At 40.2% G+C, this 72,089-nt stretch overlaps 3 protein-coding genes across 4 annotated transcripts; 2 read left to right on the top strand and 1 right to left on the bottom strand.

Annotated features, from left to right (window-relative positions):
* Positions 1-27,888: 27,888 nt before the first annotated feature.
* SPATA18 (spermatogenesis associated 18) lies at positions 27,889-45,787 on the bottom strand. 2 transcript variants are annotated; one of them, XM_009816113.2, is made up of 13 exons: positions 45,194-45,256; positions 43,313-43,418; positions 43,086-43,201; positions 41,461-41,579; positions 39,013-39,108; positions 34,493-34,627; positions 33,591-33,828; positions 32,439-32,597; positions 31,715-31,890; positions 29,629-29,752; positions 29,236-29,292; positions 28,380-28,425; positions 27,889-27,904 (listed from the first exon to the last, which is right to left on the bottom strand). In XM_009816113.2, the coding sequence occupies exons 1-13, from the start codon at positions 45,254-45,256 to the stop codon at positions 27,897-27,899; spliced, it is 1,443 nt and encodes a 480-aa protein (XP_009814415.2). In that variant the 3' UTR covers positions 27,889-27,896. The 2 variants fall into 2 exon arrangements, with proteins under 2 accessions (XP_009814415.2, XP_059674078.1); XM_059818095.1 differs by lacking the exons at positions 27,889-27,904; positions 39,013-39,108; positions 45,194-45,256 and adding an exon at positions 45,701-45,787 and having other exon boundaries at positions 28,363-28,425.
* A 421-nt stretch (positions 45,788-46,208) lies between these two features.
* Positions 46,209-55,573, top strand: SGCB (sarcoglycan beta). Its single transcript, XM_059817694.1, has 6 exons — positions 46,209-46,241; positions 48,480-48,689; positions 49,983-50,168; positions 50,281-50,472; positions 51,686-51,817; positions 52,681-55,573. Exons 1-6 carry the CDS (start codon positions 46,218-46,220, stop codon positions 52,882-52,884), a joined length of 948 nt encoding a protein of 315 aa, XP_059673677.1. The 5' UTR covers positions 46,209-46,217; the 3' UTR covers positions 52,885-55,573.
* A 496-nt stretch (positions 55,574-56,069) lies between these two features.
* On the top strand, positions 56,070-64,246 carry LRRC66 (leucine rich repeat containing 66). The gene is made up of 4 exons (XM_059817813.1): positions 56,070-56,565; positions 58,999-59,168; positions 59,719-60,049; positions 61,469-64,246. The coding sequence occupies exons 1-4, from the start codon at positions 56,070-56,072 to the stop codon at positions 64,165-64,167; spliced, it is 3,696 nt and encodes a 1,231-aa protein (XP_059673796.1). The 3' UTR covers positions 64,168-64,246.
* The last annotated feature ends 7,843 nt before the right edge of the window (positions 64,247-72,089 follow it).

Below are 72,089 nucleotides of genomic sequence, written 5' to 3'. Positions count from 1 at the left end.
AAAAAAAAAAGGCGTAGATTAAAAACTTCATGATCTCATTTGGATCATCTTATGTGAGTTACTGCCCTGGAAAGCAGAAAGTCTCTGCTACTGAATATAGGGGGGGAACATAATGTGCCAAAAAATCCCGTTGAAAGATTAAATAAAATGCCTTAAGCTAAAAGTACTCAGATGCTAGAGTATTTGTATCATTGCCTATTTTGGCAACAATTATGCAGCTGACTATAGCTTAACCAAACACTACAGAAAACAGAATATTCCTTTAAATACTCCCTTTCATTAAAAAAATGGGGATTTATTTCTACTTGGATCCCCAAAGAAGCATTTGCCATTGTTTAGCAAACATCTAGTCATAACCAAGGCATTTATGTCAAATTATGTTTGTCCGAGTCTCTCTCTGAAATATCTTCATTCTCCATATGTCTAGTCATGAGAACTGCAATTTCCTTACATGTCCTCTACCTTTTTTCATGGGATTAGATTCCCTGCAGAGGTTAATTTGGTTGTATGCTCCCACAATCTATTCCCTGTACTGAGACACTTGGAGATCACTCCAGCACATGCAGGGAAAAGCATTGTGAACTCTAGTCCTGGGGAACAGGAATTTGAGAAGTCCATTGCCAGACCAGCCAAATCAGAGACACAGCACAGGTCATAGCAGACAGGCCCCTGATGGCCATCAGAGTAAGTGGGGCCCATCTAGATGGTTAAGATCACTCATGAGATGGGATCAATATCCTATTTTTTTTCCAAAGCTGATTTAACCAAAATCACATATAAACAGGAGTAGCTCCTCCTCTCAATCTCAGACATCCTACAGAGGAAAAATGGTTGTCATACTTTAGTTGTTGTATTTTAGTTACATGCCTCAGATATGACTCTTGATTGGTCTCACAGCCTGAATCTTTTCTTGTGAGTATAATGGACCTTATGATAGCGAAAGAAAAAAAAAAGGGGGAGGGGGGGATAGAATTCCAGTTAGGAAAATACTATAGTCTCATTTAATTCCAGGTTGTAAGATTGGTGAGGGAAGGATTTTCTTATTTGTTTGCACACTGTGATGATAATTTAAAATAATCAATTGAAAACAGTCCAACAAACAATGAGGAGTCATCAAAATACCATCTGGGGTGGAATCTCCCTTGCTTTGGGAGCTGCTATTATATCCCAGTGATTTCATTAACTTACCCCATTCTCTATACCACATGCAGCATGAGCATGTCAAATATCAGCCTCATCAAAATTTTAAACAGTAAAAAAACCCATCTGGCAGCATTGCCCATATCATACTATACCAGCCAAAATGAAACCTGAAGTACAGTTTGCTGAAGTTTTCACTTTTCTGGGTAAAGATTTCCCCATTTCATCTCATCTTTCATCACAGAGGTCATTTACGTCTTTCTGGTGTCTCTTCTGCAAGACTGGAAAATAATTAACACCTATTCCAATCAATGTATTTTCTTTGTACTCTGTGAATGGGGTCTCTCGAGGGTTGCTGACAAGCCAATGTGTCTTTGCTCACAGCGGAGCCTCTCCTGAAATGAGCGGGGCATTTCTGGCCGTGCTCATCTCCTCCAACTCTTTCTGCATAGTATACTTCTGTAACGAAGCCCTGCCTCCCTTCAGCCACAGCCTCACACCTTATTTTCAGATGTTCACCCTTCCAACCCAAGACCAAAACCTCTGTAGAGAGACCCCACAGAGAGAAACAGCACACGTTCCCCCACTTGCCCTGCCAGGCATAGCTGGTAGAGCCGACCTCGGCTACTAACCTCCAGCTGGGGGACGTGATAAAAGCCAGACGCCCTGCCAAGCACGTTGTCTACCTTGAAATGTGCTTCCTCCCTGTCTGTCTGCTTTCCTCTGCCCTCCTTCCAGCCAGCAGCAGGAGCCTCCCATGGGCTTTCTCAGGAGGGATCCGCTGGCAGGGCATGGCTCACATGGATCTCTCAGCTGCACAAGGCTCCCTCCTTCTTCAGTCGAAGGGTATCCAAGCCCACGGCCCTCCAGAACAGACTGGAAACCCTGGCTGTTTCCTCCAGCTCCTTGTGATGGGGAACAGGATACAGCCTGGGAGCCTGTCGACTGACGAGGTGTTTCTAAGCTTCAGTTTTTCAGCAATTCACTTTCATTCAGGGGTTGTGGTAGTGATGAACTACTGTGCTTTCTCTTCTTACTGTCTATATTGGTTTGTGCTAGCCAAAGAATCAATGACCTGATTTTTCAGAGGCAGTGACCTCTCATAGCACTTGTGTTGCTCAGCACCATAGAAAATGTAGCCACTGAAGTCTGTGGTGAGTTTTACTTACAAAGTTTTTTTTCAATCTAAAAGTATAAATAATAACTACTTCTGAAGCCCTCTTGCATCCATGTGGCCATGAGTGGCTTCTTGCACCTGGAACATGTGAAAACCTGATTTCAAAAGAATTTACTACTTACACAGGCACTATGTTGCTGGTAACAGACTGGCCGAAGGATTGCTTCCAGTTCACACTTCAGCTAAAAATAAAAAACATCTGGAACATTTTTTTCTTCCCCCTGCTGTAGATTACTAAGCAGATCAGCTGAGGAATTATGCCTTTCTCTACAGCTCCCACCAGAGCCCAGATGGAGCATCATTTAAGCCTAGAGAATGACACCAAAGGTTTAAATAGTATATTATTCTTAAATTTGAGTGTTGTAGGACCTCTGAAGGACCAGTGCCTCCTAACTCGATCACTCCCTCCTATTCTGGGACACCTCTTCCCAGGTGGGACAGACTCAGAGCCCTTGGGTGTTAAGCAGAGAGATAATCCATATAGAATTAGAGGAAGAGACAGTAAACTTCTGAGTGTGACGTTTACTTATCTTTATCAAAAATGCCTTATATAAACCAGATCTATGCCCAGAGCTGTGTCTCAATTCATAGTAAGCCCTTAAAAAAGGATATGTGCAGCTAATGGAAAACAAATGTCTGGTTTGGCAGGGCCTGCAGCTAATGTCAGCTATTTTTCCCCCCTTTGCTGAAGAAATAAAGAAATCGTCAAAATGAAACAGGCTGGCTGAAATGTTCTGGTTTTCTCTTAACCGTTTGAGTGCTTCTCTGATATACAACATATGCGATAGACCTTATCTTAGTGGTTCATGAAGAGAAAAAAAAATTGCTGAAGAAATCATGTTCTTTTTCATTAAAACATATAATGTCCTCAGGAAGGAAGTTCAGAGTTGAAAACACAGATATGCTTCATAGCTCTCAGTAAGGACTGTTTTAATTAGAGTGTGACTTCTAGACTTTGTTTTGCTGGAGTCTGGCCAAAACCAGAACAAGAGTACCAAGCAATCTTTAAACTGTTTTCTAAAGAAAACAAAAGCCTAGGGAGGGCAGAATTATTAGCTGTGGCCTAATATCTCAAAACAAATTAATACAAAGTATAGTTATTGTTCTTTTCTCGGGAAAGAGCAGTACTGTCAACACAAGCATAGAAACCACCAGAAGGCAATTCATCATAAGGATTATGGTCACTATCTCATATAAACCATACCAAACCACAAATACTGTTTTTAACCTAGAACACAATTAAGAGTCTGACTTTAACTCTGTAATTACATGAATTCGGAGTTGCTGAACAGCCTGTAGTCTGTTGGCTCATACCATGGTTGAGAAATCGGTAATACGGAAATACCAAGGTAGGCAGGACATTCACTGAGCTTTGCCTTCCTTGGGCCTGAAGGGTCTGATTCCCCAAAGCCTTGTCTCCCTTGGGACAGCTTAGTTTGCATATCCCAGAAGCTGCAAGGGTGTACAAGAGAAGAATCACTCCTTTGTCATGCTCTCTTTCCTTAGGCAACTGCTTGGAGCATGGTGAGAGGCAGACCAGCCTTGGTTTCATCAGGTGTGGTTGTTGTGTTCTTCCACTCTTCCCCAAACACGTAACTGAGGATGTTCACATAATCAGAAAAACAAGTAGTCAATAGAGGTCACCTGAAGCCTCAGCAAGTGCCCTCCTGCCCATGTAAGGACGCAGGAGAGGCTACTCCAAAATTTGGAACATGTGGATGTAGGAACTTAGCATTACCAGGGTGTAACATCTGCAAGAGAAGCACAAAGAGAGAGAGAGGGAGCAGCCACTATGCAGGGCACAGTCACAGAGTCACTGGTGTGTAACCCTGGGAGAAGGCCACCAGCCAGTTTTCTGGGGTAAGTGGTAGAAAACAGAGTTTGGGACTGTAAGAAAAGAAACAATAATCTGTTGTTGGACTGCCTTTGTGTTCAAACCTATGAGCTTTGTAGGCTCTTTAAAAATAAGGCAATTTCACCAGAAAAATAACTGACTCCCTCAACCATTTCCCCTGTTAATTAAACAACCTTCAGAACACGAAGTTTGGGCTATTCTTTGGAATAAAACAATAAAAGTAGAAACCAATTTTTAAGGAGAGGAACCATGGCTGTAGTGGAACCAAGACAGAAAAAAGAGCAGAAGAGTTTAGTAAGGCAGGTAGCCCAAAGGCAGTAAAACAAGGTCTGAAACGAAGGCTGGAGATGCTGCAAAAGGGAACTAAAGCCATATCTAGAAACCTCTCAAACTTCATATTCAAGCAGCAGTAAGGCAGGTAGGCATTGTAGCTTTCCATACTCAAGGAGCAAGGCAAATCACTGGCACGACCAGAAAACCTAACTATTGAGGAACAGACTTTCCAAGAACCGGAAGAGGCCAGTATGTTTTATGTCAATATGGAAGTTGCTAACATGAGTCTTTGCTGGAGTGACTGATTCCTCAGGCAGCCATTCCTCTGCCTTCAATACAAGCAGAAATCCTCTGCAAAACAACATCTCACAGCCAGCAACGGCCAAATAAATCTTCTTGAGAGCTTTCTGTCTGCCCGGACCCTCTCTTTGCTGTGATCTTCCCTCTTTGTCCTTCAGCCCAAATGCCTTTGTGCATCAGACTTGCCTGACCCCACTGACTGAGGCTTTGTTTAGCCTTTACTATGGGTCCCCCTTGTCACCACAACTGCAACTTGTGGGCTGTCTGGCCTTCAGGCTCAGTGCTCACCACGTTCTTGCTCTACCCCTGAGCTCCTGCCTCTCCTGGTCTCTCTGCTTCTGTCTTCATCAGAAATTCAACCCAACATTGGACACTTTTAAGGTTCGGCTGGACAGGGTGCTGAGCCATCTTGTCTAGACCATGCTTTTGCCAAGAAAGGTTGGACCAGATGATCCCTGAGGTCCCTTCCAACCTGGTATTCTATGATTCTATGAACCCCAGCCTGCCTGTCTGCTGGGCTTCTCTGCATGTATGCTAGACCTGCTGGTGAGATGAGCTGCTGATAAGATGATGGAGCTAAGGGGCATTAGATCCACAAAGAAAGTAAAGTTCAAAGACCCCAGTCAAAAGTAATGAATTGGACCCACCAGAGAACTCTGCTAGGACAGAAATTTCACAACCTTTTTGTAAACTACAGAGATCCAGGGAGTAGAGATCAGATTGTCTCAGCTCAAATAAGGAAAACATCTGCTAGTTTAAGGAGGCTATTTTCTCTCAGTTTGTTATCCATCCCACATATAAATTGCTGGGAAGATGAACAGAAAGAAGTTTCCATCTTGAAGATTTCAACTCTGAAAAACACTAAAGAGAAAAGAAGAAAGAATATTGCAGGATAGAAGCTCCCAGAGTTTAGATTCAGTTTGGCTCAGTATAGCATGGGGTGGATCTTAAATGAATGCCTTCAATGTAATCTGAAGATACTTTTTGTTTGTCCTTAGTTCAGATATTACCAACCATAGAGCATCAGTCCAGCAAAAACTGGTGCATAGGGAAGAGGCTCAGTAAAAACCACCTCATCATTTGGTAACTGCAAAGGGGAAAGTCATCTTACAGGCCATTAAAAATTGTTCCAAGAGCCTTTGGCCATGACTTGGTGAAGAACAAAACCATCAGAGACCATCAGGGGTTGGCCACAGAGAAGTAAGCAAAGTCACTGTGAAGGAATCGTATCCTGTACCACGGATGCTACCCTGGGTGCTGTAGTGGACCCACTTGTTTTTTCATGCTGGATGCTAAAAGCAAGTAACAAGTGGACCCGTAAGATAGGGGAAAGCCCATAGCACAGGGTCTGGGTCAATAGAAAAGACTGTGGTCTCAGCAACTTGTAGGACACAGAGATCGCTTCAGAACAGCTAACAGTAACTGCATCACAGAGCTCTCTAACCATCTTCGTTGCATCTAAATTATAACTTGTTGCTTGCTTAAAAAAAACCAACATTCAAAGAAGCATAATCAGCAAAGAGGGAATTTCCACCAATAAAAGCAAAATAAGACTGTGCAGAATCAGCAAAATTTCCAGCTTTACAGATGTGCAGGGCTTCGTAGTGCTCTGCCATGACAGAAAGTTCATATTGGGGTTTTACAGGATCCTGGAAAAACTGCACACACTTAGTGAAAACGGGAGAGCATTTCTCAGGTCACCTGAATGCAATGAAACTTTTCTGGAATTTTAAAAATCCCTCATGACCGCTCCTGTCTTGATTTTCTTGTATCTTAGAACTTCTCATATTGGACACAGATGCTACTGCATGTGGTTTGGGGACAGCATTATGACACAAGAACACAAAAAAACCCATGAGATAATGGTGGACTGGTACAATAAAACCTAAGACTCCGCAGATAAATAATTACGTCACCCATGAGAAGCACCTGAGTATAAATTACTCTTGGCACAGCTTTCCTGGGGCAGGCTTATGTTCAGGACAAAGCCTCTTTCCCTGCTAGGCTTCTTTGTCTTCAGGAGTACTAAGGGACAATTTGCAACCTCTCTGGAAAAGCTGGAGCACTTTGATTTTAGAGTCACACAAAGGCTTTGGCATGAGCAGGAGCAGCCAGGCAGCATTGGTAAGAGCTGAAGGTGCTTTTGAAGGAGGAAAGGAACTGAGAGGTTTCTCAAAGGAGCAGGAGGGCTTGAGAAGAAATGGTTCCTCCTTCTCTTGATGCTATCTGTAGAACTAGAACTTGCTCCTGGCAAGTGCTCTTCTGGTGTTTTCTAGCAGGCATGGGCTACTTCAGAAAAAAGCTTCAAACACAGAAATTGGGAAATAGAGACTGACAGCAGCAGAAGTTCTCATGAGTGAATGCTGTGCCCAGCCCAGGGTCTTTCATGCATTCTCCCTTGGTCTGTGTGTATGTTTTGTATTTTAATAGGCTTGTACAACTTGGTGATTCATAAAACTCACAATTCCTTTTTGCTTTAACCATTTTGCCTCAGAAGCCTACAAATATGCCCATAATCCAAAGGGAAGTCATTGAAATCTGAGTTGTAACTTCCAGTAACAGCATTTCTCGGTGATCTAGCTCTCTGGCTGGCATCTCTGTGTAGCTGCCTTGCAATGCATTTGCAAAGTGGTACCAGGAGCTCTCCTGGCTCAGCAAGGACCAAGATGGGATCGCTTGAGGACCTGCTGGAGCTTCTTAGGAAACAACAGGAGCTTATGGTCTCCAGTCGCTATCTTTCTGGGCTTCTGGGAGTCTTCCTGACGTACCTGGCAAGTCAGTGCTTCGAGAAGATGTTCTGCAAACACTAAGGTTGTGAGCAGTGTAAACCCACCATGAAGTAGGCAGCAGTGTAAGCACAAGGCAAAACTGCACCCAGCTGTGACTGTGACCGCTGAGACACACCCTCAGTAGCACTTCTGGCTACATCAGACCACCTGTTCTGTTGACAGTAGTTGAGTTTTTCAGTGTCAACACAGCTTTCATGGTATCACTGTCCACGGGCTGGTACCTCTTCTTCAATGTCCAAGTGCAAGGAAGTAGAGGGGGAACAGAGCTTGTGCTCAGGGAGGAGAAATACTGGGAAGGAATAGGTTTTTAGATGTTCTGACTAAGCAAGTTTTAGCAACTCTGCTCTTGTCATAGGTAAGACACAGGAACATTTTTATGGGGAAAACCAAATTAATAAAAAATGGCATACCTCTTCATCCTGTGATTCTTATAATCTGGAAAGTTTTATGGAAAAGACAAAAACATTTTTTTCATGTTGCGGAAACCAAAAAGTCTTTGTTCTTTCACTCCCCTAACCAAAGATAAGATGAAACACATCAAAAGATCTTTCCGTGTTGTCTTCTGTCTCCCGCATCTTCCCCTGTGTCTCTGTCTGCGGCCATGTGCAATCCTGCTAATCCACCCTTTTGCATGGAGGTGAAGAGATCATTCATAGCTGTGCACTTAGAGCAGCTCTCTAAGAATTTTGCCAGCAAAACACTCACCATAGTCCTTTAAAAAAAAGGTATGAAATAATCTCTCCATGTTAGTATTACATTTTTTATGCTTCATTCCAGCTATCTCCTTGTTTCCTGTGGACAACATGTTGATTTATTCGTGCTGTCAGGCAACCTCCTCTGAATATGTTTCCAGTAAAAAAACTGAAAGGGAGATTTAGCCGCCTACTCCCCAGATGTGCAGTGGCTCCAGCTCTATGGCATCTGTGTAAACATCAGCAATAAACTTCTGACTTTGAGATTAAATATGGCGAGGTTTTCCTTTTACTCCATGTTCAGGTGCCTTGCATCGAAATATTTTAAAGGTATTTTTGGTATTTTTGTTATGAAAGCATTTTGCATGCTATTCATCAAGGAAGTACGTCCCCAGGAATCCAGCCACCACTGGGAGATATCAAACCATACTACACCCCCATTAGAGGTCAAAGCCGTGATGTTGCCACCAAAGAATATGCCAAGGAAGAGCACAGCTCTGAGCTGCTCAGGTATTAAACAGGGTTGCAGATGCATGGTTGTGGTGTGGAGGTGTCACTGGTATCCCATAAATGAGGATGCTGTAAGAGGGGTTATCCTAGGGTACTTAAATATTGGCAAGTTAAGTATGTTAATTAATTAATGGTAATTACTTAAATGTAAGAACAAAAAAACCACCAAAAAACCCCAAAATAAAATATCACCAACTTGATGCTTATCAACCTAGTGATTAATTCCCTGAAATCAGTGATCTGTTCTAGTATTTTATAGGAGACAAAGCAATGCTTCTGTTTAGCAATATACTTCAGAAATGGCCTAGAGGAAGGGCACCAGTGGAGCGTAGCTGCCTTCAGTGGGAAGTGCATCGTCTGGAAAGCTCCTTTTCAAGAGACAGGTTCAGTTCATTACCCTAATGACATTTTTTTGCTCTACTCACTCAGCTTCTACTAAACACGCCATTGTACTTGGGCCCACAACTTGCTGAGGGGTAGAAGAAGGGCTGTCAGAACAAAAGTGATCAGAGCTTGTATGGGGCAGCCAGCGGGACTGGATGGGGGCAGAACAGCCTGGTCCACACTGACCCTATAATTTTCTTAATTGTAGCTTACTGCAGTAGCAGATTTTGACCTGCAGGACTCTGCCAGGGAAGGGCCCTCCGTTACCTCCCATATCACTCACTTTCGGCTTGGTTTACAACTGCCAGAGAAGGGGGCTCTGGCTGGGGGCTACACTGGCTTTCCTGATGCTTGAGTGCTTGACTTCTCAAACATGGCAATTTTTTAATATATTTTAATATAAGAGCTGGAGCAGTTTCTCGTTAAAACCCACTGAAATTGCCCCTCTTCAATGATGAGTTTAATCCTTGAATTATTAATACCCACCAATGAAAGGCAGGAGATTGATGTTACTGCCCTGAATTGGTAATGTTGCTGGAAGAAGAAAGCGCTACATTAACAGACAACAGGCAGATCGAGGGCTGCAGACTTAGCTTGTGTGGTTGGTTTTTCAGTTCGGTAACAGCTGATTTCAATCACTTCTAAACAAACTTCTGAAGTATTTTGTACAACCAGCTAATGTCTCTATAAATATCTTCTGTTTAACTATGGACAAATTATCTCCCAGCTTGAAAAGCTAACCAGGGTTTGTTGGGGGGGTTGTTTCCTTCGTCTGTCTATGACAAATAATTATCAATAAGAGACAAAATGTTGCTTTGGAGCTCACCCAGCTGAATCCCACCATGTGTACTGTGTAACTATACAGTACAAAACCGCACGGTCCTATACAGCTTTGTAACTCTGGAAAACTCTAGCAGCTTTACAATTAAACTGCCTGTCTTGCCAGGGGTTACTTTCTGAGTCAAACCTCGAAATCCAAGAGTGCCCCAAACCTCAGTTAGACTCAAAGGGAGTCTTTTGACCCTACTCTCACTTTAGAGTGGAGTCCAATCTCTCGTGCAATGCATGGTCTCCTTGGGCCAGAGCACGTCCTTGGCCGACAGACTGTCCCGCAGTAGGAGTTGCTCCCCATCTGCATCCCGTTGAAATCCGTTGGGAATTATGCAGGATAATGAGTTAATCTCAGCTCTGTGGAGCAGCCCAGAGAGCTCCTGGGCTGAAGCATGGACTCCTGGGAGCACTGGACACATTTGTGCCTTAGCTGTCCTCTGCCTGTCCATGTGCCCATCCCGCGTGGCACCCCAGCACCAGGCAAGCTGTGTGCAGGAGTTTTCCCCTCAAAGCGCGTGGCAGGCAAGCCAAGGAAGACAGGGATCTAGGACTTACCTGGCTGATGCAGGGCAAGGCTCAGAGCCCAGCTCAGTGGCAAATGGCCATGGCCAGGGGCCTATCCCCTTTCACAGCCTGAAACCTGCTGCTTGTACTGTCCCTCAGAAAGTTTCTTACTGGGAAAGGGAAGATGATGCAATGCAGGCAACATCCTCCTGTTACCGCTCTACATTTAGCCTTGTCCCCCTCTCTCCCCTCCTGTGGTGTCAGAGAAAACAACGTAAGTTGGACTTTCCGACTCAAACACACATTTCCTGACACGTTTTGCTGTAAGCAAGACCTTTAAAACTATTTTCATAAAAGCTGATTTGGCTTTGAGTGTTGTTGTGTGTTTTATTTGAGTGAAAGCCCTGCCCTCCTCCTAAGAACTTCTGGTAAACAAAAACCTCCCTGTAAATCCTGATGGGAACTACTGTAAGGATGCTGGTGGATTGCACACACCAGCCAAGGCAGAGAGAGCCTGCACAACCACAGCTCTGAACAAATGACCCAAATCACAGCTTTCATTTCCACTGGGAACTGTGGCTCTACTGTAGAATGTGGCTCCTGACAAAGGAATTTATCATTTTAAAAACCCACTATTGGGGCTAAAGTATGAGATAAAATGAAAGCATTTACATTTCTGTGTTTCCTAAATTCAAAATATATGGTCTTTTGAAAGCGCCATATCCAAATATAAAGGAATTGTTGAAATCTCGATTTATGCTATAGTTAAACCCAGCTTTGGAACATCTGCCTGTTAATGGCCATATCATTATGAGCAGATGCCGCCTTCAAAGAATTAGACAACGTAGGGGGAGGAGATATTTCTCTCTCTCCTGTGTGTATGTGTATGTACACACATACACAGCAATCGAGTAATTGCATTTGAAGAAAAATATGGAGCTATGCCACAGCACCCTGGCATAATAAACATATATAAGTCTACAGACATCCATTACACAAGAGGCACTATGGCATAGGTTCATAACTTTATCACCATGCAATTCCCCTTGGTTATACTGCAGTCCTAATAAGTTCCAAAGAGTTTGACCTTCGCTTTATCCTGCAGCTGGAAAAACTTGGCAAGAAATAATTCAGCAGAAGACTTCAATTTTCCCCTACATATACCTTATTTTAAAAGAAAGAAAGAGAGAAAGAAAGAAAAAGAAAACCTTGGCATAGTATCCAGGTTTAAAAAAAGAAAAATATCAAAGCAGTAGTGAAACATACATTTTGCTGTTATCTGCTGGTAATCAGAGAGGGGTAGCAAAAATACAGTCTGTGTATGTGTCACCTTCTGTTTTCCTCCTTTTAAAGAGGTGTAAGTAAGGCAATCCTCCTAGTAAGGCAATAAAGAAAAAAACATACCTGAATCTCCTTCTTTTCAAGAAGGAAATTGTTGTATACTTGAAAGCTGCTGTGCACCATCAGTAACTAGAATTTTGCTGCTATTATCCTTATCAAAGAGTTATCTGAGGAATGCAGTGACTGCCAAGCAGCAAGAAGTACATCTGGGGTATGTCTAAATAGAAAGTCAAAAAAACACATACCTTGCTGCTCTGTGTCCAGAAGAAAACCTTATTATTACTCTTCACTAACCAACCCTTTAATGAAAGGCACATTTAGACTGTTCACCTATTAGGTCATGACCAGGCTGAGACCTGCAGTGACACATAGCACCCAAGCAGTATTTACATCACCACAAATACTCAGAGGCACTGATAATGACTGTCAGCACCAGCTGCAAGAAAACTGAGTTTGGACTTTTATATTCTATCTCAGATTTGGTACAATGGGAAAGGAGAAGACTATTTACACCAGAAGGAGAAATCCTGCCCAGACAGGATCTCAAAATCACATGCAAATGAGACAAAGAAATTATTGCTATTGCTAGAAAGAGGCAAACTCACTCACACTTCATTCGTGTGGCTGCACTCTCTTCTGCAGGATCAGGGTTTCCTGTGAGAAGTAAGTGGGTAAGGGAACGGCTAAATCCAGTCCAGGAGGATGCTGGTTCCATCAATTTGATCTTGTGAATTATTATGCCTTCCTCCTTTACTAATGAACCTGCTGTCTCCAAATGATGCAGATCTGCTTTTTTCAATGTAATCTGATTCAATATTATTACTGTATGTTCCGCTATGCCACCATTAGACGAGGCATTTGATTTCCAAAAGAGCCACTTCCTCAAGTGTGCACAGAACTTGAATACTCATCATTAATACAAGTGCACAGGCAAAATTATTTATTTCTCATTGAAATGCTATTTAAAGATTGACTCGATGATTTTCTGTATAAAAATACCTTGTATGAGCCTTTTTCTTTCCTCTCACAGAAAGGAAGGGCACAAATCAGTGGGGTTCTCTGTGTAGCCAGGTGCACATGCAAGTGGAATATTCTCCTGTGCACACATTTTTATGGATATCTTACCCAGCCAACATTTTGCAAATGAAACCCTTGATATATTGAGTGCCACTCTTTTGATATTCCTGGAAAATGGCTTTTCTTTTGTTAAACAAGGCTTTTTGCACTCCATGAGCCTACATGATACAAAATTCAGTGTATGGCTATAAAAGTGACTTCTGCGCTCTGTATTGCCTTGATCTCTTGAGTGGTGGGAAGGCACCAGCAGCCAGGCTGCAAATCAGTCCCTGGTGAAACCCTTCAAATATTGACTAAATTCATGCATAACTGGGCACTACAATTTTAACAGGTTTGTATTTTATTCCAATCCAGTGCAACAACCACAATTAAAACTGCTAAAAGTTTATGCAGTAAAAGAGTAATATGATTGCCTCTGTCTGAGTCTTTTTTCCTGTCCAGAGTGAAAAGTAGTCTTGCTAAAAAGCCAGCCAGAGGGTTCCAATTATTTCGTCTTCTACACAGAGAGGTAAAAAAAAACCCTAGTAAAGTCTGATGGTTTTCAGTCAGCTATTACTATCACTTTGTCTGTTTATAACAGCAACAAAAAGAAACAGAAATTCCTGTTTCCAAGAGTCACCATGACACCGGTAAGACTGGACAGACTGAAAGATTAAAATGCAAGCCTAAAAAATGATGCGGTACAAATGGTCCATCCAAAAAGACTTTAAAGGTGGTTTCAGAAAATGTCAACACATCCACATTTTAAAAAAATTGATGAAAAGTTCAAGTATCTAAAAGCATTTGATTTATACTGCTTGGGTGTTCTTATGCCAAAACTGGATATTACTCATAAAAACAAGAATAAAAGACACTTCCATACTTTTAAAGCAAGATAATGTTTTTTCTATAGCCATCCACTCTTCTAAAAGCAAGTTATACTGTAATGCATTGCACTGAGAGACACCAAACCTGGAAAACATATCAAATGGTTACAACATATTCTAAAAAAATTTCAGTGATACTGCTCTGCAGAGAGCAGTGAAAAATGATTACTTCAGACAAAATACCTGGCCCATGCAGTTAATGACATTTGTCTGTGTGCTGGCTTTGTACAAAGTAAGAAGCGCAAACAAAAAAATAACACCCTCCAAAATTTGTTAGTTAAACAGACCCTGGATTAACACTGCAGATCTGAACACTCAAAAAGAGTGTCCAGGAAAAAAAAATCCCTGTCTAATCTACAAAGATGAAGTTGTTCTTCAATTTCCACTTAGTGCAAGTCACTAGAAAAACAAACCAACCAAAATGTATTTGTTATCATCAGTTGTACATCCACCCAAAACACCCTATGGTGATCAAACATGACAACGTAGGCAGTGCTGCAGCTCCATGTCTTGGTCCTGTTACTGCTCTCCGTGGGAGAGGTTCTCCTGCATCCTGTGCCAGATGGACCTTAAATACCACCAAATCCCAGCAGCCCAACTGGATGTGTTCTGCACGACAGTAATGAACAGGTGCTCGTTTTGAAAGAGTCAGACAAGACACCTTTTCTCTAGGATCAGACATTTCCTTCCAAATCACTGGGAGACAGCAGCGAGGGGATCTCAAAACCCCATGTCAATACTCACCCTTTGGACAAGCACAATGTTTGCAGGAGTCTCAGCTCAAGAGCTGAAATCTCTCCTCTAGACAAATTGCAACAGGTAGTTGCAAATGATGTGGGGGTTTTAGGCAAAAACAATCATCATCAACCCTAAAATCACTAAGCCGATACAGCAAGCACTAAACTGTGGCTTCAGCACAGAATAGCTGATCTTTATTGAAAGGGAAAAGGTTTAAGGAAACCAGGTAGACCATACTATACAAGCTGTGGCCAGTGCTGGCTGTCTTCTAACAGGTAAGAGTTTCAGTCACGCAACAGTTTAACAGAGAAATTGGAAACACTGAAAGCTAACTTAGAAAAACTCACAATCCAAAGCTGCTAGAAGTCTCTCCAGCTTCAGATAAACTTAGCATCTTTGTTAGAAGGTGAAGGAGAGCTAAACAGCCCAATGCCTCCTGGATGGGCACAGGATTTTACCATTCCTCCAGCATGGCCCAGTCCTGCAGATTTTCTTTCCCTTCCTCCCTGTTTTTGGCAGAATGCCTTCTCCTTTGCAGCACCTCACCATCTGGTCCAGCCCAAAGGTACATCCCTGCTTTATCAGTTCAGCACCTCTTTTCACATTTCACTTGAAAATGCACATGCTAGATAAGGATAAATTTCTTCCAGATGTCAGGAACTGAATATGAACACATCCTTGTACAGAGAGAGGTGATATTATGTGATGGGAACACTGTGGGATAATTAGAAATATAAAAAAAAAGTCTTCTTTTAGAGGTCAGTGTTTAACTCTCTGTCAAGACATTTTAAGTATTCAATGTCTCCGCAGTATTCCCTACCCTAACTATGCCATGCAGAATTTGTCTAAATAAAGGAAGTCTTGGGAATATTTCAGAAATATGGTCTATGTATTGAAGAATGACAAACTGCAAAGATGATAAAGACAAATCTCCCTTAAATCCAGCTTGGTCCTAGAGTTTGTCCCATCCAGCTCAAAGGGAGTGCCTTCCCGACACAGCTTCCCCTAAGGGACCTGGGTGCACCTCACCTCAAGAGGCATCAACTCAGCGTTCCCGCCTGTGGGTAGAGCAGCAAAGAGGCATCCTCCGTGTTGTAGCTACAAACTCCAAGTTACACACGTGTGGCATTTTCTAGACGCAAGGCATGTTTACTCGGCTCCTCGCCACTACAACTTTCCTCATACAATGGGAGCAAAACAAATGCATCCCTTGTTCCAAAATCCAAGTGCGGTAAATGCACATGACTGAACGATTGCTGCCATGGTAGTGGTTTATGACTTACTACATTTAGCCTCGTTCTTTGTAGCTGCATGAATATATATTAGTCTGCTTCGTATGAGAGTAAGTCTGGTTTTGATTAGGCTTGTAGAGAGCTGTCAGAAAGTCAGACTCGAGCAAATAAGCCCCTGTAGGTTCACTTGGAAAAGCCCATAAAATGTCTGCTGTTCATTTAAATTAGGCTCAGAAAGAAACATAAACCTGAAAGCTGCCAGTGTTTATATATTTGATTAAGAATTTTTTTTCTTGGGGGGCAGAGGAGGCTGGGAAAGGAGTTATTCTGGGAATGAGCCTAGTCAGAGAGCAGCCTTGGTCCCAGACCCTCATTCCTGCACACAAAGCAAAGGAAAAACAGTCTTATGCAGGCACCCTGAGCTATAGTATGGTCAGAATAAATCCCTCCCTTGAGCCAAAGCCCAGCAGTGGAGGAGCAGCACAGCTACTCTGCATTCACTTCTGAAACCATTAGGTTGTGGCAGTGGCTAAAGCAAGTTCTGGGAACACTCTTATACATGGCTTGCTTAACTGCAGTTTTTCTAGACATCTCTGAGCCTTGGTTGAGGAAATCTGCCTGAGCTGCAACCCAGACAGCAAGGCAAGATGGCTCGTGGCACCTGAGCTCCTCCAGGGCTAGCTCAGGTCTTCCCATGGGGCTGCCATCCCCGGACCATGGTCCCTGTCCTACACACGGATACCCCTAGGTGCAGTGGTGTTTCTGCCTGCTTTAGCTGTCAGGGCATCTCCCGTGAACTGGGGGTGAGGTCTGCACCCCCAGCCTGGATGATGACATTGATCTGTCATCCTCAACTCTCACTCCTTGCTGTCTGAATCACTACTTACAGTTGGTTTTACTTAGGAGGCATCGCCTGAACCCTCTGCTTCTGCTGTTTCTGAGACAAGCAGACTGGCTGCTCCCTGCCCCTCTCCCTTTCACGCACGCACATGTGCATCCCTCAGCTCTCCCACACCCTTGGCTCACGCATTCTCCCTATGAAGATAATAGGCTCAAAACTTCCCTTCCTTGCCTGCCTCTGCCTCATCTGGGTCCCACAGGCTCCAGCGCATCCCCTTCCCATGTGCATATCCATGGCTGTCCTCCAGAGCCTTCCTTGAGGTGCCTGCCTGCTGCCCCCACAGCCCTGTCTCTCGCATTTTGGGAGCACGTCTCCCACTGCTAGGACGCCATAAATCCAGCGGGACCTCCCAAACCCCCCAGCTGTGTGGGTTTTCCCGGGGGATACACATGCCCCCTGCACGCATGGGTCTTGTCTGCTGCTCCTTCTCAGTGCTTTCTCAACGTGCTTTTGGCCTCCTGGTCTGGGACGGAGGATGGACATAGCCTCTGAGGTCCCCTGGCCAAACCCCAGGGTGCAAAGCCTCCCCCAGGACCTCTGCCAGCTGCCTGCCCCCAGCTCCCCAGGGGTTAAGTACGTCCCGTCCCCGCACTGAGGGCCCACGAGCATCCTGGGCTTGAGGCTGCCACTTCAGGGGACAGAAAGGACAGATTTCCTCAGGATTTTGGCATTATGCCTGCTAATTATTTAACAGGCTGAGAAATAAGTAGCTCTAAACAAAACGTGGAGGTCCTGCATGCCTGTGTCTTCGACCACTCCAGATCAGCATTTAACTCCCCAGTGGGGAAATTGGTACCTTGGACCCCAGAGTGGAAAAATCTCTCTTTCTTTTTCTCTTTACTTCTGTCTGGCCATCCACCCAAGTGCTTACAGAGATGTTGTAGCTGCTTTATCCAAGCAACCAGAACAAAATCCCTTGATGCGCACTGCAGGGTCCTGGGGACAATTTGGGAGTCTCTGAGTATTGAAACTTCCTATTAATTATTATTATCGTTGCTAGCCGGAAAGTGGGAAAGCACTGGCCTGCTCAGCAGGGCAAGCGGCAGGTGCTGCCCTCATTTTAATCAGAACCTCTTCCTTCCTACCATACCAGGGTCAGGCTGCGTTTGGCTGAACGCATGTGTGCTAATTGTAGGAAGCAGTTAATAGGCACAAAGATTTATCTGTATCTTATCTAGTGCTGGCATTTCATTAATTGTTCCCAAAGTCTGAGGCTTTTCAGACTTTCGTTTTAATTAGTAGGAACAGTTGCCAAAAGCAATTTCTCTCAGGCAACTTTCACCATTTGTTGAAGTCTTCATTTATCTGATATTAGTACAAGGCCAGGTTAAAAAAAAAAAAAACGGATGATAAGAACAGCCCATCTATTCAGGTTCTGAGAAGTCTCCTGGAGAGCAGCTGGGGGGAAAAGCCCTTGTGAAAACCTCCTGTCCTTGGCTTAGCCGAGCCTCTCAAACAGCTTTGTTCCCTGTGTGCACTCTGTGCTTCAGGGAGGTAAGAGGAGGCTACCTTTAAGCATGTTCAAAAATAGGGGAAAAGCGTACGTTTACCTGCAGGAACACTTAAAGACCCACTTGCGTTTCATGGCTGATTTAGGGAGGCTTTCTGTGTAGCGGCAATCTGCCTTTTGATCATATTCCCTCTAATCCTCCCTCCCTGCCTTTATTGCTCATAGGAATTCACGCATGTAAACACTCATCCAGCTGCCTGGGTTGTTTTTATTTATATTAGATGACAGAGCTGTTCGAACTGCACAACACCCAGGCACAGATAGCGATCGATGCCATGCAATGGGAAGGCAGATGGGTCCACAGCTGTCTCACAGGACGAGGGGAGCACATTGCACTGACTGGTGACAACAGTCAGGTTGCATCTGCTGTGCAGACACATTGCCTGCGAAACCCAGTCCCGCTGCCCTGGCAGAGGTAAGAAACTGTCCCTGCCTTGAGGATTTTAGTCCGCAAGAGGAAAGGAGCTATACAGTAGATGAAATGTGGAGGAAGAACCATGGGGACAATAACCGTATCCTGTGGGTGCACAGAGACTTATATACATTAACGGGGTATTTCAGTGACAAAGGCAGCCCCATACATGTTGCCTGCTTGGCTGTTACTGGTTGTATAGTTCAGACACAAAGCAATGGCACCAAATCATCCCTAGCCTGGGGAAAGTCCCATCCAACCAAGGGAACAGACTTCAAAGTTCTGGGTGGCCTAGGACTGAGAGGGAAACAGCACAAAGCCATGATCATCAAGAAAATACTTTCACAGAGGTATGTTGTCTGTGACAAGTGACATACATGTATTGTGGAGATGGCTATGATGTCCCTCAGCAAATTTAAGAGGTGGACAAATATGACTGAGAAAAAAAAAACATTTCTGAAGAAATGAGAGCCATGTCACTGATCAATCAAAAGGTCAGGAGTTAGATGACTTGTAAAATATTTCAATTTTATTTTAAGCTCTTGCTGCAAGCCGGCAGGTAGACAAATGACACTCTTTTCGTGAGGAATTTCTAGTATTTCATTCTGTTAAGACTGACAGAGACCTTGAATGGTACCCTATATTTCAACAAGTTTATAGTGACACTCTTAGCATTTATTTCTTCTCTTAGCAAAGTGGGTATAAATAGAGCTAAGGTATTTTCCTTTGTAACATCAAGCTCCAGGCAGTTTCTTTTATTGCTACTAAAACTCTGTAAGGTTGATTGGTAAACTCTGCTCAGGCAACTTAATGCAAGGCATCCCCCTGAGGTAGTTTTTAGTAATGGAGGAACACACCATGGTGCATTATGGCACCCACAGACACCACTGTCACAGTATGCATGCAAATGGATGTCCAAAGTTCAGAATTTCTAAAATAACCAAGCCACCCATATGAAAGGCATTTAGAAATGGAAAATCAAGCACCCACAAAAAAGCATGTGGATGAATTGACGTTCTAGTGGAAAAAAGACTCATCAAGTTGAACCAAGTGAGGATAATAAAGCTTATTAATTGATCACAGATATTGAGCCACTTCCCACAGAGATGCTACAATGGTACAATGAAATTGATAAATGTATGATACAAAGTTCTTGTCAGGCCTTCTCTTGAAGACTGTGCACCATTTCTAGTCATCTGTGCTCAAGAAAGATGGATTGAAACAGAAATATACCCAGGGCCACCCAAACAGGACAATAAGGGAATGAAGAGCCTCTCTCTTCAGAGGAGATGGAAAGATTTGGCTTTTTTAGCCTAGAGAAACAAAAACTAAGAGATGACTGCTTTCATGGGTAGGGCAAATATCAGAGGAGGGAACAAGGACTTCTGCAGATAAAGAATGATATGGCAGAAGAACAAAGAGATATAGCCTGGAAGTGAATAAATTTGGGCTGGGAATCAGAAGAAAATTTCCAAGCAGCAGAGAAGTGAAAATCTGGAACAACACTACAATAAGAGATAGAGCATGGTGCAAAACAAACTTGTTTTTAAAACAGCAATTAATAAGATTAAGAACATGATTACCCAAAGCAGTTGCTGTGACAGCCGGGCTCCTTCCAGCTCTACCCTGATGGTTCAGGAGATGTGACTGACCCTGTCTTTGATTAGAAAATCAACAGAACATGCAGCTAAAGGCAGGGAGTATGTTTCTGATTCAAAGACTTTGAATTTATTTGATTTATTGGGAAAACACCCTCTTTTAGTCACAGACAAAGGGAAAAGTAAGACAACTTGCCAGCCAGCCATCACAACTAAACAATCTCTCAAAATATAACAATTTTGCAAGCTGACATTTTCTTGAGCTAGATAAGAACTAGAAATAATAAAGAATGGACAAATGTTAAAAGTAGTTAATTTTCAATGCGATTCTCAGTTTGTTTGTTTGGGTTTTTTAAAAGTAAAAGTTCTTTGAGAAGATCAGTCAGAATACGACTAGGTAAATACCATTCACTTTAGAGAGCCACATTAATTTTGAAAAATTGACCCCAAAAAACCCTAAACCCAAATCAGTTTCTCCAATAATGGATTGACAGTGATGTTCATCTCATCAGCCATGTCAGGATTTTTCACATCATTATCAGGCAGCAACCTTTAACAATCAGCAAGCTAATTCTCTGTCTGGAATCTATTGATACTGCTCGGATCTGTAATATTTATACATTTATGTGCAAAGCTCTCCCTGCCAATCGGCTTTTAAAGCTGTAATTGAAACTAAACTTGCTTTTTCTGTGCATAAGGCAACAGTGCCATCTCGTGGGAAATACTCTGCTTCGTGCCTTATGGTGGGCAAAGTCCCTTGGAGCCTTTCTTCACACAAACATCTCTTCAGGAAAAATAGATATAATTTTTTTTTTTTTTTTTTTAAAAAGTTGGCTCCATCGGGTTAGCATGTAAACTTTCATCTGAAATGCCCACTAGCCTCTTCCGGGCACTGTGGTAAGGTTTCCTAAGGTTCTTTGCTCTGCTCCAAGCTGCTCTCCTACAAACCATGGCCCCAGAACCCTGTTCAGGTACAGCCCAGGAGTGCCCAGGTCCTGTGTCCTGCTAGGAGGGTCCCATGGGCAGCAGGAAGAGCACCCAGCCCAGCTCTGACTCTGCCCACAGGCAGAGTGATGCTACTCTGCGTCATCCAGCAAGACCAGCCTCACTGGGCAAGCACATGCCACGAGTCCTCAGGTCCTCTGCACGTGTGCTACACATACACAGTTGCCAGTCACATCTCATCCCTGCTTCTCATATCGGTGTTTTCAGTCCTTTTTATCTGATTTTGTGCCTCCCTACCTTTTTTATGGCTTTTTCCTTCAGTCTCTGAAGAGCCAAAACACAAAGAGCACTTCACACAGCGGAGAGCACTGGAAACCTTTTTCCATTTAAAATGTCATCTGTCTTACAGAGAGAAAACAACGAGGATTCATCTGTTTCTTCCACAAGCAGTGGAAGAAGTATGCCAGGAATAAGGCCCTTTCTTCCAGTGAGCTCCATGTACGTGGCTTCTTGGTGAAAAAGGGACCTGATTAACCCAAATCAGCTTCCTTTTATACAAAGCAGGTGTTAAAGAGAAACTGGCTGCTTGCTTCAGACTGCTGCCTTTTCTGCAAGGCTTCTCCTCCTACATGACTCCTCAAAGGCTTTAAGGGCTCTCCCACCAAAATTACAGCAGGCTGTAACCCCAGCTGGGCTCTGTTCAACCTACTTCTTTGGAAGCAAGTAAAGGTAAATCCCAGCACAGGTGTTTTTCTAGATCCGTGACAAAAGGTGGTGAGTTCTGGAGCCATCAGATAGATATTAACCAGAAATAGGAATTAAATAGGATCCTGTACTCACAGCAAGTTTCCTTTTGCAGCCTGCACTCAGTGGTTCAAGACGCACTCAAGTAGGAATCTCAGGCTGGTACTTCCATGATGCTCTTTGTTCAGCATTAACAATGAAGACAAGCGTCAGGAAAAATGGTAAAATATTGCCTTCATTTATCATTTGTACACTCTTACCAGTATTATGAAATTGGTAGTTATATTTTATAATGCCAGTATTATAGAGTGAGAAGAAACTATCACACCTATCTATTTTGTCTTCCTGTATGAGGCTCTACACTGTTTCTCTGGACGGTTGGTGTAAGACAAAATACCAAGCCTAAGCTCTTTCAATTAATTCTCCAACAAAATAACCAATTTACAATACAGTTTTGAGGTACTAGTTTAAAACAAGCTGTTTATTCAGACTAATCAAAATGGACATGTTATTTAGATTGCAGCTAGTCATTCCTGAAATTCCAGTCTTGGTGAGAAAAACATATGGTACTAACTGGTATTAATCAACTGAAAATGGTTAAATTCAAAATTTCGTATGCATTTCATTGATTTAATAGCTAAAGAATTTGAAGACAGTACTTAATTTAAAACCCTAGCTCTTCAGGTTGAGAAATACACTATAGACTGATTGGAAATGAAAATACTAATGGTATTTCTATATTAAAGGACCGGCACAGCTCTGTCCATGTCTGGTTTTAGTTGGGTAGATTCCTGCCCAAATTACAGCAGTATGCAGAAATAATGGAGTTCCCTTTCCTGAGCAAAGGTGTGATGTTCAGGATAAAGTTGAAGGCAGCGACAGTGTGCCTTGGGGAGGACTTTGCACTGAACCAGGTAATACTTCACATGCTCTCATGTAAGCAACTCACCTCAGCCTGAATAGTAACCATTCACTTCCTTGCAGCATGTAAAGTGCTTTTAAACAAATAAAACATTCAATTTCTGATCAACACATAAAACCATAAAGCATGCATAAATGTTTGGGAAAACGAAGACTGTCCACACAACATGCACTAAATGCAGTATTACAATATGAACAAGTTATGCTGAAAGCAGTCAAAGCTTAGCCCTAAGAAACAGAAAAAAAATTGATAAAACCGCCCTTCAGATTTTCTGAATTTTACATTCGCATCACAAGAGATTCTGATAAATCTTTGTTGTAAGCTATTCAACATGATAACTGCATATTCTAATATTTTAAAAAATAGTACAGTCACTTTATACAATAAACTTTGTATGATTTTTCTAAACCGCAATATTTTGCCTTATTGTTTCATTAACAATTACCTGAGAATCACACTTTACAGAAAATAGACAAAACTTGAAAAATACTTGTCACTTTTTTTAAAATTCCATTTATTTTTTTATTAACTAAAATGAGTCAGCCATAAAAAGTGCAAACTGTATAAAAGTTCATAGGGCAAAATGGTTTCTGTGAATAGAGGATGATGCTTGCAAATAATAAATGTCTTGTCCATGCTGTTTTGGGGATGCATGTATCATCAACACAGAGACAGGTTTTCACTGAAGGTCCTGAATGCAGTTTACAAAGCTAAGTGTCATATCTGCTTGTGATAGATTATATTCCTCTAATGTAAAAGGCTAAATGCCAGCTACTGTGAAGAGAAGGAATTAGCCTAAAATGATCTCTCTTTATAAATTTTTTTCTTTTAAAACAAAGACCTTTGAATGTAGGCCAAAACCCTTTAAGAAAAAAGTTTCACAGGAAGTAATACTAACAGTGGTAAACAACATCTTTATGCTGACATTTTACTTTCAAGCAGGTAACATTATTTTGAGAACTGTGGTTTTGCAAGGCAGAAGTGCTGCCTTCTCAAAGCCATAAGAAAGTATAAATACACCATCCACTTCATTTTTGTTCATGCCTTCATCTGCTAACACTAAAATGACACCAAGTGCTCTATGTTTGTGCTCTGTCTACCAAGTGAAAAGTACAGCTTCCACATAAACAATGCACCTGTATATCAGCAAGATCCTGTCACAGATTTGCTTACATGTTGTTTTAAACTATCAAAAACCTGCACAAAATGTAATGCACATTCCTTTAGTATACGTGCTTAGTATGCTGCATGACTAAAAGAAATACAGTACAATCCTGAAACCTAAAACTTTCAATCTGAACACATGCTAATATAGCTGCAAGCCATAACGAATAGATTTTCACTTCTTTAATACAAAGCTAGACTATTTAATGCTACAGTAAGAAAATCATTGTGTAGTTAACACCAATCAAAAACAGCTGACAAAGGTTACATAAAGCTGAAAGATGGTATTTAATTCTGATAGCACTTTTACAGTATGACAAACATTTGCAGTACATACATGCAATATAAAAGTAAAGTTAAAAGGCTCAAATCCTGGAGGATGTACATGCATATGTTTTCCAAGGAGCATTTTGATAATTTTTGGCCTTCACGTTTACTTTCTTCAGGCTGTAGAGTATTTTTGCTTTAACTTACCGCTCATCTCCACAGCCTCCTACAAGACTGAATCAGCACCACAGCTCACTGCTAGCAAGATTAGATGGGAGGACTCCACCAACCTCCTGCTCCCAACTTTCTCTCTCCTATCAGGATGCTGGGAAAATCTAACATAATTTCTGAATCTAAATCTTCTTTGTACAGTAGCAAATTTAGCTAAGACAATCACCCTCAGTATCTGCAAGCTCTGCATGAGTCTCTATGTTATTGAGCTGCAAACATTGAAGAAGGAAGACTGAAGATATTTCAATGACATTGTATTTTCCTAGAAATAGGTGATAAAATCCCCACATATTTAGACTGACTCCAGGACAGCCTTTGAATTGAGACGGACATAATTAGCCTTCAAAGAGCTGACATGCAGGAGAAATTCTCCAGCAATTTCAAAATCCCTCACAAACATGTACTGTTTTATGTGAACACCTTGGCCCAAAGGTTGTGCTTTTTTTACACCCCGTGCAGTCTCACTTCCATCAGTCCATCTGAAAAGAGTTTAAATTAGCCCAAAATCTACCCTTCTTTTTCCCAGTATTAACACTTTGATCATGATCATACTGTTATAAAACTATCTTGTAATACAAGCCTTACTAGCTTATTTTTATTTGTCAGCTATTAAAATCCACCCTTACTGTTTCTACTTCACTGTATTTACAAGTGTGGCATTATCCAGGCTTGTGATTTAGAGAAAAAAAGAAAAAAAATAAATCTTTCTTAAGATTTTAAAAACTCTTATTAAAATATCAAGCCATCAATTTCACATTCATGATCCGTTCTTTCATAGGGTCTTACAAGCAATTACAGAAGTCCCTTTTTATAAGTTAGTTTGCATTTGCTGGTTAATTCCATATAATCTTTATTGGTATGCATTCTCTGCACTGTTGTCACATGGATAAAAAGAAGCACAGGAGCTATTAGTGTCCAACTTGACACCAAAAGCAACCTTCTATGTGACCTATAAATTTAATCGGCTATAAATAAGCTGCACAGGCAACCAGGACGAAACAGTATATTCCTACAAAAAGACTATGGGCTGCAGAGTACAACTGAGTAGAGTAAGGTTTGTTTAACTAGTTAAGTGTTAACCATGCTGTGGACTGACTTCTATTTTGCTGAAAATGGTTTGCTCTGCTCTGAAACATTATGCAAAAAAAAAATCCTAGAGCTGCTTTCTCACTACCAAAACAAGTCATTGGCTGTCATTTCATTAGTTTTCTCTTATTTTGAGACTAACTAGTTTTCTAGGTGCCCGCTGGGGGAGCAAGATGAGATGGTCCACCAAGCACTGAGAATTTGTCTTTTATGGCACATTTAGCTCTTTGGGAATACTAGTTCATAGTGGCATCACAGGTGTGTGCAAGTCTGGAACTACCCTGCCTCTCATGCTTGTCAAGAAAAACATACTTTCTTGATGTAGTCTTAGTTTTCTCACAGTTGGTATGGAAACTTACTTCAACTCAAAATAATAACACAGAAATGTCTTGGTAATTACATGCAGAAGAGCAACATACAATACCTAACTTTTAAAAAACCTACCTCTCCTTAGCCCTCGGTAAGTACAAGATATTTCTCAAAATTCTTCCTTTTTCTGCTCCAAACCATACTCTGGATATCTAATTATCTTCTGTTGCCACACAAGTTGCTGGTGCTCCTTTTTTCCAGAACTGTGGTGGTTTTAGTCATGAGATGAGTGCAGAAATATGCAGGTTTACTACAAGCCCAGATCCATAGCTGTGACCAACAATCAGGCTCTTAGAAGAGGAAACATATTGCTTTGCATTTTCTCTTGTGACTTTCTTAGATAACAAGAAAGTACACCACATAACATGTAAGTGCCTTTGTGTCCCCTTAGTTCATTCAGAGTGGCTCTGTGAATGACACTATGTACAGGACCTCATTTTTCTCTCATTGGTTACTAATGGGCCTAATTCCAATGAAAACACATCTGTATAACTAGAGTCACAGCTGATCCATGGCTCATGGGGACCAATGCTAAAGTCTGCCTGAAATCTGATCCTGTGCCAAAGAACCTTGTGCTAAAGTCTTAAGCCACACAAGAAGTAGAGAGAAAGAGCATGGCTGTGTAAATCTGCGTAATATCCCTGGAAAGGGATCACACAATTTGCTCCTCTAACTTAATTTAAGGACTAAATAGTTTCAGAACTAATAAAAATATTTTTGCTCATGTTATTACAGTAGTACTAACGAAATGTCATGTTCCAGGGCACAGGCTGATTGAAAGAGGAGGCAGAAAGGAATTTTTCCTCCTTCTGACTATTTATATTCCAAAATTGTGGAGATGAATTTGGGGAAAGCACCACATACCTTTGAAGCATCAGGTATTGACTGGAATGAGACAGTGGCATTAGTGAATTACACATCAGCTCCATTATGACAAATCCTATGTTCCTGTGTAAAAGCACAAGGCCCCAAGCAGTCACTTGTGTGGCTTGTATTTAAGGCTGGCCCTGCAGATGAGGTTCTGAGAGAAAGACAGTATCAGTTCTCTCAAAATCAAAAATGCTGATATTAAAATAAACATTTACAAGGGGAACAAACTATTTAAAGTGCCAGAATAAAAATCTCTTCAGATGTCTAATTTTTACACTTAAAACATAATAAATGCCCACAGTCAGATATAATTGGACAGGTTTTTTTTCCACTGTGTTCACAAGAGTTACTAATCTATCAGTCTGGCATGAAAGCCCATTAAAAGTGATAACAAATAGGCCACCTCAAGCAAATATTTCAAGCCTACAAATAGTCAGTGGCACACTTTCAAAATACTTTTAAGTTCCAAACTACAAATTTTTATGATATTCATTTCTAAGTAACAATTAATTTAACAAGGACTGTTACTGCCTTGCTAAAGCACACACCTGTGCTTTCATAATTAAATGTCAATAAAGTCCTGGGGATTGCTAGAGTGTTGGTAGTTTATGACTGTTCTGTGCAACTTTGACATTGTAGTTAGAAAATTCAGTTTACCACAAGGACATATTCAAAAGGATGCTGTGTAAGACTGGCACATCCTAAGATTATTGCTATTTTCTAAAACTGTAAATAAGCACCAATTAATGAAATTGTTTTCAAGTAACAGCTAACCTCAACATTCTGCAACGTTCACCATTTAGGTTATATTAAACATCCTATCAAGATAAACTGCATCGTTTAGTATCTGTGGAAAACATTCTAGATGCAATAATCTATCTCTATCTGCAGGAATACAGCATGGATTCCTTGGTGCTCTGCAAAGTTTGCCAAATAAGTATGATACTATTTTGCATGCACTTTCTCTTTTTTTAAAATCAGGAGGGTTGAATTAGTTTCTAAAATTATAAATAAGCCTTCTATAACTCTTAAAACCACACTGAACACAAACTCCATTTGGAGTGACAATTGCCATTCACATTATTGCGAGAGTTGAGGTATTCTTGAAGAGAAAAGGCACCAGCGAAGTTGTTGGATCTGGATGTACTGAATCACATGTTCAGTTAACTTAATGCCCTATTGAAGAAAAAGACAAATTTCAGTACACTATTTTTTTCTAAATCTCTAAATTGGCTTGGCTTCAAGATGGGCACACATTCATACTGTTTGAAATCCCTCACTTCACCATCGCCATTTAGCTATCTCTTTGGATTTTGAAAGGCACGGAGCCAGCAGGCATACAGATAACTGCCTCTCATGTGGGGAAGAGAACAAGTTTTACTTACTGTAAAACTGGCCACAATAAAGGCAACCAGCAGAGAGAACTCATGACAGTGGTCTGAGTAGAGTGAAAAACAAGCTCTCCTCCAAGTCAGAAATCTCAGACTTTTTCCACACACAGAAAAGAAAGGGGCTACCCACTTTAAAAATAAGACTTGGACAAGTATTTTAGAGTCAAAAACCTTCAGCATGTTATTTTGTCTCTTTGCTCGGTCGTTCAAGGGCTTAATGTGAAAACCGTGAGTCATTATGAACTAATATGCCCACTTACTTGGGCTTCCACTCCTCAATGGTGAAGGACTGCGACTTCGAGACAACTGCAAGAAGAACAGGAAATAAAACACAGCTGTGCTAAAGAACTATACCTAAGAAAAGCACCTGAAGACCCATCAACATTCAAAAAATTTGTACATGTTACTCTGTCAGTGCAGCTCCACTGCTACAAAGTCAAATTCAACACCTTTCTAGTTTCTTTCACACCCTGCACAGACACAAAAAAGTGAGTCTTACCCAAAGCCTCTCACATTTTCAATATTCACATTTTAAGTTGAGGGCACCTATGTTATTTTAATAACATGGTCTAACAATTAGAAAAATATACATTATTTTTACAGAAATAGTTAAAAATATTGTGTAACTATACCATATGGTAACGTTTCACATATCTTATTAGTGCCACCTCAGTTCTTCCCCTCCTGCCCGCCCTACACTATTTTTCTGCTCCTTTGAGGCATTAGAGGGTAAATTTAGATTACTAATTCCAGGAGGCAGAGACCATGTGCTGTATATGTACTGCAAGATGACTAAAACACTTCCAGATGATGCAGTTAGTTATTCAGAATGGTACTGAAGCAAGGGGGAGTAGGGGGAAAGCATTCTGAGATCCACAGCTGAAACTTCTGAGAATTTAGCTATGATCTACTTTTCATACAGTATCTCCACTGAAAATTATGCCAGGCAATAACTGTCTGTCGGTTCAGCTTCACCTCATTCCAGACCCAGCAAAGGCATTTATTCCCAATGTTAAAATGTACATGTGGCACATAAGCATTTTTAAAAGGTTGCCTATGTTCCGAGTTTAAAATACCTGATGCTGTTTATATTATAAGCATTCAGCTGGGGCTTACATGATGACATAGAAGAGGACTGGTGCTACGGCTGCGGCTTCTGCTTCTACGAGACCACTACAAAAGAAGAGTTTGACAAACCTCTTTTGAGAGAGGGCATTTAATAAAGACAGACTTAGCAAGAAGACTTGCCATGCTAGAGACAGGGCTTGAGGACAAAGAGCAAACAGTAAACTTTCTCCATACAACAGGCTCTACATCTGTATAATGAATATGTTAAGGAAAATGGAACTATTCATTCTAAATACAGGATGAGGCACTAAAACCTACCTGATATTTGATATACACAATTCCAGCCATATAGGGAACAATCAAGAACTTATCTTTTTAATTTTAAAACAGTGTTTAAATCCAATGACTGCCCTTAATATGTTCCTTAACAAAAGTACGTACCAGTGCTCCTCTTTTTGTAACTGCCTCTCCTTTCACAACTACAACATCATTTTCCATCAGAGCAGGCCATACATGATAGGCCACCAAGGCAGCTGTGAAATCAGAGTCAAAACTACGATGGTACCTGTTGAAACACAGAGTACAAGAAATGTCTGCATATAAGTGCCAAAAGATAAACATGATGCTTCAAGGCATCAGTGCTGATAAAAAGCAGAACACTAGTTACAGGTTAAAAACATCTTTCTTGAGAATATTTCTGTATCACAGAAATGGGTATTCTTTAAGTGAACCTGTAAAAGAAATGCCTTTGTAAGACAGACTTAGCGGAATACGCTGTCTACTTATACTGAGACACACTCCAACAAAGCCATCCCACACTTCAAGAAGGCCACTAGACCATATTCTTGCATAAGCCCCACACAAGCCAGGGTCCTTGGGTCCACTGACAGATTAAATCTCCTGAGCAGCATTCTGGCAGGCATAGTCATCCCATCTTCCTGAAATATCTTGCTAAATCAAGACCCTTACAAAGGATATTACAGAAATACTCTACCTCAACTATAAAGTTACATCCTAGTATCTTATCAGACTTAAGAGGCAGTTTTATTAGCAAGATCCTCAGATACTGATAATGAAACAGTGACTTTTTAGCTAAGAAAGATTATTTTGAAGGCCTGTATTCACATATCAGATATACATATCTCCCTAAGTCTACAATATTGGCTGAATAACACGTGTCTGGTTTTGTGGATTCAAACTCAAAACAAGCACTAAATAACTGAAATAAAAAATAGCAATGCATCTATACATTACTAATGTATATACAATAGCAATTTACATAAAACAACATTGTAAACAAAGGCATGAAGCTCTGTATGGCGGAAGGTATAGGGTATGATGAGGTTTGGCCAGCCCTTTTATAGAATGGTATCACACAGAACTAACAGAGTTATTTTAATTCCTACAAATTTTTCTCCATCTCTGTGTACCATACATATATGCTACACACGTAAACATACATATGCCACATATTTATCTATATAGATAGATAGATGTGTGTATATATGTCTCCCGCAGCAGCATATATAAACACATTACACCTGTTTTTTTGAAGGCCACACACATCAAGTAGCTGGAGAAGACTATACCATAGCATTGCTGCCTTCTTAATTCAGCCAATAGCCTTGGGTATCAAGTAGCTAACTGCCCAGTATTTGGACAGGATCATTAAGTAGTCATGTATACTTTGCACTCTCCTGTTCAAGGGCCACGTTTATCTTTTCTGTTTCTCTCGTTGGCTGCTCAAGCTCTTCCCAATCTGGATTCCATACTATTTCAAATTATTATTAGAAACCTCCTATTGGTGTGGCTTTTCTTGCTTTTGAGAGCAGTTTTTTAGAGCTATCAATCCCATTAGTTTTCTTGAAGACATGGAAGTACCCTACAGTTCTCTGCCAGCTAACAAAGCAGCCAGCCCTGACCCTATGGAAAAAAGAAAAACTCTGTTACAGTGTGCAGTTTTTAAAAAAATTTTCCATTTTTAAAAGGCATTTTTCTTTTTGCTCAGCTCTAAACCAGAGGAGATAGGAGTGTATTAAGATCCATATGTTGTACAGCAGCCACAGCCTGAAAGTCACAGCACACATATTGATGATCCTGGTATCAAGCACCAACTGCCAGATCTCAGTAAACATTACTTTTAGAAAATGGGCCAGAAAGGAGGAACAAAGATGCACATATTTTATAAACGCTGGAGGCAGATAGAGACTAAACAGGGAAAGGAAAGCTGATTATAATTTTCCTCTTAAAGGATAAATTAAATATGCTCTAGAGACTGAAGTTTCTCCAGAAGATTGCTCTGCTGTTCATTAAAAAAGCTGTTAACACTGGTCTACATCCTGGCATTTATATACCATCATAAACCTTAAAGACACACCAAATTCACTACAGACAAGGAATATTTGCCCCAAATTAATGTTTAGCATCAATCTTAAACCTTTATATTAATTAGGAAAGAAGTAGACAATACAACCTGATGGATTTTTTTTAATAGTAAGAATACAACTTAAAATAAAAGAGTTCTTACTTGGTCTCACTGAAAAGTTCTCCATCAGTATCAAAGGCAATATCAAGAGGAGGAACGAGTGTCTGCATTGAAAAAGCCACACGGCACAACTCTTGAATCAAAGTGCTGATCACAATGAAATCAATTTCTGGTGGAAATGAAATCTTTGGGTTGATGTTCATGGAGCGAATTACTTCCTGAAAATAAATGCAATTGAGTAATTTGAGCTCACTAACACTTTTATTCATGGGCAAGTATGGAAATCCCTCCTAAATACACCTCTCAGCTTTCCAGATTTAAAAATCATTACAAGAAGTTCCCAGCAATGTTGTCTTAGGCTATTCCAGAAAATATTAGCTTGAGAAAGAATGTGCTGTTATTTTACAAATAAATATGAGCTACAACATTGACATCAATCTTCGGAGGGAGATGCAGTTTTTCAGCAGAGCACAGAGTTTAAGAAAAATATTAAATTTAGCTTACATTTTTTTGATTAAGACAGTTACACTGTATCTTGCCAAAAATATTATTCTGGCAGACAGAGACATTCACAGGCAAGTAAAACAAGTGATTACTGGGCCATGCCACAATATTATTTTGGAAAATAAACTGCTACAAGACATAAAATCCATGTGATAAACTTTTTTCCTTCTTCAAGTTACAGTGCATTTCTAGTTTACACACTGCAAATTTATTAGCTACTGAAATAGATCAATACATCACCTCCCCACTGCCTTTGACTTACGTTGACACTGGCTTGAACGTCATACAGATCCTCATGGCGAACTATGTAGTCCAGGACAGCATCTTCAAGTGACTCAGGCCCCGAGTGACCTAGAGACAGAGTCTCTCTTACACGTATTTTGAACTGCCTGTAGGCCATCTTTGCTGCATGAAAAGACTCCTGCAAACATAAAGAACATCTAGTTAAATCCAGTAGACTGAGATTAATTTTTTTTCAGTTACCTGAGAGGATGAACTTAACCCAGTATCATCATTGTAAGGAAGAATATAAAATGCTGCTGTAAAAGTGAAATTTAAAAATGGTACTCATCTGGGAGGACTTTTCTGATTAAATCAAGTGTGATTTATTTGCAGAAGACACAATTGAAAAGCTTCCCACCTAACCTTCTGTTTTTATGTAGAATTCCATCACACACACAATCAATGGAATCACATTCAAAGATATCAGGAGCAGAAGTCAGTAACAGCATTTTATGTGCCACCGCCTAACGTGTTAGACAGGAGCACCTCTTGTCTATTGGGAAGAAAGGTTGAATTGGAGAGTGTAAACTGAACGACAGCTGTGGGGAAAAAACTTCAGTAAGTTAAAAGTGCTTGGGATCACACACATTAAGAGACACACTGCCTCTCTGACACAGGTATGTACTACATCAATTTTATAGAAAATAAGATTAAGTACAGAAAAATGAAAACACATTTCTTCAGACTGAGCTCATAGTAAATGTGAGGTATCTAGGTAATTTCAAGGGACCCAGTAAAACTAGAAAAGCACATAGCTACAGGCAGGAGGGAAGCATGATATGGAAAGATTTTTAGCTTTCTAAAATGTAGTATTCCCAAAAGAATTAATCTAAATGAGGCAGTGTTGTTTAGTGCAGGAATCATCTACCTTTCAGAGCCATTCTGGCTTCTTATGCGCCCCTTTAGCACCTGTTCTAATTTTGGGACAGGACAGTCAGAAAAGGACACTAAATCGAGAGTTCAATGTAAAAGTGTGAGGGAAATAAAAGGAAAATCAAAAGGGAAAAAAGAAGAGAAGTTTTCTTCTCTGTACTTCACAGAAATGCTAATTTACACACTATTTAATCCAATCCAGCCATAATATTTTATAAAACACTTCTGGCCTGTAAAACAAGAAAATTTTTTTTCTTACCACAGCTGCAATGTATATTATCCTCTGCACCATCTCGATGTCACTGATGTATGTCCTCAAAAGGGTCTCTGCATCCAAGCGTTCTCGAGCATAAATGTCACCAAAGCGAGCTATCAGGCAGGCGCGACGCGAAGCATTTGTATGTCTGGCTCGGCCAGGTGAGCAGTTCTTCAGAGGAACGGGACTAGGTGACTTGCTCTCACTGTGCCTTGGGGAAGGAGAGTGGCTCCGTGCAAGCCTATGACAGACACACAAAAAAGCATGACACTTCACCATTCTCAGATGCTTTTGCCTAGTGCACAGAGTTTCGTGTCAATTTAATTATTACCAGGGTAAGCTGAGATTTTGAGCCAACATAATTAAAGAAGTAAAGCTGCAGCTGGTTAGTCTAGTATGAAGGCATTTGTGTCAATATATTTTATGGGCTGGAGCCTGAACAATAAAAGTAAAGTAATTCCTTAAGTGTGTACAGCCAAGCACTTTGTTCTGGGGAAACACATTTTCAACTAGTAATACTTTGGAGATTTGTTCCTCTTTCAGTACCACTGAAGAGTTGTAAAGTCAAACAAGTGAGAATATAACAAGTTCTGCCCTGTAATGGTACAGTATTCAAAGAGGACTTATAAAAAGAGATGGGTTTTTTTTTGTTTATCCCATACAGTTGCTCTCAATGTATTTTGTAAAGCTGCTCTCTTTGCTGTTCTGCCAGAAACTTAATATAGCTGCCTGAAATTAAAATATTCAGGCACTAGCAGAAATCAGTTAAAAAATTGTGTTCCTTCATAAAAAAGTAAAAAAGCTTAGCTTTTGTTTATACTTCAATTTAAAATGAGGAGGGAATTCATGCTACCTAACATGAACAATTTCTCTGCTTCAGTGACTTCTCTGAATAACGCCTCTACCTGCTCTGAAGAACAGACTTTTGGGCATCCAGGATAGAAATCTCATCCCGCAGTATTTGAATCTGCTGCTTATAATCATTCAGACGATCTAACTTCCTCAGGGCATCCTTCTCTTGGGCACGGGAAGTCTTCAGACTTAACCACACAGAATAAAGTCAGTCACAAGATGTCCTTCTACCAATGCAAAGCATCTATCAATTAATCCTCATCAAACAAAAAGAACAGAAAAGAGGAGAAATATTCAGCAACCTCCTTATGCTGAAATACAGGGAAATCAAGACTTTAAAAAAGCATACTCCAAAGCATACTCTTAATTACACTTCAAAATGTGAAAGTCTACTGTGGCAGGAGACTGGTTACACTGTACTTTATGGTACAGTAGAGATCACTGGTTAACATTTGGTATCCTTGCACTAGCTCAGATGATGAGGTATAAGAAAGAAACCAGTTTCTTTGCTGGAATATATTACTCAGTCAAAGGATATGACCAATTATGTTATTCAAGTAATATTAAAAGCTAATGGTTCCTCTCCTGCTCTCCCCAAGAGAAGCAGTGTTTCTTAAACATTGGCAGTCAACCAGTTAAGCAAGTTTATCTTCTGTCCTTTACTCTTACTTAATATTAGAAATTGTCCCAAATCTGCTTTCCCTCCTAACATAGATATTACTGTTGTTTTCTTCGTTTAAAAAAAGAAAAAAAAAAAAAAAAAAGGATGCTTTCTATTCATTTTGGAGGCATTCAGTCTGTCCTTCCTTTTCTTTACTGAAGGACCCTGGTGAGATTTTTGAGGATCTGAACCAATGAAAGCTGTAACAAGCTTCCTGTTCGGACTTTTTAAGGAGTAGGCTGACTGAGGAGACAACAGGTAATAAGGCCAGCACATTTGCTAAGAGGAAAGACTGTCCTAACCTGGGTAGGAAAAGCTGCAGATACTCTTACAATCCTATGGACATCCTTAGTCAGCTCCTTCAGCACTGACTTCTAGCAGAATAGTAGTAAAAGAGGCCTAAAGAATTCTGATACAAAAAACAACGGGGAAAGGAAAGTAGATTTGGGAAGACAAGTTCTAGAGATAAAGATGGGGGAAAATCATTATGTACCCAAAAAAAAAAGGTGAAAAACCCCCTATATAATATACAACACATTGCCATGATAGACAATGAAGACAGACAATGCAGTGTTAATAACTATCCAACAGAAAGGATAAATAAAAAGTAATCATTTCACTTCCGTGTTATTTTCTTTCTGTTATTTACCCCTATTCACATGGGGATTTTTCAGAAAGTTTTAAAGCAATTTTTGATGCTCTTTTTCTCACTGCTGTGAGATCCACAAAGCTTCATCATGACTGCAGATGATGATTACAAATACAAACAGATGCTTAATTGTAGGTCTGCCTTCATCAGGAGAGGCAAAAAAAACCCCCAAAACAGGAGAGCACATGACAGACTGAAACCAGCAGAAATACCTGCATCTTTCATTGTTCATGACAAGTCACATGGCAAATTACAAACATAAGAAAAACCACCACTAAAAAGGAATGTTTCTTTCTTTGTAAGAAAAACTAAATACCAAAAGGAAAAAAACAACTTTAAGACAGGCACATTTATGAACTACCAATGCTGACTTTTGTAAGCCTTAACAATAATAATTTCCATGCTAATTAAATCTATGCAGTATTCAGAGTTTCCCCTGTTTTATTGTTCATTCACTTTACTGCTAAATATTAATCTGAAATGCAGAGAGTATTATCATCTTTCTGTTAAGTTTAAAGAGATGTAGATAACATAGTTAGAAAACTCAGAACCATTTTTATAATCCACTTTTATTTCACAGCTATAACTACTGTTTTAAACTCCACCATCTAACCATTTAAAAATAAAATAGGCATCTTCAACCAGTTTCTCAGGAGAAAATACAACAGCCTTGAGAATTTGTGTCAAGTATCTGCTTAATGCTGTTTGGATAAAGCAGCCTACTGCTACCTTCCAGTTTCAAACAATTCATTAATGGTAAAGTTCGTCACAGTTCCCCCAGTCCTTGGGCTAAGCCCCAATCATTCAGTCAGATTGCCTTGAAATTCAAGGCAAGAACAACTCCACCTATGTAATTTTTGGCCAGATGCCTGTTTAACCTATTTTTAAGAGCCCCCTGCAACAGCGATATTACAAGGTCTTGAGGTAACTGATTCAAGCTACCATATTGGCTGTTATTAATTACAACCATGTTTATCAAAACTTCTGCCTGCCAATGTATATAACAGGTCCTCCGTACAGCAGATCAAGAAAGAGAAGTCCTCTTGACCTCATTTACTTCAAAGTGAGCCGTCTGGCTTTGTTAAGTTTGATTAGACCTCGGCACGAGTCCAAGCACCCTAGTAGTGAGCTTCCATTTATAATAGTACTAATAGGATTTTGTTCAGTCTGCATGTAACAAGTTTTTATTACACTTTATTTTTTTCTTCCCCTGAAGACCTTCTAATGACTTTTAAATATTGATCATTATTCATTAAAAAAATTGTATTTTCCTTCATAATTCTGCAGCAAATAGCTAAATCCTGTTATAATTAATATCTTGATATAAAAAAGCTTATACTGGCTATAGAATTTAATTATATTGAGTCTAGACCACATTTGCTCTAACAGCCCGGGAGACCAAGATATCTTGCAAAACATGCTTTGATTTAAGTATGTGAGACAGACAGACTATAGACAAGTGGAATGAGATCATTAGCTATTACAAAAGTCTCAAAAAACAAGTTTACGGACAAAGATGCAAAGGACACTCCTGACAAACTGTTCCTTGTGTAAAAAAAAGTCCTGCCCTAGGTGTCACAGATCAGTCCTGACCTCACTTTCTCCACTTTTAGAAGGATTCTGGTTTTGACAGGCAGGTGAAGACTAGGCAAATCTGATTTCACCCAACTAAAAGGGTTCAAATTTTGAAAAGATGATTCACAGAACATGAAAAATAGCACCTTTGCTTCAATCAAAGTTGAACACCCAGGCAGAAGATGCAAGTGTAGAGTGCCAACTAAACTGGGAGCGAACGTGAACCATAAGTAAGTGGAGATTACGGAATTCCTGAATTCACGGGAAGACGGGAATGTTTTATTCTTCTGTCATTAGTACAAACGGCAACATGAATTTCTGTCCAGTCTGCGTTAAGACCTACACATGGGAATTGTGAGATGCTTTATTCCCTACTAATGGTTTTAATCGGGAAGACAGCAGTCGGGTTATATCTAAGAATCAAAGAGTTATATGAGCTACTTTTCACCCAGCTAATCAAAAGAGCCCATTTTATGTGAATATGAGTTTATGCCCCAGGTAGCCATCCAAAAAATTAAAATGCAAACTGATCAACACGTGCTAGGAAAGTCCATGGATGACATCTGACAATTAGCATTATTCTAGAAGCAATGATAAACATCCAGAGATGAACAAGTGATCTTCAACTTTATATTGGAAGTAGAAACTCTAATGGCCTGAGGTTTTCTTGTTTGCTTATCTTTATCAGGAGTAGCTCATCCTCTCAGTTGCCCTAAAAGGAAAGATAAACTCGTGGACAGTTATGTCCTTTCCTACAGTGTAAGCAGCAAAGTAAAGTTTCCTCCATTTTTAAGAGCAGCAATGTTATTTAACTGAAAGGCTGCAAGCATTTATTTAACAAGTATGACTATATTTCTGTTGTTGAAATGTCAGTTATCACAAGAATTCACATGCTGTTGGAATTAGTTTCAACTACCTTTGTATTCTTTTCTGATAATATAACACACCAAAAAAAAAAAAGCCACCCCAAACCAAAACAAATACATGGGCTACATTTCATTACACTGAAGATTTATTACTGCTTCTAGAACTACCTGTAGGTCAAGTCACAAAAGGAAATTAGTTTTTAAGGACCTCTGTATTTAAATGGAAAGGTAGGTCCCACAGCTGCACCCTTAGCAATCCAGATTAACTTCCCAGATGTGACCAACACACTTAGAAACTCAAAAAACATTTTTAAACCAGAGATGTCAACGTTACCAATAGCCATTACGTCTGTGCAGACAGGCAAAAGGATTTGGCAAAAATAGTCTAAAAGAAAAAGCCATATAAAGAACTTCGTCTTTTTTTTTTTTTTTTTTTTTTTAAACACACATGCTACTTCCAAGAGCATCATAGCAAATTGCAAACAATGGTTTCCGGCTATATTCAGAATACGGTTCTCTCCCGTGTAACTTCATCTACAAGATTCAAATACTATCAAGCTGCTAGTTTCAATGTAATCCTTCCTCTGTCCTAAAGAAAAAAGGGTAGAAGTTCATCCATAAGGGTTCTTCTCACATGGATCTACTTATGCTAATTCTCTCTATAATCAAGAAATAAATCTACAGGATGTTAAGAAGCTAGACCTATGTTTGCTATAGTATAGGACAGTGTAGAATAAACAGAACCCACTCAGGTAAATGACAGACTGTGTCTCTGCATGCTGACTTTCTGTCACAAATACCCCAAGATTCAATTTTTCTTACGCTGCTTTTAGCTGAACAATTTCATCTTCTGCTGCCAAAAGAGTAGTGGATGATTTGGTCTTTGTGTCTTCAAGAGCCAGCTGGGTTTTTGCCAGACTGCAAGAAAAATTAATAACCTTCATGGTAAAGGCAGAGATTCTACCAGAGAATTTTCACAGAATCACAGATTCTGTGAATCTAATTCTGTGAATTTAATATGACAAACTGACTGTTTAGGCAGACCAAGTCCATACCAATTTAACATATGAAAACAATCACAGTGGGCTTTGTGCAGACTACCAGCACACAAATAGCTTTTAAAAAGTCGTATCTGACTATGCAATAACAGCATTATTTTGCTACGACCCATTATTTTTCATTAAGACTCGATTCCAGTTTCTCTATTGATTTCAACAATTTACAACATTCAGAATGACTTCACTGTCCATAAATGGGGTATCTTGGGGCATGAAGTCTCTTTCTCCTGCACCTGTCCCCTGCCTGACAATAACTACACAATCATGACTTCGTACTGCATCACCTTGAAAGGATCAGTTCTGAAACTTCCATGCATGACTTTGTCTCTGCTTGAATTACCTCTTCTCAACCCTCCGCCTTCCAGATTTCTACCTTTGCAAACCACAGCCACCACCTCTCTGACCTGACTGTACAGAGAAATGCAACCCACAAAATGGTATAAAAGCTTTACCACTGATTTCCCACTTCTTGCAGGAGCTACCCAAAATGACTTTTTCTCGTACTGCAAACTGCCACACACTCACTCCAATCTGTATTAGTGAATAACTTTCCTTGTACTTCTCACCTTGACAATCCAACACTTCTCCCCAGCTCAGCAAATAATCTGTTTCTATCCACACAGGAGCACAGGATGAAATGCCTCACCCCTAAACCAACCTTTGTATATACCTGAACCACAGAATGGTTCAGGTTGGTAGAGACCTCTGGAGGACACCTAGTCCAACCCCCCCTGCTAAAGCGGGGCCACCTAGAGCCAATTGCCCAGGACCACGTCCAGACAGCTTTTGAATATCTCCAAGGATGGAGACTTCACAACCTCCCTGGGCAACCTGTGCCAGTGCTCAGTCACCCACACAGTAAAAAAGGGTTTCCTGATGCTTAGAGGGAACCTCCTGTGTTTCAGTTTGTGCCCACTGCCTCTGGTCCTGTCACTGGGCACCACTGAAAAGATCCTGGCTCTGTCTTCTTTACACCCTCCCTTCAGGGATATATGTTAATAAGATATACCAATCTCTCATAACTCTTCTCGATAGTTAGAACTATCAACAGAAAACAACTCCTTTGCTTATTAAACCTTCCAGGCTGGAATTATTTTGCAATATTACCTAATTCTGGCAAACCAGTTGAAATGCCAAGAACAAAAAACCTCTCTCTTCTTCCAGATGTTGTGGGGTCCTTCTCTGTCCCACCTTGTCATTTTTGATATTTAATGTATACTGCAAGAACAGATTGGATGGGTCTTTGAGCAATCTAACCTCATGGAAGATGTCCCTGCCAACAGCAGAGGGGTTGGACTAGATGATCTTTGATGGTCCCTTCCAACCCAAACAATTCTGTGATTCTACAGTTCTATGAAAGCAGGAGATATCTGCAAGATTAGAATACAGGATGAAATATTCTATTGAACCTCTTTCCTCTAATCTGGCTAATACAGTTTGCAGTTCTCAGAACTTGATATTCTTGGAATCGCTTAGTAAGAGCATTAAATTATATCACTTACTGTACTGACCCAAGGACTGTGAACATTCATTGTTCTCACGGTAATAGGATGCATGAGGAAGCGTCTGTCACTTGGAGCTACCTCTGAAATGACCCTGGAAGCAGCACTAACTGCACAAATTTGTTTCTGAAGCGATTAAGTCATTCTGAGACTGCAGTGCTCCACAAAATGTGTTTTATGCAATCAGAAAAAAACTGTTCAGTCCTAGTCACTTATTTGAAAATCCGTCTGTCTTTCTTCCTCCATCTTACCACAGTGGGTTTTGATCTTCTTAGATGTTCACTTACAAATTACATACCATAACTAATTATGACATGTTGTACATCCTTCAATAAATTTTGCACTATAGCTACTAAATCGATTTTTATCAAGGTTTGCTCAGTACACACCAGTCCATCAACTACAATTCCACTAGGATGGTCATGCACTATACAAAACCCTTTTGTCTAGAGCACTGGCTTGTCTTCCAAATCCTCTACCAGAATAAAACCTATCAAGTCAATCTATGAATGCTGGTATGACTGTATCATTTGTACCCCACTTTGGACACATACGGTCAATCCAGAGCCTAGATGCATTTTGAAGCTCTGATTAAGCCAGAAATGAAATATTTTGCAAACCTCCATCAGTATTTAGATGTCAAGAGAAAAATATGGATTGTTGTTGAAAAACAGAAAACAAACAAGAAGAGTCACAGTTAATTTCCCTACTCTTGTTGCACATGGTTGAGCTGTAGACGAGTTGAAGTCAGTTCTTCCTGCAGCTCTTGCAATTGAAAAGTCTGACTGCTAGCCAGCTCTCTCAGCTGCCTCTCTCTCTCAATTGAATCCTACGATGAAACACAAAAATCACACTGCTTGAATGTTCCACCTTATAGAATCCTTCAGCAATGTGATACAGCATTATTAGAAGATGTCTTCCTAAACATTTTGGTAAAGACCATTTCTTAAATAATTGAAAACAAAAGCAATTGCATACCTTCTAAAGACATAAGCAATACCTTCCAGGCACACAAAACAAAGACTCAATTATATTAGGAGAAATATTCACTTCATTTACACCTCATGATTAGGAACATGGAAGGTCTGCATATGCAGATTTACTACCTGTATACACGTCATCTGAGCAAAGTGTTCTTGCAGATGTGTTGCATGGGGTTTTTTTCCAGTCAGTCATCTTCTGACTGACTATATCATTAACTCAAGTGAAGTTTTTGGGAAGTCTTGTACACCAAATAACAGAAAGTTATTAGAACTAAGGAAGCAACTATTGTCATTCCAGAAAGCACACTACTACAGGTGCAGCTCTGTCTTTAACAATCTATAGATTTGCCTGATACTTCTGGAATGAAAAAGGTAACTGTGCAACAGGCTTTTCTTTAAATTTTGAATGTCACGTGCAATGACAAATCCATAACTGGTGTACTGTCATTTAATAACATCATTATTTTACATTTTGGGGTTTTTTTTTGTCAGAACCCTACTCCTGCAACACACTAGAATCTGACTCGGAAGGGATATCACTTATCACTTTTCATTTGTCCTTATTTTAATTGTGAAAGATTTTGACAGAAGAGGTGTAAAAATGAGAAGTCAGAAAACATGGAGACATCACTGTCAGATCTCAAGATCTTCAACATTTTCCCCTAGTCTGCATCAACCAACACTCTTTCTTTCAAAGCACAAAGCCACAGCAGATATATCTTTCCTGATGAACTGTTAGTACTACAACCCCTTCAGTAAATACCAAATACATACTAACTGCAAACATCAAGGTGCATGGTGGTATCATGATGGACATGAGCACTTCCCCTCCCTCCCCCCCTCCTTCTGGAGCTATTATAATGCTCAGATACTAAACAAAGATTTTTTTTTTCCTTCAAAAAAATAAAAGGAGCTCACAGATAAATGCATGGAGTTTTATACACACCTTCAGCTTACACATGTATTTTCACATAGTGTTAGGTTTTTACTAATAGAGATATGGCATAAATACTTATATGATGTCATTGTAAATGTAACATAATTCTTTACCTAGAAAAGGAAAGCAGTACAAGAACATAGCTTGTCTTAAAAAGCAAATTCCTCCATATTGTTACTCATTGTTGTCAAAGAGCATAAGCCCTAGAAGGCCAAAAGTAACTTTAATGACCTCTTCGATTTCCCTTTCAAAGGAAATGTAAGATAAGACAGATAAATAGCACAGTTGTCTCCATGAGCGACTAAGGACATATTTCATTAAACAAAATCAGGGAGGGAAGCTGTTATTAACAGAAAGTCATTAAAGCTATCCTGCAGGTATAAACTCACACCCTTAAAATAAATTTCCTACATACCTGAGTGAGAGAGAGGTTGGTTTCAAAGAGCCTTCCTGAAGTAGCACAGGAAAAACAAGTCCCTAGCCATGGCAGGAGACGAGTTTTTATTGTTTCCACACCTGCATAATGTCCACCTAAGAAAATACATACATTAAGATGCTGTGAGAACACTTACAGAAAGAGCCAGAGCTTGAAAAGATGACATGTGTGAAATGTGCTTGTAATAAGACAAGGCATTTATTTACCTTCTTGAGATGTTTCATTGAGGATTGTGAAGAGCTGCCCTTGAATCTCAGAATTCAATTCTATTATTTCACAGCATCGGTTCAGATTCTGATCACAGGAATTAATCTGTAAATTAATGTGTATTAATACATCTGCCTGGGCTTTCTTAAAATGATTCCTGTTATGATCATTACATTTTTTTTTCCTATAATTACATCTTCCCAACCTTTCCTGACTGCATCCCCTAGAATACTTATCTTTAAAAGGTTCACATTGTTAACAGGCAAACAAACAAAACATCAGGACTTCTGTCACCTGGTTAATTCACTACTTGGGAAAACTTACTGCTTTCCCCATTCATAAATAAGATGCAACCACAAATACCTCTAAAAGAAGAATCATAATAATTGTGGATCTGTGCTAAAAATCTTTCAACACAGAATTTTTAAAATAATAAGATAGGAGATTACTGGATGAAAAAACATTAGTCCAAAATCTGCTTTTCCATATTAGCTGAAATAATACATATAAGGCTATTATCTTGCTTTGTCAACTGCCACATGAGGCCTCCATGCAATTTCATCTGATTTTTAAGTGTTACCAACTGAAACAAATACTACTGAAGAATGGGCAAAATCCAGCATTATGCATAGGAAACAACAGAAGAGCAAAACTACACCACTTTCAGCAAATGTAATTCTGAAAAGGAGTTGATGGGGTTCATCTGTCCAGGATGCTACTGCACCTGCCAGGGGAACACATACTTTGTACCTGCTTCCTTAATCTTTATCTATAACCCGTGTATCATCTTCAATGTAGATCACCCTCTAGGTCTTCAGGCTTTAATAGCTCCATATGGTTTTTACAAGCTTCCAAAACAGCTAAAACTCCCACCCATGCCCCTGTCAGCTTGCATTTTGATTGCTGCAACATGCTTTCCTCTGGCCTCAAGGAGCACAGCCTCACCCCGCTAACCTCCACCAGAACACCACTTTTGCAGTGGTGCATTTTTCCAGCTCATTACACTGACATAACACCCATGGTGCTTCCACCTGCCAGTTCCTCCTTTTCCACAACAGCAGCCTGAAGCTGCTCACCTTCACTTCCCAAGACCTCGCAGACTACCCTCACCTCCCTTATTATGGAGAGTTCAGCCCCCACTATTGCTCTGCCCCCCGAGGTCTACCTTCACCATCCATGTGGAAGATTTTAAAATGAATGCCTCTGTTCTTCTCGTCTGGTGTCCTTCACTCTGTGGTAGCTTTACAGGCTACCCTCAAACTCCTCCTTAAAACCGTCCTTTGCCATGAATCCTGCAGAGTTTGACTGGTCATTAATGTGTTGTAACTCCCAAAAAAAAAGGAGCTGGCTTTACTTGAGGAGGCTACACCTCTGCTCAGCACCTTTCCTCAGCAACCATAGCACACTGTAGGTGCTTACAGGCTCATGACCAAATCAACTATCAGTGTCCTGAAGTTAATGAAACCTGGGGACACAGGAGTGACAACCCTGTCAAGACTGTTTCTGCCAAGAAAATTCCCAATTTTCAAATCTCAGTTCCCTTCATGTTATCTTTCCCTAAATTTTACACCCTCTCTCCTGCTTCCACTATTTTGCCTCCTCAGTCTCCTGTTGCCTCATCCTCCTCCATGCATCCCATTACATCCATCTCCAGCCTTCTCCTCACCCATACCTGAAACTCTTTGCTTACACCTGCTTCCCCCCTTCCAAAGCCCTTCTGCAGCCATGCTGTCTGGCAGCAGCCTCTCAGCTCTGACAGGTTTCCCACCCCAAAAAGCCAGGAAGATGGACGACCCCGTTCTCACTTTCAACATCCTTTTTCCTCACATTTTCCTGACTGTTCCCAGGCCACAGGCGACTCCTTCCGAGCACACCCTCACCCGTGGTCCTTCCATCTGCCGGTCTGCTACCACAGAACTCTTTTCTGATCCAGACTCGGCCATTACAGACCAAATACCACTGTTAACCTCCAGCCCTGGCTTTCAGTGAACCTTGTCACAGGCAAAAAAAGAAAATATCTGAAGCTGGGAGTGCTACCGGCACTGGGTGTTAAGATTGTGCTAACTGGGTGCACGTGTGGGTCAACGTCCCAAACCGGCTTTCTGACCCCCAAGCGGCGACCACCACCCGCTCCCCACGGCCAGGACGGCCGGCTGCAGGTTTCGGTTGCACCGGACTAAGGGCACCCGCTCCCGGGAGGCGGTGGGGGCCGCCGCCGCTCCGCGTCCCGCCGTCACCGCGGAAACCGCCGCACGGCCCGGGCACCGCGCCAACGGCGCCGCTGCCGGCGGCCTCCCGCCCCCTGAGAGCCCGCGGGGTGAGGCGGGACGCCCTCCATACAGCCCCCCGGAAGGCGCGGTTTCCCCCCGCCGGCGGCCGCGGCCCACCTCGTAGTCCCGGTACCAGCTCTCCAGCTTCTCCTGCAGCACCCGGCCGCTCTCCGCGCCGACCAGCCTCCTCAAGCCGTCAGCCATGGCCGGCTGTCAGCTCGCTCCCGGGGTTGGGTTGGGTTGGGATGGGATGGGATGGGACGGGCTGCGCCGGTTGTCCTGTCCCGTCCCGTCCCGTCCCGTCCTCGTCCCCCCGGGAGCCCTCCGAGGGTGGGCGGCGCGGAAAAGGGGGGGGAGCTGGTACCGCCGGCCCGGGACCGCTGCTCTGGGTGACACCGCGTTCGCGCCGCCTTTATACTCGTCATTGTAACGTGGGCTGGGCCCGGCGCGGTGGCGGGTGCCACGGCGACGCAGGCAGCGCGCGCCTCGGTTGTGGTAACGCGACGGCCGCCCCCGGCTGCCCGTGGCCCCACGGCCGGCCCGGCGGAGTGCACGACCGCCTCCCTCCCCGCGCCGCAAGGGGGCGCCGGCAGGCCCCGCCGGCAGGCCTCTCCGGCAGCGGCGGCGGAGGAAGATGGCGGCGGCCGCCTCCGAGCAGGTCTGTCCCCCGCCGAGAGGCAGGCACGGGGAGGCGGCGGGGCCGTCCCCGCCGGGGTGAGGGGGGAGCGAGGCCCGCCCCGCCGCCTGCGGGGCCGCGGCGAGCCGCCTGAGCAGCCGGTCCGGCCGAGGGGCGCTGCTTGTGGAGGGGGCGCTCGGGCGGGGGCGCCATTTTCGCGGCGGTCGCCGAGGCTGGTTTGGTGCCAGAGCGCTCCGGCGCCGCGGGCGCGTGGGGCGGCGGCGGCGGGACGGCCCGGTCCCCCTGGGCCCCCACCGCCCGCACCTAACCGGGGAGGGGAGAAACGGCGCTTGGACGGCGTTTCCGACCCGTGCCCAGTGCTGTCCGGGAAGGACGGCCTTTCCCTTGCGGGGGCAGCCGGCTCGGCGGGGAGAGGCAGCCTGAGCCCGCTGTCGGGGCGGGACGCGTTACAGCCCGGAGCTGCGCCGTCCAGCCCGCAGGCGTAAAATCACTGACAAAGACAAATACTCTCTGTTTTCGAAATAAAGTGCTCTGGCATTTGTGCACAGGAATGTAACTGTCTTGCGTAAATGGGCGCTTGCCACTAATTGGTGACGCAGAAAGCAGCTAGTCGGTGCGGTTGGTATTTATAGGACTGCGCCGTCAGTAGTCTTGTTACGCTGGCCCAAGTACGGTAGCTCAGCGACAGTGTATAAATAAGACTGAAGCTCAGATTCGGGCTCAGCATCCGAGGTCGCACACTGGAGTGAGTGAAAGCTAAATTTGTCAGAAGGGATTTCACTGTCACCCAGTCGGAGGAGTGGGACAGGGACTGTCAGCACCGCGAAGCCGGAGGGAAAAGAACTGAGCAGTTCAAGGGCTCATCTTTCAGGAGCTCCTGCATCTCCACAGGACTTTTAATCAGAGTGAGTCTTGTAGGTGCATGTGCACCGGTGGTGGCAGTGGGTAGGAGGCCCCACATTGCTGAGGGGTCCTGTACCTGCCTCATCTCAGGTGCCTCAGGAAGCACTGCCAGTTCTGCATGGATGCTCCAGCACTTGTTCCAGCAATTGCCATTTCTGCCGTATTCTTGTAGTCCTGGTGCTGTCTTCTGTTGTGCTGCCCTTACCTAATGAAAAAACTACATTGGAGTTTTAATCTCACCATCAAATCCTTTCAAGAACACACTATCCTCAGGACAAGATACTTACTGTCCTGTTGTACAAGATTTCTGTTTTCTTTTCCCCAGAGTACAGATCTCTCGGTTTTCCCTTCAATTCTGAGTTTGTGCAGGGTTATAGTGGCTTCCAGAACGTCATTGAGGAAGCCCTCCATAAACCTGTTCAGGTCAAGCACCTTTCTCAATACCATTTCCTGGTTCAGCAACAGAAGAAAACAGAAGACATTTTTAACCATTGTATCAGTGTAGACACATAGAAGTGCAGTAAGCTTAAGGTGCAGCTTCAGCATTCATTTCAGATGAGCAAACCTAATCCCATCAAAAGATCAAGCCTCTTCTTTGAAGAACAGAACCCTCAAGTAGCAACCTGCTCCATTCATGGGAGGTGGAAAAAATTCTGGACAAAGTTATGAAAATACATCAAAGGGGTTTTTTTCTATGACTATCTACAAGAGTTTCCTCTACATGTTAGTCACATTGAAGGGATATCCCTTGCAATCTAGTCACTTCAAATGATTAAATTAAAGCTAGGCTGGACAAGTTCCTCATGTCAGGTTTGAAGTCTTACAGTATTTTTCTTAATGCTGCGTGCAAGTAATAGAAGTTGAATGCAAATCCTGTGCTATCAAAGTAACTTTAAAACTGTATCCACCACACTCCTTTTGGATAGATTGATTGAGAGTCTATCCCACATTAGCATGGAGGGAACTAAAATCCTGTGTATTGGTAAATGACCTGCAGGATTATGTCCCATATTGTCCCCAAGAGGTAAAAGCTTGACGAAGTTCTTTACAGCTGATTTTTTTTACTGCAACCATGTAATGAATAATTCCTACCTGCCATGATAAAAATTACATATAAAAACATATATTGCCTGAAAATATCTGGATTTTAATTTTAGTCATAACGTTACGAGAGACTGCAGTGGTTGTAAATGTGTATTCTAAGTACAGAGTGGCAGACTGAAACATAATATTGAATACAATATGTAATATATTCCACTAGTCAATTCAAATTTCTAATTTTTTGCATACATACATGTGTATCATTCTGGTGGATTTACATGCCTTATAACAGCTAATCCGTGTTTTGTATTATAGCAAAGTTCTAATGGCCCGGTGAAGAAGTCTATGCGAGAGAAGGCTGTGGAACGCAGGAACGTTAATAAGGAGCACAACAGTAACTTTAAAGCAGGATACATTCCGATTGATGAAGACCGCCTCCATAAGACAGGCTTACGTGGCAGGAAAGGCAACTTGGCCATTTGTGTGATTGTTCTTCTTTTTATTTTGGCTGTCATCAATCTTACCGTGAGTACAATACTTAGGCTGTAAGCAACATTAGGGCGTCTTTAATTTTGACGATTTATTAGAGAAATAAAACTTACTCCAGTATGGCTGAGAAAGACTTAAAATGTACTGAAGGAGATCACAGAATCACTGAATCACTAAGGTTGGAAAAGACCTGTAAGATCATCAAGTCCAACCATCAACTAACACCACCATGCCCATTAAACCATATCCCACAATGCCTCGTCCACATGTTCTTTGAACGCCTCCAGTGATGGTGAATCCACCACTTCACTAGGCAGCTTGTTCCAGTGTTTCACCACTCTCTCAGTAAAGAAATTTTTCCTAATATCCAGCCTGAACCTCCCCTGGCGCAACTTGAGGCCATTTCCTCTTGTCCTGTTGCTAGTCACTTGGGAGAAGAGACCAACACCCACCTCTCTGCAACCCCCTTTCAGGTAATTGTAGAGAGCGAGAAGGTCTCCCCTCAGCCTCCTCCATACTGAAGAACTCCAGTTCCCTTTCTCATTTTTTCCTTTCTTTTTGTTCTTTGGTAGTCTAAGCAAGATTACATGGAGTAATCTTGTAAGTTCACTCATAATTATTTCAGTTATCATGGTCCCAGCAAGGAACCTACCGTTTACGCAACACAGAATTAGGAACCTTGAAAGTGTCTCTCCATTCCCAAAACTCAGTAACAGCAAATGTGCAGAGTGTTATTAGCGCAGTACAAATACATTCAGGATAAACTGTTAACACCAGGAACATTTTACATATAATAACAGAGCCGCACATGAGCATTCAGAATTCATCAGCCACTGCACTTTAAACCTTCATTGTTGTAACTACCACCTTTTTATTGCTTGATCAGTGAGAAGTAATGAATTATTTTTCATAAACTGGACATCCAGTGTGAAGATGCTTTCTTGTAGTTCAAGGGTAAGTATATACTGAGCTGTGCTACTTTGTTCAGGAAATTTGTTTAGCTAGTGATACCATGGTTACCCTTAAACAGGAAAAAGATTTAATTATGGATGTGATTTAATTCCAAATATATGTATTTTATATATATAAAAATTATTTCAGTTACCATTTCAGATGAGTCTAAAAATAGTGTAAAATGCTTTTTATAATTAAATGTGATATGATTTTTCCAGTAGGAATTAAACAGACTAAAGTAAATTCACACCTAAAGCTCACTTAAACACTAGCATTAATAATTCTTTCAAATAAAACATCTCGTTAATACAGTAATTGTTGTGGGAAGATCCAAACGATCAAAGTAATCTTTGAAAATGTGTGTTTCTCTTTCAGATTACACTAGTTATCTGGGCAGTGATTCGAATCGGTCCCAATGGTTGTGACAGTATGGAGTTCCATGAGAGTGGCTTGTTGCGGTTTAAACAAGTTTCTGACATGGGCGTTATACATCCATTATATAAAAGCACTGTAGGAGGCAGACGTAATGAAGATTTGGTGATCACTGGAAATAATCAGCCTGTAAGTTATATCATGAATTGAAAGCTTGTGAGCAATGCTATGGAGTTACACTCACGTTATTAATAAACGTTATATCTGAAATACCATCAACTTAATGACTTTGTTTCTGAAGATTGTATTTCAGCAAGGAACAACCAAGCTTAGTGTGGAAAAAGACAAAACTTCTATTACCAGCGATATTGGCATGGAATTTGTTGACCCACGGACACAAAATACCTTGTTCAGCACGGACTATGAAACTCATGAGTTTCATCTGCCAAATGGAGTTAAAATCTTGAATGTACAAAAGGCCTCTACAGAGAGGGTATGTCTCTTTTAACTACCTCTTTTGTAAAAGCTCATTACAGAATTGCCATAGTTGTAGAATAAGAAAAAAGATTACTAATATTATCTTTCAAGCATATTTAGAAATTTGACTAAACATAGCTAAAAATGCAGCTCTGAAAATGTAAATCACCCTAAAAATTAGAACAGAAATGAAAACTGACATCATTAAATGAGTGTAATATCTGGAATACCATGCCAGCTAGGCCTGTGTGTCTTTTTATTAAGCATTTATCCATTTGTTTGTGTCTAGATAACTGTTTCAGAAATAAAATTTCTATGAAAAGCTTCTCTGTTTCTAGTAAGAACTTAACAAAAATAATTACCAGAACTTCATGTATCATTTTCCTTCTACTGGAGATAAATGTTAATACAATCGGAATTTCAGAAGTCTGAGTAAAGGTGTAGAGAACAATCACAGCATTATAGGAGTTTTGTCAGTTCATGGCTTCTAGGTTACACAAGTTCTTAGTTGGTTTCTACATTAAATATGCTTTATCAGAAAACTAAAAAACCTAAATGTCAGTGTGTGTACGTTTAAAATGTTGATCTTAAGGTCAAACTGAAATTTCTTTCTTGCATATCATCACTTATAATAACGGCTTTGCAGATAGAGTACAGCCTCTAGTTCTTTTGTATAATATCAGTAGAGTAGTATCAGTGGTTTTATAGTGGGTTGAGTGTGCCTTAGGAAGCATTGAGCTGTTAAGGACAAATGAAAAAGAGAATTTAGTTTGCTTTTCATTGTGTTTCCTTTGCAGGCTAACAATTAAATAGTATGCTCCAGAAAAAAAAAAAACCTGTAACTTTAAATACATAGGAGAAACAGATCAAATTAAAACAGAGGAGTAAGTTTACATAGTCACTCCTAACAGGAAGCCTATATTTGCTACGAGTGTTAAGTGTGTATCCCATAATATTGTCATATGAATTGTTATTTTTATCACAAAGAAACAAAGTGCAAACATAAACTATTTTACATGCCTTCCAAAGTTAAGTAATCCTTGTTTTCAAATGTGAATGTGGAAATGGGCAGAAGCTTCATAGGCATAATGGCAGAAGGACAAAAAATGCATTGAAGGTTTTTATTAAATTGTCTAGCAATACTTTTATGGTAATTAAGGTTACTCAGACAAACCCAAGCGGCATATTTTCATTGTTCTGTAATACACTTTTTTTGTTTATGTTCTTAGATTACCAGCAATGCAACTAGTGATCTAAACATAAAGGTTGATGGCCGTGCTATTGTCCGTGGAAATGAAGGTGTTTTCATCACAGGCAAGACCATTGAGTTTCGAATGGGGGGTAACATGGAACTTAAAGCAGTAAGTATTTCAAATCCGTGGGTTTTGAACAGCTTAGTTTCAAATTCAGGTTGATAATAAACTGATGTAGCTTTATATGGATTCAAATTTTATATAAAGTAGTAATGCATAAAAGTTTAATGTAGTCAGGGTATTTAGTAAGGTTTTTAAAAGGTGGATTATTACTTTGCTGTTAATTAGCAGTTCAATAGTTTTCAGGTAACAATGATTTACTACTATTAAGACACTAAAAATCCACAATGCAGTTAAAGCTAAGCTATTGGCCTCTGCACTGAAACAAATAGCAAAGGGAATTAATCTTCTCTTCTGGAGGTTTTACTGGGAACAGCAACTTTTGACAGAGGAGCAGAGCATACAGTTAGGAGCACTACCCTCTGTGCTGCCGCAGCAAGACTCACCAGTATTCCTTTAAGATTTTTGGACATTGTTAAGATTGCAAAGCATATAGAGTGATGGAAAAGGTTAAAGGAGGATAAAAAATAGAGATACATTACTTTTATTTAATGTGTGAATTAATTTCATGTATGAATTCAAACACTGATTCCCATTTCATGTACATATTTTTAGATACACTGCATTTGCTAATAGGTCTGTCAAGTGAAAAGCCACACTACTGCTGTCTCTCTCAATATCGATCTACCTCTGGAATAGCAAAGTACATTGCTGGCTATAATTGAGAAATTCATCAACATTACTTGCAGATTTAATTAAAAAATAAAACCTTGTCATACGTACTTTTTTTATTCTCTTGATTTCTACAGCCATCCTAAAGATGTCATTGATTCATTAAACCAGCTTGTCCATTTCAAAAACAACCTGCCTTGTTTAAATTAGACATACTTTTTTTTTCTCCTTCTTAATAGGAAAACAGTATTATCCTGAATGGAACTGTGATGGTCAGCCCATCGCGACTGCCAAGTTCTTCTTACGGGGAACAGTTTAATAACGGCAACTGGCTGCGTTTCAAGCTCTGTATGTGTGCGGATGGGACACTGTTCAAGGTTCAGGTGACAGGTTATAACATGGGTTGTCAGACTTCTGTCAATCCATGTGGAGCCACGCACTGAAACACAAACCACTACCAGGAGAGTTCTCTTTTGTGTTTACATATATTTGTATGAAGTAATTGCATGCCTTCAAGGATTTCTGTTTTTACAGCAGTTTATACTAACATTTATTACATAGTATTTTTAAGCGAAGGCTGTTACGTTCAGCAGTATTATGTCATCATCCTGTTAGCCCTAACAGTGGCACTGATTTAGTAAGCTTTCAGTCTACATGCATACTGAAGTACCTTCCTGAATTGGGATCAATAGAATATATTTAAGAGACTGTGATCTTAGCAACAATCTTGACTACCTTCAGTTGCCTTTAAAGGAGGTTTTTGTCCTACATGCCAAGACCTTGAGGGCTGCTGAGAACACAACTGCGAACTGAAGTACTTCAACAGGAATGTTGATTTGTTGTTGGAAGTGGATTTGCGTGGGATGGCTGAAGCAGCAAATTTTTGTCTTCTCTGAATTTCTTGCCAAAGGTTGTTACAATGATTTCCCCTAAAATCGTGTGGTTTGCCATATGTGTACCAAGAGAGCGGTAATGGCAGATTCACTTAAAAATATTGCATTATTTCTGCTATATATTCTCATGTAGTTAAAGAAGAAAATATGCTAGCACAAATAATATTTGCAAATTAATATCAAGTGTGGAAATGTAACTTCAATTTTGAAATAGTCTTGCGATTATTGAAGTGTTGCTGGAGCTCCCATTCTATCTGTGCAGTTTAGGGATTCTACAGGTGCTTAATTTATGTGGAGTATTTATGAAATGCATTTATATTAGAAGTACATTTTTAAAGACATACTTATAACTTGCTCACTACCCAAAAAAAGTATTTTCCCAGGTGCTTTAATGTGAACAGTGTATTATTCAACAGGTAATAGTCTGAAGTACGACTGTAAGCAGCAGTGTCTGAGATCAGATCTCTTTTTCCCCATAAATGTCAGTACTGACGCATTACTGAGAACCTCAGAATTAAATTCTGAAGTTAAACTGCAGGTCTGTAATTCTAAAGGTGATGGTATCCAATCCTATGACAGCAGAGTAAATACATGTGTATCTGAATTTGTCAACAGTGAAACTGTATCTATGGTAAACTGGGACCTTATAGAAACTATTATAGCCTTGTAACTGCTTTTGCAGAGGTAAGGTATTCTGTACTAAAAGTAGACCAGCTCATTATAAGTTTCCCACTTCTCCTTCCCCATGTATTTTCTTCCATTTAAAATAGTTTTGTTTTGCATTAGCATCAAGTAACCTTAATAGCGGAGGCTGCAAAGGTGACTTTGCAAGTAGATTTTTGACAAGTGTTTCTAGATAAGCACACACTTCTCTTCCTAAAAGTTGTGCAAATGTTACACATTAACTTCAGAACTGGTCATTTGTTATGGGAAGATAAACTATCTACCCTTGTTTTATACCTCTCACAGTACACAGAATTCCACAAAATACGAAGCAGCTCCGGCTGCAACAAGAACTTCGTATCTAAGGTCCCAGTTGCCGTAGTTACTAGAAGTCAGTTAAGTCCTCATGCAGGATGTGTATGGGTGGAAGTGATTTCTAGAGGGAGATCCTTAGGTCAGGCATTACGCCTCAGGGGAGGTCAGAGGGGTCACGTTTCCTTCATTGCAGTAAGGCAAAGCCAGGTTTTGATGCTCAGTAGTTGTTGGGGGTCGGGGGGGTGGACAGCAGTGGAGCTGTTCTGACAAAAACGGAATAAACAGAATAAAATGTAGTAAAAGCCATTGAATTGCTGACATTAAAGATTAGGGGAAAATACTAACATTTTGCATGCTGCCTTCATGAACTTCATAGTTTCATTAGTTAATATTTATTAACCACTTCAACACACATTCTGCTGAAAACATGCACACATCTTTGCTGCTAAGTAGTGCCCCAATTAGTATCTGTTACAATTAAGAGGAGGAAATAAATGATAACATTTTTAGAATTTTCACTCATGCTAGCGGAAGTTTGTCACTTTATGTTTATATATATATATAAACACACACATAGGTATAAAAATATAAGCAGCAGCATCCTTGAAGCTGAAATACATCTTGAAAATGACGGTCAAGTAGATTACACACAAGGAGCATCTTAAAGCTTTCTCTGGTTAATACTGACATGCCTATATGCTAGTTTTGGATTCTTGTAATTATCAAGAGTTCTGTTTAAAATACTGTATGCAACATTGCTGAAAGGTGTGTCACAAAGGTACTCTTAAATCATAGTCTGGAGAATTGGTTTTGAAGTGTGGATTTTTTGTCAAAATGTAGCAAAACCCATCATACAAATACCAAATGAAACAAATTATCAATTTGTTAGCCACTGTTTATGTATCATTAATATATTTTGTTGCCTTCACTACACAGTTTGAGAACTGTGGGCACCACACATGCCCTGTGTTGCACATTTATTTTTTGTTTATCTTCTAACTGCCTAAGGTACATTTTTCTATACGTATTTAAAACATTGTATGGCACATTATTTATTTCAATCCCATAGATGCACTTAGATTCTGTGTGTTTAAAGTACATTCTACATGCTTCTGTGTAAAAATACCATACTGGCTACATTGAAACAACTTGCATGTGAAGAGTTCTCAGCATATGTAAAGTTGGTGGTTGTTTCAATAGGTGAAAGACAATTGCATTTCTAATCTTTGTTTTGAAATGAAACAATAAATTCTAACATGCAGCTGTGGTTCAGAAGTGTTATTTGTAAGAATATAGCTTTTCATTAAAAATACATTGTTGTGTTATTGACAGGGAAACTAGCATTTTATTAACTGTAAGTATGAAAATCATTCCACATCTGTTCGTCATGGATTGTATCTGGTGGACTTTGCTCAGTGGTAATTGTGTATGATACCTGAAGTAGAGTTCAAAAGTCTCCACTATTGTTGGTTCACGAGTTCCTGAGAAGCTGTGTTTCTTGACCGAAGGGCTGGAAAAGAAAGAAAAGGTTCGGATGTTTTTTGGGACAGGTGGAGGGAGGGGGAAGGTTACCAGTTTATCAATGTTTGTTTTTAAACATACCTAAGACTCTAAAACTGAATGTTTAAGGCAGAACATTGGTAATGCTTTGGGTATTTGTTTAGTGTTGATTTTTTTTAATGCAAAGTATTTCCGCTTTCTATTTAACTCTTGTTATGCTGAACTTCCCATAATTTTACATTTTACATATAGGTACCATGGATAACCTCCACTTGAGTGTCATAGCTGTGGTCCTTTACTTTAACCTTCCTGGATCAGTGGGAACCAAGTCACAGCAGATTCTTCTTGATACACATCACCATTCAGACTGCTGGTGGGATGGGGAGTTCTTACTGGATTGTTCTTTTACTGGAATATCTACTGTTCCAGAAGATATATCACGAGCAGCAATAACGGCTGATTTTAGTTACAATAATATTGAAACTTTTCTGTGCACTGATGGAAGAAATGAAGAATGGATGCTAAAACACCTGAATCTCAGTAACAATCTGATTTCTGAACTCTCCTTAACTGCTTGTAGAAATTTACCTGTTTTAGAAACTCTAAACCTCAATGGTAATACCATCCATACCCTCACAATAGACTTACCTATGCCTGCACATGGGTGTAAAAAGTATGGAAAAGACTGTCATCTCCTGCCTGCTTTGAAAGTATTGTCAGTTGAAAGAAATAATCTTAATACAGTTCCAAGAGGTAAGCTTTCAAAATCTTTAAGGACCTCCGTCCCAAGGGGTAAGTTGGTTTTGGATACGATTCGGTACATCTTACTGAATTCAGAATGCAACTGTCTCATTTAGTTATGCTTAGGGTGAGGGAGAGTTCTACCTGCGTGCAAATAGAGAGACTGAAGCAAATGGGTTGTTTCGGGTTAGGTTGGGTTTTCTTATACAGTCTTTGCAATCGCAATGCATTAATGTCAGTCAAACAGAACCAAATTTATCCTCTGAGAGCCTGAGCCGTATTTTTCCTTGTTGTATAAAAAGGGAAGTAAGGATCTTTGGAAAACCACCAGCCTCCACAACCCAGTCATGAACCTTAACATCAAGAAAATTATGGATGATGAATTTCATATTACTCTTCAGAAGAAAGTCAATACTCTTTTAAATAAAACTTGCTCCAATTTCAGTATTTCAAGCAGACAGGAAAATACATTTTGTTCAGTCAAAACAATTTTGCTCTATGCCGTCTGACACCCAACCAAAGTGACACTTTCTAGTAACAAGAGAGGGCTGTAAGGTTTCAATAGACTTAGAAAGTGTTTGCTAGTCACTGAACTATGCTAGGCATCGTGGCCTTTATGACAGCCTCTATCCTCATAAACAGATGGTTCACACTGTCAAAACAGTGTTTAAATGAAGCAGAAGCTGCAGTATGAGCAACACTACCCTATATATTGTTTGCTGAATTTAGTTATCTCTGATTCATCAGCTCTAGATTTGAAAATAATAGCTCTAATTTTGAAAATACTGAGGGGGGGGGGGTGGTGCAGGGGGGCAAACCAAAAACCCACTTATCTCACGAAGTCAGACAAAGGGAATAATTTTGCACCTACTGGGTCCTTGAAGTTCTATTTTTCTCCTTTTTTGATACTAAATAATTCTCTGGCATGCAGGAAAAATTTCACTTAATTATTTTGTAGTATTTGTAAAGTTCCCATATAGACAGTGTAGAAAAGCTTACATTATAAAATACATTGATGCAGATTTGATTTGTTTTGATAAAGAAATATAACTACACATTATAGGATGCCTCAGTGGGTCAGATGGATCAACCCTTTTCTGTAAGAGACTCAATTTTTAGATGTTAAAAGTCAAATTGCTGTGCATTGTACCACTGTACTTCCAGTTATACTTAAATCCCATATTCATTTAAATACATGTTCAGAACTTTATTTTCCTCCTCCAAAATACTTCACTAACATACTAGTTTTTAAGCTCTGGTAAGAAAACACAAATTGAAGTTGTAAAGCAGGGGGTTTGGTCACAGAGAAACTCTTCTCACAACTGCCACCCCAGGTGTCAGGCAGCTGCCCACTGCTGCCTTACCACTGTGTATTTTTGGCACAAATTTAGCTTCAGGGAAGCATCCAAACTACAATTCTTCATGCAGGTGCAAGGAAGAATTGATGAACCGCCAGAACTTCTGAATGCCTTTCCTATCAGCTACTTCTAGTTTTACAGCAGGAATGAATCATTCACTCTGCTTTTCACAATAAACCCAAAGATCAGTTACTCGGCAAACAGAACAGCAGGCTGGAATAAGAGATTTCCAGTAAACCAGATGACACCAAGGGCAATATTTTTAAGTAGAACCTGTAGCTTCTCAACAATGCTGTATGATCAAAAATCACTTTAGAGTGACATTCAGGTGTTACAACTGTGGTGATGGTGAGTGTTCAAGCGCCTGCCTTCCCACTGGAACTTGTGGGCTGGAGCTTTGGGGGCTGCCTGCACAGCACCTAAGAAAAATGAGGTATCATCTCCAGCATTCAAAAGGGCTACTTATGCAAGACAGATGCTGTCGTAACTAGGATATGCTGAAGAATATACTGTCATGCTTGATAACTCACAGGCAGACAGGCATAAGCAGCAACATGGTTTTGTTTTCAGTCAGGTTTACATTCTATGAATATGGTTCAAATAATTCCACATACGAAAAACTCCTGTGAACTTGCAGATGGCAATAAATAGAAGATATTGTATCACCTTTTGCATCTCCATCTTTTATTTACAATTAACATATTTGGATTTTATAAACTGAGTATATTCCACCCTTTTTACACTCCCCCTTTCCGACTTCCAGTTCTCCGGAGAAGCATGCTCAAAGTACTGAGATCACAGTCGGAATAATTTTGATAGCACAAAGGAATGTTACCGCTTTTATAGAGATGTGAATTTTTAAAACATACACTGATTGTGAATGTATTAATGTGCCTGATGTTGATGCTATGCCACTTTCAGAATGGGACAACCACTGAATAGGAAAGGCATGATAACTCAAAGCCTGCAGCCACTCACTGCAATAGACAGGAATGGAAGGAATTTTGTTGCAAAGAACTTTATAAAGCCACTTGATGCAATTGGGAAAACAAGAACATGAAATGTAACATAGTTTTGTTCTTCCTAGGACTAGGCCTGCTGCAATCCTTACAAACTGTCCATTTGTCATCCAATGGCATACGACAGATTGATGTGAATGATTTTCAAAACTGTTCACAGCTGAAGGTCATCGACTTGCAAAACAACAAGATAACTAAAATTCATCCAGACACCTTCAGGGACCTCAGCAAATTACAGGTTGTAAAGCAATATTACAACTGTTTCAATGTTTTGTGTTGATCACCATTAAAGATATTAGTTATCTATTCAGCATGATTATACTGGTCTTTGATTATTAAATTAGTATACAATTATAAAAACTAAAGCAAATGGTGAAAATAATTATTATTTTAATATATTTGCTTTTCATATATAGGAAAACACATACACTTGTAAATATACAAAATATAACCATAAGGTCACCATTTATCTATGCCACAAACCAATCCATAACTGGCTTAAACACACACACACCTCCTTTTCTACTACCATCCCTTCCATGGGGAGAGTCCTGTGGCTTCCCATTCACACAGAGGTAGTCTACAACAGGAGAATTCTAAAGATACCACAATTTAAACTTTTCATTTAAATTAAAAAGCTTAGAACAATATTCTTTAAATCCTAACCAGATGTATTGTTCCTGTAACTGCAAAAGTGCTTGTATACTAAAATAAATGTTATTGTTGATATTGCAATTAGGATTCCATTGTAAGGCTTATCAAATTAATTCTGAATTATTTCCAAATAGGTCGTGGATCTCCGTGAAAATGCTCTGACAACCCCTTTACCACAGATATTAATCAGTTTGAACTTCTTTCGACTTGAAGTGGGTTTGTCAAATAATGCCTGGATATTTAACTGCAGACTAAATGCTTTCAAACATTTATTTCATTTTCTTTTTGACTCCATGAAGAAAAAATGGAGTATTTCATACAATAAATCTGCCAGCAACTCACAGAAACCTCTGCTGTATCTTTCAAGTTTCCATTTAAACTGCAGCGACAGTGTTTTGCTCAAGAGGGCTGTAATCCCAACAGGGAGGACATCGGTGCTAAACTGTGACTCGGACAACACAAGGGGTTTGTAAAACAGGGACTCTATCCATATGCTGCTAAAATCCAAATGCATGCGGAACGATCAGAGAAATCTGGTTTAAAAAGTGGATTTCTAAAGATACTGTTTAAAAATAACTGAACAACAATTTAACATGCAAATTACTTCATTAGAAAGTAGTATACTGGTTAGAATATTTGAAAGTCACGTTTCCCAAAAAAAGTCTTCATCTCCTTCCTTACATTAAACTAATAAGTGATGCCAAATTATACACAAATAGATTTCAATAAGTAGTACATTGCAAATTTATCAGTTAATTTTGGAATGCAAACAAAGGACGGAATAGTGGGGTGGCACTTCTGGGGCATGTAGAAAACTGAGAAGGATACAATAGTGTTTCTAGTATTCAGTTATAGCAAAATGAAATGAAAGCTTATTTGCAAGGGAAAGAATTTCTATTTCTTTTAGAAAAGTACAGCTACTGTAGCACACAGTTCACTTACAAAATGAATTCAGCATTTACAATTAATACAGAGCACTTGAAGTAAAAGTGACAAAATCTACAGAGCTAAGACTTCCCATGCAGAAGGAAAACTAAGACCAAACTTAGAGTAGAAGGTGTATTTGTCATGTGCTAGAAGGCAAAATGGTTTAACTCTAATGGGCTAGTAGTGCTTTGAGGTGGTACAGCTTTCCCCTTGAACACCTTATCCCCAAATTAAAATAGTGTCTATCAGAAATGCCACCTGCTTTGTCCATTAACAAGGAAAGTCACGGAAACTCTGATCATGGGATTAAAATCAGCACACGGGATTCCACCAAAACTCAACTGGGAATGCAAGCAGATCCAAAGGCAAGGGTGTACACACAACCTTGAAACATATTCCAAAAGCCAACAACCAGCCATGGCCTACAATAAAGTTTGGAACAATTGCTCGGTAGATACAAATATCCTTAGTGTTCAAACCTTTTTGCTGCAGTCAAAGCAGTAACTACAGGAAAATCACAGTGATTGAAACGTTGACAGTTAACTAGTGATGTTTTATCTCATAGCTGCACACAGTGACCATGGCCACGCTGGAGAACGGCTGGCTATGAATATGGATCTTCCAGGAGAGAAATCAGCATATGTTTTTAGTATGACCCAGAACATACTGAGATAATTTCAGTGACCTCCTCCCTCAGTCATGCCATTTTTCTTGTAAAGTCTGCTATTAAGACCCCATACGTACTGTGTTTTAAATGTGGGGGGGAAACATATGATGGTTTAACAGATACTTGGTACCATGTAAAATGGCTCTGGATGGATAAAATTGAATTTATAATAAATAGTTAAAATTATCAAAGATAGGTCAGAGTATGTTCTTATAGAAAGAACTTGACCCTGCAAACCAACTATCCTATACCTTTAAGAAAGATTTAGTTTGTATTTTCTTTTATTTCAGGTAATGGAGTCTCTTGGTGGACACCTAAAGGCAGAATTTCAAAAGATAAGAGTCTTCCTCATATGACACTGGATAAAATGAATAATTTAGTGATATACAATGCTAAGAAAACTGCTGAAGGGTTATATTTGTGTATTTTTAATACAACAAAGAAGAAATACCTCATCTACAATATACAGGTGAAAGAAAGGGTTTCAACATTTTTGGTTAGAAAAGCCCGGGACACTAACGCTGTTTTTAGACAGGGAAGAACAGAGCAAGACTTTGCGTTGGCTGTCTGCCTCTCAGTGCTCATTACGTTTGTTTGTGCTTTTTGTCTGGGTGCTTTTGCTAGACCCTACCTTGTGAGCCTGTGGAGACTCGTGTGCAGGAACAAAAATTCAGGTTCAGAACATACTTACTCTAATCAAGCTTTTTCAGATGAAACCTTGAGCAGAGAGTCCTCTGCAAGCAAACCAACAAATACGCAGCATAATTTATTCATTTGTGATGAGAATTCTTCAAGAAACACATGCATTTTTCCTACAGAAACTTCTACTTTGCATGAAAATGTCATTGGTAGCAGTGTACATGCACCAAATACTGAAGAAGAGCACCAGAAACAATGCAATAATGACATCAATGCGAAGAAAAAAACAGTAGTTTCAGACATCAAAACTAGTATCAGCAATAAAGAAAATATAAATGTTGATGATAATGGACTATTTTCTGTAAGGATAGATTACAAGAACAGCAATGAAGTAACACCAAGAAAATTAATGAGTAATGACATTTCATTATGGAAAGATTCAAAATATGCAAATAATGAAGACTCAGAGAAGAGCAGGTTCCCTCCCATGCCCAGGAGATTGAATGCTGACTCTCACTCAAATCACACTGACTCTTCAGGTTCAGATTTATCCTTCATGGGAGAAACTGGCTTTCCATTTTCCAGAATACAAACACATACAGTTGCACAAGATTCTCGGAACGGCAAGGTAAGCAACAACTCTGGTCTGCTGCAGTCTGAAATCACAAAGGCTGTACCAGAGTCTCCTGAAAGAAAAGGCATCGTTTTACATAATGAACCCATGAGCACTACAAAATTTATGCCTGGAAGGCAAAGCTGTGATGAACAACTTGGTCTAAATGACAACATAAATATAACCAGTGATGTGGGAGACTTTATTTTACCCGGTAGCTGCAAGAGACATACAAATACTGAGAATTTAAGTGTCTACCAAACGAGAGAAAACTGTCCTCTTACAGAGTACGACTGTAAAACAGAACGTACAAATGATGCTTCAGCAGATATATTTGGCGATAGTTCTTCAGATGAAGGGACTCCATTCACAATGAGTGACTGTAGTTCTGTAGCAGACTTTGAACTGGAACAACCTGATGTTAGTGACAACCTGCCAGTCCATCAGTCATCACTAGAGGAAGCTAAAACGAACAGTGGAACTGGGAAGTTCTCAACGCTGCCAGAGTCTCCAAACATTGCTGTTGAACTTCAGGGTACTGGGAAAAATAAAGACGAGAACAGTGCGTATTTTGAAACCACTATTAATTATGGATCAGATACCATCATGCCTCAAACAGCATCACCTTATGCCGATAAATGCAGTGACCATGTAAGCGTGTCAGATTCAGACACAATTAGTTCTTCAAGTCAAGAAGTTCCTGATACATTTGATTATTTTACTAATGCAGAGTCAACAGTACAAAACTCTATTTCTGATTCTCTCCACAAGCAAAGCATAGATTTTGGCAATACATTACTTTTGTTAAAACATTCTCCCACGTATGACACAGAGACAGAGAACCCTCATGAAGAGGCTGAACTGCAGCTTTATCAGTTTCCCATTGAACCACAGCATTCCCTCAGCTTCAGTCCCTCTGAACAAGAAGAAAATGCACCAGAGGGAAGTACAGACGAGCACAGAGGTAGGAACTCTGAAAAGAATCACGGTGAAGGGGACATTACATTAAGAAGAAACACGAGTACATCCGAGGACCATGATTTTATTTTTGCTCCCGTTGATATTGGTTTCAATGACATTGTTAAAAAAACATCACTACTGCATTCCAGCAACAAATCATCTCTTCAATCTCTACCTGAACACACAGCTGAAAAACATTTTACAGTTATTATAGAGAAAGAAGACTTGCTACCACAGGGGGAGCAGGTGAGCACAACTAAGGCTCGTGCAGATAAAACACAAAGAGATTTTAATGGGAAAGACTGTGATGGTTACACAGAATTACAGGATACCAGCAACTGCAGTCTGCCCGAAGAAAGAGAGTCTTGCAATCTTGCGGCAAATTTGCTGCATCTTCACTCTTCTGGGAAAACACAATCACTCTTCAACACAGAAGATCATTTCCAACTGGATCAGAGTGATGAGGATGCATGTTCCTTCTCAGTCCCACAAGGCTTCTTCAATGAAAGCACACAAAACAGTTCACATTCATTCCCACAAAAGACTACAGGAAATATAATCTCCAAAAGCACTGATTCCAGCAGGACGAAGGATGACACTTTGACAGGACTGGAGAACAATTCTGCAACAGCTGTCAACCTCCAAAATTCCAGTGAAAAACTCAGTCAAAAAAGTCAGACCAATTTAGGACAGGGACAGTTTTTTGTTAAGAAGAAAAGAGCATTTGATGGATTTGCTAATGTTGTGCAAAGCAGGAGAACAAACTTCAATAGTTGAGACACAAAAGTGTAACACTAAGGTCCCACAGTGTTCATGTCATATAGTAGGTGCAAAAATGATTGTGTCTTAAAATGAAGTGTGTAGCTTTTAATAACTGTTAAATACCATGGGTTGCTTTGGGGTCGTGTCGTCGTGTGTCCCCCCCCCCCCAGTACAACTGTCTATCTGCCTTTAACTTCAGAAATCCAAGTTATGGAACTAGACTTAACAATTGGATGTATAAAGCCTGGATCCATCCAATTTAAAAACACCTTAATTCCAAAGGGTAATTCAGGCCAGAAGCCATGGACTTTTGTTTAGAAGGGTACTTGTAAAAAAAAAACAAGATCGATTTTATGAAAAACAACTCTAGGATACACAAATGAGTAAACTACTCGGTAGTTATAACTGATAATAAAGCTTTTGCTGACTTACAATAATAATATATATTTACTTTCTCATTGTTGGTACTATGATACCAGTTTCCCTTAGAATTTGCCTCTGATACGCACTGTTTTGTTTCTCTTTATCTAAAATAAACATAATGCTGAAATTATCATTACATTATTACTGTTCTTGTGGTTTCCTGTGGGACTCACCCTATACAGTGAAATAGTACATATTACTATCTTCTGCTTTTTCAACCAAATTTGTGGATTAACTGAATCCCCACAGTTTTGCAAAGATAGGTAAAGTCCAAGCAGTATTCAGTTACATTTTAAAAATTACTTTTTAACTTGGCAAGACATAGAGAGTAAGGAAACCCTTCTTTCTCAAAGAAAGAGAATAGAATTCAAACCTTGCAGAAAAGTCAGTTATGGAGACCTAGCTACTGACCTACAGGGACATCACCTGTAGTTTGCAGATGTGATGACATGGGCAGGGTAATTTAAAAAAAGAAAACCTACTATTACTAAGCCATAATTCCCTATAAAAAAGGATCCTCTACCCACTTCAGAATTTTACTGAGAAGGGCAAATGAAAAGCAGCTCAAAACTGCTGTATTAGAGTATCAATAGCTTGATATACGGTAACTTTTTCTAAGCCAAAAGATAACAAACATAAGAAAAAATGTTCTCTGAATATGGTCCAAGGTCCTTTTAACACACACAGTATCCCTGATGTGGTCCTTGAAGTGGAATGTCATCACGAAGGGGAACAGGCCCAGGCTTCCAGAAAACACAGGAGGCTGGCCAGCCACTCTTGGAAAACTCTGTTATGAAGGCACAATTAATTCACTAAAAACTCCGAACAGAAGGAACACATTTCAGTTCCACCAAACAAGGAGCAAGTCCAATGGCACAGCACATCTTTGAAACTATCTTTAAAGAGAAAGCTAGGAAAGAACAGAGATGCTGCCAGAAGCTAATAATTTTTGTTTCCTTCACGTAGAAGCTAAAATACTAGCTTCTAGTATAGTATATATACTATATATATATATACACACTATATATATACTATATACTTCAAGAAAAGCATTGCAAAAAACTTAAGAGGCAAGTGAAAGCAACTGAAGGAGACCAGTACTGATATTATTCGATCTTTTGAAAAATATTTTCTTTAGCACCTTGAGTTCCTTTTATTGTTTTACACATTTAGAATCACAATTATCAGTTATATATTTACTGAGCCAAGTCACCTATGCTTAGATCTCTTATTGGTTTGGTTTGGTTTGGGTTTTTTCTTGGGCTGATTTTCTCAAAATCTCTAACATAACTCAAAATAGATTATATGGCAGTTTCAGGTAGGTGTTGCATGGATTTGATCTAGGTCACCACAGTATTTGCAAATAACTGCAGTCAGTGACATCTGTAATTCAATTACAAGCAACAAATCGGCTGTCGTTCACACACATCTTCTTGCTTTCCAGTTAGTTCTTAGAAGATTTCTGTTCTTTTTGCTCCAGGACTCAGTGATAGTTAAACTGAGAAGTCTTTTTTAAGAGCAGGTACTAGCTTCATTCCTTTGGTAGAAGTCCACTCAGGAACCAAGGATGAAATCATCTTCTGAAGAAATTGATAATTTGTCCATTTATTCATGAGTTTAAGGGTCTGATTTTGTTTTGTTTTTCAAACACAGGAAAAAGTTTTACGCATTTAACTGTCCAGAATTGTTCATACAGTCTTACTAAACAAGAACTAAATGACAAAACAGTCAAATCTGCAAAAATCAAAGCATTGCCAGAAATGTTAAAAATACAGTAACTCTAAAATAATGTATGTTTCCCAGTACAACTCATTCCTTGATTATATAACATGTCTGTAAATGTTATACCCTGTTCTACTGCAATTTTTCTCTCCTAATCCCCAGTGTCAATACTCATGTCATGCCTTGGCTTCTATTGAATTGAAGGCTCCTGTTATCAAAGAAGAGTGTATGACATAAAAAACAACTGTGTTTTTAGAGGCTGTCTAGAAGTAAAGAACTGGGCAATTTGAGCGTCATTCCTCATAGGAACAGCTACATAGCCATTAAGAGCAGAAAACAGAACAGTATTTCCTCACCACCAGCACTTTTCTTGGCGCCCACAGCCAACTTTCAGTAAAGCTCATTATACACAGAAGTTACTTGTGGCCAAAGCAACTTTAAAAATGGAATACATAAAAAAGTGCAAACTTGCTCTTTATGGTATGTATGAGTCTTCAAACACTGTGTTGACAGTCCTCTCTAAGGTCTGTCATCTTTTGGCTGTACCAGCTGCTACCAAGTCAAGAAATCTAACTACATGAGCAAGCCAATTTCATGGATCACGGGGGAAAAAAAACTTGAGTGACTCTACTGATGTCTCACACACAGCAATGTTTTGTCATTCACTGCTGCTACAGTTCAGCAGGCTTTCTCATCTTTTTTCTGACCATGGGAATGCTGCAGTGGCGATGCAGATAGTACACTACTTGTGAGAAGCTGAGAGTTTTCTAAGCCTCCCTTTACAGAAAAAGGTTATCTGCTGTTCTCATCAGAGAAAATAAATTCGCTCCTTCATCAAGGGAATTTTAACATGTGACTAAGTATTTCATTCTACTGTCAGAATATTGCTGACATTCTGTTTCAAACTTACCTTCAGATTTCTGGCTAATCTTGCACCTTTCCTTTGCTACTGATCACTCCAGACACTCTTATTATCACTCGTTCCTTCAAACCCAAACACTCAGCTGCTTCTCCTTCGTATTAGTTCATCACCTCATTAGCAATTGCTCTTAAAGTTAATACAAAACCTTTTATATTTTCTGTGGCTTCCAAGCAGTACTCTTCATACTCTGCTACCCTCCATCCATCCTATTTCTCCATGCCCTTCTGTATACTATAACTACACAGCCCCCACTCACCGACCCTCTGAGATTTTATCCACTCACTTTTCTTTACATTTCAGCTGATATCAATTCACTGTATCTTGTTTGCACTGAAAACTTCACTAGTTTAGCTGGTTTGGTCACTGAGAGTTTTCTAGAATACCTATACTCGTGCAAAACCAGTTGCAGTTATAGGGGTATAAGTGTACATTATACAGACACGGCCTTTTTTTTTTCCCCCCCTGCATAGAAGTTACAGTTTCAGAGGCATAACTGCAACTGCTCTAGGGATTTTGAAACTTCTTTAGCTTCATCAGTAACTTCAGGTAGCAAAACTCATGTTCAGGTAAGACTTATATTACTATCCCAGTTGATAGTGGGTAAACAGACCTCGATAAAAAAGGTGGCTGAGCATACGCTGTATGAATTCATAAACGACGCACGAGGAGGCAGCCAAGAGGATGTTGGCAATAGTCTGGGCACACCCTTCTCACAGGGCAATGGTATGCTGAGCTCCAGGGTCAACAGGACATAGGATCCCTCATACAGTGAATCAGTATAGAAAAAAATACCGAAGTCTTAAGAGTAGATCAAGAACTTCAGATACAGTAATCAGAATGAAACAAAGCTCTCATTTTCAAGCATGTATTTATGATACTTAGATAATTATCAAGTTGTTTGCTGTAGGTACAAAGCATTTCAATCTTTCCAGAGTACACTGATAACTGGGCTGGAAAATAATCCTTGAATATGAAGAAGAGACAGTCACATTTAACCTACATGTAATTAACATCAGAAACTATTTGAGTAGTAATATTAAAGTTTTCACGGTACAGAAGACTGTGACTCACCCCCTCTGATAAAATACCAGCAGCAGGCTACAAGCTGAGAACTAGCGAAGGCAATCCCAGCCTTCATCACCAACACGAACCTAATGAAGAACTGCTTCTCTAGAATGGGCTCTACATTACAATATTCTAATTGTAAATGTAAATACATTCAACTTTAAATATTATTTAAAGTCAAGAGCCTTAGGACTGGTAGCTCAAATAGTGCAAAATATATATGAAAAATATTCTTGTGAAATCTCTTACATGTGTTACTATCTTTGCCAGCTTTTAAATCTGTTTCCTATCCAAAAACAGATTTGTAACTCTGCAAGCAATAGAAAGTATTAACTCATGGCTCCTTTAAAAACTAAATCTGTGAATGTATTATGGACATTTAGGCTATAATTTTCATGTCTTATTGCTAGCAGCTTTTCTACTGCTCTGCTTAGATACTATCACTTTTGCTTTAAAAAGATCGACGCGACAGCTCATTACAAGTCAAATAACTGAAAAACTCTTCGAAAAAGTGAGGAAAACAGAAGTGTTTAAGGTCATGAACAGACACTCAGATCAAAATATCCCATTTAAATACTACTAAACTGGTCTTCTCTTCCAGCATTATATTTGAGTAACTTAGAAAATTTTCTTTAGCATATGCTTTTAGAAATCACAGAAGGGTTGAGGTTGGTAGGGACCTCTGGATGTCATCTGGTCCAACCCCCCTGCTCAAGCAAGGCCACCTAGAGCCAGTTGCCCAGGCTATGTCCAGGTGGCTTTTGGGTATCGCCAAGGATAGAGACTCCACAACCTCCCTGGGCAACCTGTGCCAGTGCTCAGTCACTTCACAGACAAAAAATGTATCCTGATGTTCAGAGGCAACCTCCGGTGTTTCAGTTTGTGCCCACTGCCTCTGGTCCTGTTGCTGGGCACTGCTGAAAAAAGTCTCACTCTGTCCTCTTTACACCCTCCCTTCTTATATTTATATACATTAGTAAGATCCTCCCCCCACACCTACTCTTCTCCAGGCTAAACAGTCCCAACTTTCACTGCCTTTCCTCATAGGAGAGAAGCTCCAGTCCCTTCATCATCTTCAGGGCCCTTTGCTGGACTCTCTCCAGTGTGTTGGGGTGTCTCTGATACTGGGGAGCCCAGAAAAGGACACAGTACTCCAGTTGTGGCCTCACCAGTGCTGAGCAGAGGGGAAGGATCACCTCCCTTGATCTGCTGGCAATACTTTGTCTAATGCAGCCCAGGATACTATTAGCCTTCTTTGTGGCAAGAGCACGTTGCTGGCTCATCTTCAACTTGGTGTCCACCAAGAACCTCAGTTCCTTTTCTGCCAAGCTGCTTTCCAGCTGGGTGGCCCCCAGCATATATTGGTGCAGGGGGTTGTTCCTTCTCAGGTATAGGACTTTGCACTTCTTGTTGAAGTTCATGAGGCTCCTTTCAGCCCATTTCTCCAGCCTGTCGAGGTCCCTCCAGATGGCAGCATGACCCTCTGGCGCATCAGCCACTCCTCCCAGTTTGGTGTCATCAGCAAACTTGCTGAGGGTACACTCTGCCCCATCATCCAGGTCATTAATGAAGATGTTGAACAGGACTGGACCCAGCACTGACCCCTGGGATACACCACTAGCCACTGGCCTCCAACTAGACTTTGCACTACTAACCACCACCCTCTGGGCCCTGCCATTCAGACAGTTTTCAGTCTACATCACTGTCTGCTCATCCAGCCCAGACATCAACAGTTTATCTATGAGGACCTCATGAGCCAAAAGCCTGTGTTGAGATGAGTGGGTAATGATCATGCTTCCTGCAAAATTTTGTCTTAAGAGACGTTCCTGCTCAATTTGACTCTTTTTGTTGAAAACTTTTGTAGTACAATACTGTTTTACATCCACACACTCCACTGGAAACACACAGTTTCCAACAAAGTTTTAAATACTGATTTGCCTTACTATTAGAAATAAGGATGACAAGATAGTACGTACACGTCCTCTGCTGCTAAATGATAAAGGTTGCCAGCTGACATGATGCATGTTCACATATGAGAATTTCTGAAGTATGAACCACAGAAAAATCTGAAGTCAGTTGCTGAAACCAACACAAATACTGTTTATTTGTGCGATGCCATTTTACATCAACACCAGCAAAAGACCTAAAAATCAACAGGATGAACTCATGTTAGGAGGTGTAACAGTATTTTTGTCAGGTTGTGAGTCACAGGAGTTTAGCACACCTTATTTATGTAATATCCAAATAACTAAGACATAAAGCATTCACAGTTACAAGTTAACTGCTGCTCCTGCAACAGCAGTGTCAGTAAGTACTATTTTGTGACAACGCATGTACACAGGCACACACACACACAACCACAGAGGGGGAAAAAAAATTTAAAAAATAAAAACAAACAAACAAAAAAATCAAGCCGAGTTTTGGTCTCAATTACAGACGACAAACTATTTAGTTGGTGGATGGATTCTATACATTTTTACAGCAATATGAAAGGACAAAATATAAGGCCTAGAAAGAGGTATTTTAGCAGTTATAATTAAAACCAGGGCACAAGTTAACCTTTAAAGCTGTCTATATGAATTCCAAAGTATTAAATAATTTGTTAGACTTGTGACCAAGGGTCAACAGAAATCTGGGAAAACCTTAACAGAACTGAAGTCCACTTCTTGCCCTCCAAAAAAGTAACTTGGGAACATTAACTAAGTAGCAATGAGCTGTAACTAATTTTGATTGTGTGAGCATATTTGTGATGAAATAAAATGTATGTATTTGTGGTAAAATGGGAGAAACCTCCAGTTGTCTACAAATGTTAGAAAAGGGTACATAAAGGTAACCCAAATGTTTATTGTAGCTTAAAGACAATCTTAAATAGGTTTTAACTGAAAACTCAAGTACATAAAGGATTCCAATAAATTCCATCCTCTTCAGCTTGCTTTCCTTGAAAAAGATAAAAACTGAAAAAATAACAGTACTACAGAATTATATTGATATTTTAAATACTTAGTATTATTTTGCTGTAGAATGAAATTTTATTTGTGGAATATTCTGATTACTAATATTCACAGAATCATAGAACCATTTAGGTTGGAAAAGACCTTGAAGATCATCAAGTCCAAAGAGCTCCACATGTTTGTCATCTACCAACTTAAAGTGTCCATTGCTATAGCCCCTGGATGCTGTTTTCCTTTCACTAACTGGCTTTCCACTTTACATCTCCAAATACCAAGCATGAATTTCACACAGATCATCAAGCTTCTGCTATAAGGACAGTAATAGTACACCAGGAAGATTAGCATAAGACCCATGACACTTCTGCCAGAATGTCCTCTCAGTGTCTTGTCCAAGAAGTCAGCATATTCTGTATATTATTTTTCAACAGGAAAAAAACCCCAAACCCTACATCAACTATATGATGGCATAACAAACAAAAAAGCAAACACCAAACTTGTACTAAATACAATATAAACTGAGCAGCTTAGTTAAGTTTCCACAATTATTTAAAAATGAGAGGGAATTTCTCCAAAATACAAGAGCTGGAAATGTTAGGATCCTCTGCTTATCAGCATACATAGCAAAAACAGAAGGATGGACATAGCACAGGGAACCCACACGGATCCATTTTAGTCCATTTGTTCTCTATAAATGTCAGTAAAGCTGTCTACTAGCTGTAGTTGAATTTGTGGTTTATTTTATGAAGATGCATGTTTATAAACCAGCTGAAGACTACAGATTCATCCTGCTTGCAAGTGGAAGAAAAAAAAATTTGCAACATCTGAGTCATTTCCAAATACATTCTTCCTTTCCA

This window comes from Gavia stellata, chromosome 5, assembly GCF_030936135.1.
Source record: "Gavia stellata isolate bGavSte3 chromosome 5, bGavSte3.hap2, whole genome shotgun sequence".
Taxonomy (NCBI): domain Eukaryota; kingdom Metazoa; phylum Chordata; class Aves; order Gaviiformes; family Gaviidae; genus Gavia; species Gavia stellata.
The sequence above is the reverse complement of the archived record's forward strand: the minus strand, read 5'-3'. Positions and strand labels throughout refer to the sequence as shown.

Bases quoted from the DNA above. Each gene is read 5' to 3' on its own strand.
- SPATA18 (XM_009816113.2), bottom strand. From the start codon at position 45,256: ATGGCCGAGTCTGGATCAGAAAAGAGTTCTGTGGTAGCAGACCGGCAG. The intron at 43,419-45,193 runs GTGAGGGTGTGC...ATTAATTTACAG, and splicing joins GGCAGATGGAAGGACCACGG to ATTAATTCCTGTGATCAGAA. The intron at 39,109-41,460 runs GTAGGGAAATTA...TTTTTCTTGCAG, and splicing joins CTCAACCATGTGCAACAAGA to TCTGGCAAAAACCCAGCTGG.
- SGCB (XM_059817694.1), top strand. From the start codon at position 46,218: ATGGCGGCGGCCGCCTCCGAGCAG. The intron at 50,169-50,280 runs GTAAGTTATATC...TTGTTTCTGAAG, and splicing joins TCACTGGAAATAATCAGCCT to ATTGTATTTCAGCAAGGAAC. The intron at 50,473-51,685 runs GTATGTCTCTTT...TTATGTTCTTAG, and splicing joins AAAAGGCCTCTACAGAGAGG to ATTACCAGCAATGCAACTAG.
- LRRC66 (XM_059817813.1), top strand. From the start codon at position 56,070: ATGGATAACCTCCACTTGAGTGTCATAGCTGTGGTCCTTTACTTTAAC. The intron at 59,169-59,718 runs GTTGTAAAGCAA...ATTTCCAAATAG, and splicing joins GGGACCTCAGCAAATTACAG to GTCGTGGATCTCCGTGAAAA. The intron at 60,050-61,468 runs GTTTGTAAAACA...CTTTTATTTCAG, and splicing joins TGACTCGGACAACACAAGGG to GTAATGGAGTCTCTTGGTGG.